Below are 70,954 nucleotides of genomic sequence, written 5' to 3'. Positions count from 1 at the left end.
ACTCTTTTCTGGGAATTTAGCGTTTTATTCGCTTCCCTTAAGGAAACTCAATCATCGTATTGAGCATCTCCTAGTGAATACGTTTTTTTAACTGCTGCATAACAAGTCACCTCAAAGTTTACCATCTCAAAACAACCAAGATTTATGATCTGATGTCGTTTCTGAGGATCAGGAACCCAGGAGTGTCTTGGTTGGATGTTTCCAGAGTTTCTCATGAGGTTGTAGGCAAAAGGTTGGCCAGGGCTGTCATCATTGGAAGGCTTGACCAGCACTGGATGACACTTGCAAACCCCTTGTGGAGATGTTGGCAAGGGAACTTGGTTCCACAATGGCTGTAGTTAGAGGCTCAATTCTTCTTCATGCCTTCCCGTTTGTAGGCTACTTACTGAATGGCCGTTGGCTTCCCCTAGAGCCACCGGTCAAAGAAAGAGTGGCCAAGATGGAAGCTGTCATGGCTTTTATAACTCCATCTTAGAAGAAATATACTCTCACTTCTGCTACAGCCTATTGGCCGCACAGATGGACTTTGGTATAATATAGCAGGAAGAATACACAGAAGGTGGATATCAGATGTCAGAGACCACTGAGGGATGTCCAGAGGACTCACTACAGCAATTAAAATTTCCCCACTCTCTCTCCTCCCTATCTAAGTTCATAGACTTTCTAAGAGCATAGAAAGGGCAACTTTATCCCACAGTGTTACTGGTGAATTTAGGTGTCCTAGAGCATCCAATCCCTCCTCGAAAGAAAACTCTAGGGAGAAATAGGGAACTCCAGCTCCCAGAGTCCCAACCTTTTCTTATGAACAAGGAAATTTTCCTTTCCCTGAAGAGTCATGATTAAGGAGAGTTGGGAAAACTGCAAATGTAAATAACTGATCAAAGAGATAAACATGGAAAATAACCAGGTGCCTCCAAAGGAATCTCTTCAACAAGGGATCACTTGTTCCCACCTTGCAACCCAAACTTTACTCTTCACAAGTCAGGACAATCATCTCTTCACCCAAGTGGAAATTCCCATAGGCTGTGGAGCTAAGGAAGTGGAAATCTTGCCAGCTTATAGATCCACATAAAGATAAGGAGACTCACCTGTTACTGAGAAAATATTAGAAGGCAATTGATACAATCAGAAGGTCCAAGGATAGTGTGTCTCTATGGAAGAACAAAATGAAGTACTTTAAGACACAGTGTATCTGAGAATTTGGCAGAGGATTTTCTGATATGTGGATGTACCTGATTCCAAAAGATGTGTGTTGCATTCCTAAGAGTATATTTGAATATATCCTCTATATTCAAACAATATAGGTTTTGCTTAACATTTGTCTTTCACAATATTTCCTTGTAGATATGCTAGAGAAATAAAAGTAAGAGTTGATTCATCACAGGTTGAGCAACCTTATACAAAGCATGTTGATTAAATCATTGCTGTCAACTTGGAACAAGTAACATGCCTCAGGGCTTTGAATTTGGCCTTGTCTCATTCAATATTTTTATAAACTATTTGGACAGAAACAAAGAAAATGTACTTATTATATTTTCAAGTATTATAAAGTTAGACAGGAGAGCCAAGAAGCTGAATGTAATAAAATCAGAATTCCCAAAAGACTGAAATGATAGGCCAGAACCCATGGCATACGAATGAGTGGAAAGGAAGTGGCATAAAATCTGCCCAAGTACAAAATGAGACCTGGCACAATACCAGTTAATGCAGGATAGCTTTAAGTGAACTGCAAGTTTAATATGAGTCAGCAGTTTGCCAATTCTGCCAAAAAGGCAATGCAGAAAAGTAGTCTGCCGTGTAAAGAATACAGAGCTCAGCACCATGGTGATCTTGAACTCATACCCCCCACACTGTGAACATGTGGATTCCTGGAATGAACAGCAGATCCCTCCATGTACCTTCTAGCTCCAAGATTGCATTGTTCTCCTTTTATAACATGCCCCCAAGTGACAGATCTCATAATTCTATCAAAAAAAAAAAAAAAGGAAATGAGTTTGTTGTATTCTTTAGTAATTCAAACAATATTTATTGAGAAAACAATGCTTGTCAGCTACTCTGCTGAGAACCAGAACACAAAGATGCTTAAGACACACACACATACCTTTTCCTAGGTATTCATACAAACACTAATATAGGTGTTGATGTGGTGGGACTTGGTTAGTGTAGTCAAGGTTGCAGATCTGTTGACCTTGAGATAGAGAGATTGTCTGGACCAAATCACATGAGCACTTGATTTTTTTTATTTAATTTTATTGGAATATAGTTGACTTACAATGTTGCATTAGTTTCAGGTGTACAGCAAAGTGATTCAGTCCTACGTATAAACACACCCATTATTTTTTCCCATATAGGTTACGACAAACTACTGAGTAGATTTTCCTATGCTATCCAGTAGATCACATGAGCACTTTAAAAGCAGAGTCTTCTCTGGCTGGTGGCAGAAGAGTAGGTCAGAAGTTCCAAAGCATGAGAAGGATTTGATGCAGCTTTGCTGACTTGAAGAGTGAGGGGGCTCCTTGGTAAGAAGTGTACGTGACTCCTAGGAGCTGAGATTGGCCCCCAGTTGACCCCAAATGGCCCCAAGCCAGTAAGGAAACAGTCTTAGGACCGCTAAGAAATGAATTCAACCACAAGAATGAGTTTGGAAGAGGACCCCAGAGGAGACCTGCCGCCCCAACCAATACTTCGATTTCAGCCCAGTGAGACCCTGAGCCAAAAGCATCCAGCCCCCATGCCCAGATGTCTGACCTGCAGGAACTGTGAGGTAATACTTCTGTGGTGTTTTACAGCTCTAAGTTTGCGCCGATTGTTATTTAGCAATAGAAAACTAACACAGGGTAAGTAAACAGCAGCCGCACAATGAGATAAGTGCTCTGTGAAGCAAAGCTACAGTGCACGGGGTTGGTTGTTGACTCAGGACCCATTCTTTTCCCCTCTGTTTCCCAAGCGAGTCTCACTTTTGTTCAAGTGGCCACTGCCCTTCCATACTTTCATTCATGGCTGCTACCTGCATACCAAGCTCCAAGCACAAGGTAATCAGTCTAAGTCAGGGTTTCTCGATGTTGGTACCATTGACATTTGGGCCTGGATCTTTTGTTCTATTGTGGAGGAAATGTCCTGCGCTTTGTGAGATGTTGGGCAGCCTCCCTGGCCTCTGCCCACTGTATGACAGTGACACATGCTTTCATGCCGCCCAACAGTGAGCATCAGCTATGTCTCCAGATGTTGCCAAGTGTCCTAGATGTGGGCAGGAGGGGAAGAAAAATCTTCCCCCAGCTGAGAACGTTGGATCTAAAGATAAGCTCAGCCCACCTTGTTAACAATTGCTTCAAGAATAGGTATGTGATCCCTTTAGGAAAAGGAGCTGTGAAGAGAGGTTTGAGGGGTGGGGGAATTCTGAGAAAATCTCATTCTTCAGGGAAGCCACTGGCATTGACCCTGTGTTTCCTCCTGTAGACATTGTTGTGCACAGATTGGATGCTGCAGCTAATCCGGAAACCTACCTTACCTTTAGACCTCAAAATCATGTGAGCCAAGTTCCTTATTGTTCAAGAGAGGTCAAGGCATACCTGGGGTTTGCCATCCAGAGTTGCCTGGCTGGTACCAATGTACAAGGCTCTCAAAGCCCAGAGGCAGGTTCACTTCATGAAACTGAGTCAAGGAAAAAAAAGGAGATAGACCCAGTAGAATCCAGTTGCAGTGTGCTTTCACACCGCGTTATTTTTAAAGACCTATTCTCATAGCAACTTTCAAATATGTCACCGTGGTGTACGTTATAGCCCCAGGCCTTATTTATTGCAACTGGGAAGTCTGTACCTTCACACATTTCACCCAATCCCTGCCCCACACCTCTGGCAACCACAAGTCTGTTTTCTGTGTCTATGAGCTTGTTTTTTTCTTTTCTTTTTAGAGTCTGTATGTAAGGGAGATCATACAATATTAGTCTTTGTCTGTCTGATTCATTTCACTTAACATAAGGTGCTCAAGGTTCATCCATGTTGCCACAAATGGCAAGATTTCATTCCTTTTTATAGCAAACTAATATTCCATCGTGTCTCAGTGTATATGTGTGTGTATTCTCATTTTCCTTATCCATTCACCCATCTGTGGACACACAGGTTGTTTCCATGTCTTGGTGATTGTGAATAGTGCTGCTATGAACATAGGGGCACATGTATCTTTGTGAGTTGTAGTTTTGTCCAGATATATGCTTAGGATGGGGATGCTGGATCACACAGTAGTTCTATATTTAGTTTTCTGAGGAAGCTCCGTATTGTTTGCCATAGTAATTGTACCAATTTACATTCCTACCAATGGTGTAAGAGGCTTCCCTTTTCTCCACACCCTCTCCAGCATTTATTGTTTGTAGACTTTTCGATGATGACCATTCAGACTGGTGTGAGGTGGTAGTTTTGATTTGTATATCTCTAATAATTAGTGATGTTGAGCATCTTTTCATGTGTTTTTTGGCCATTTGTATGTCTTCTTTGGAGAAATATTGGTTCAGATCTTCTGCCCATTTTTTGATTGGGTTGTTTATTTTTGCTTTTGTTGCCTTTGCTTTTGATGTCAAATCACATCAGTCATTTTCCTAACACTGCCCTGGAAGAGTGACAATTACCCTCCTGTTATGTCTCAAGAAAGTTAATGGCATTTCCGTTGTTAAAGGGCAAGGATGAGTCAAGGGTCAAACCCAGGTCTTCCGACGTCAGCTATAATTTCCCCCATATTTCTTTCAATTATGACTTCTTATCATCCTCCTGCTCACAAATATTCAACATATTCCATTGCGTCTGGGAAAAAATACAAACTTTTGGGCTAAGGATTCAAAAATTTCCATAAAGCCCTGATCTCCCATTGTGGTACAGTGGAAGCAAATCCAAATAGTAACCATGAGGGTGCAGATTTGATCCTGGCCTCACACAGTGGGTTAAGGATCTGGCATTGCCATGAGCTGTGGTGTAGGTTACAGATGCAGCTCTGATCTGGCATTGCTGTGGCTGTGGCACAGAACAGCAGCTGTAGCTCCATTTAACCCCTAGCCTGGGAACTTCCATATGCCGTGGGTGTGGCCCTAAAAAGAAAAAAAAAAATTGCTATAAACCCCCACTTCTATTCATCTCCCCCAAATATGGAAACTCATCACTCCAGCTAATCACTCAAATTGGGTCTTTTTTTGGGCTTCCCCCATCCCATCTACAGAAGTATAGGTGACTGCCCTTTCTTCACCACTTGTCTTAGCTCATTACTTTATAAAGTCCAAGTTTATTCCTGAAACTACACAAAATAGCCCAAGTTTTTGGTGAGATTTTTTTCTTCCTGTCTTGCTTTTTTTTTTTTTTCTTTTTAGGGCCCCACCTGTGGCATATGCAAGTTCCCAGTTTAGGGATCAAATAGGAGCTGCAGCTGCCAGCCTACACGACAGCCACAGCCACAGCCACAACCACAGCAATACCAATACCACTGAGCCACACCCACGACCTACACCTCAGCTTGCAGCAACACTGGATCTTTTGGTGTGTGTGTGTGTCTTTTTTTTTTCCCCTAGGGCCACTCGCAGCATATGGAGTTTCCCAGGCTAGGGATCTAATCGGAGCTGTAGCCACCGGCCTACCCCAGAGCCACAGCAATGCTGGATCCAAGCTGCGTCTGCAACTTACACCACAGCTCATGGCAATGCCAGATCCTTAGCCCATTGAGTGAGGCCAGGGATCGAACCCACAACCTCATGGTTCCTAGTTGGATTCATTAACCCCTGAGCCATGACAGGAACTCCTGGATCTTTATCTCAGAGAGCGAGGCCAGGGATTGAACCCAAATCCTCGTGGATACTATTCAGGTTCTTAACCCACTGATCCACAATGGGAACTCCAAGATTTCTTCCTCTCACCTCTTAGAGCATTTACTAAATGCACTCAGATGGCCCTCAGCTTCACCAGATGGGGCGCTAATAGTAGTAGTCATTGTAAGAAATTTCACAGCTCTGGTACCCACCTGCCATCACCACACAACCTCTTCATCCCCCTCATTGAGGTCTTCCTTTTGGGGAGCTTTGCCCTCATTCCAGAAACCCCCCTCACGGAGAGAGTTCCAACATCTATACCAAGTGCTGCTTCCTAATGCCCAGAGTGTCAAATGAACAGCTGGTTGTGGCAGCCCACGCTGAAGAAGGACTGACGCCTCTCTTTGTCTAGGTCACTCTTGGTTACCTGGAAGTCAGAGCAGTTTTGTTGGTGCCTCAGCTCATCTATCCCATCCCCCAAAGACAGAGTCCTGTCAAAACAACTTCTTCAGCCTCCTTCTGCTGCTCTTTCCTAACGTAGCTCTGTTGGAATGGACACAGGTCCCATGCTGCTCCTTCTCTTCTTTGTCTCTATTTCTAGAAATGATATCAGCTGCTGGGTTTGGACTGCTTACTCTGTCTGGGCCAGGCATTATGCTAGGCACCTGGCAAGTTACCTTATTTAATCCTCCTCACCACCACATGGAGTAGGTATCCTTATTATACTATTTTATCAAATGGTCTCTTGTAGCTAAAACAGCTTAAGTAACTTGCCCAAGATCGTACCGTTGAACAGAGTCTGGGCTCTACTAAAGCCCTTGCTTAATTAACACATATACCGCTCTCAAGTTGCCCAAGTGATAACTTCTTCCTCCATCTCCACCAAAATCAAAATCCCCTTAAAAAATGAGTTCACTTCTCTAGCGCCTAGTCGGCAGATGCTCTCAGACACGCTGCACATGATGTTACAAGCCATGGTTGACACGTACTGAGTGGTTAGTATGTGCCAAGCACTGTTCTAAACACTTTGCATCATTAACGCGTTTAATCCTCAACAGTACCTCTGTTAGGTAGGTACTATTATTGTCCCCTATTTCACAGATGGCAAAAAGAAGTGAAGGCACTAAGAAGTTAAGAAAGATGCCTGAGGTCACACAGCTAATAAGTGGCAGATCTGGGATGAGGACATAGCAGGCAGTCTGGTGCCTGAGCCGACGCGTTCACACTCTGCTACCAATTACTGAGCATCTGCTAGGTGCCAGGTACTGGACCGGGTCCTCTGCATGCGCTTTCTCTAATCTTCACAAATTCCTGCCAAAGGGTTATGGCCCTAGGTTTCCAACCAAGGGACCTGAATGTCAGAGAGATTAAATATATTTGCCTAAGACCTTGGTTAGTCAGTGTAAACAGCCAGGCCTGTGCTGAGCTGCAAACTCAGTTGCCTTTTCATGCACCTGTTTCTTCTATAGCCCCCACCAGCTCCTCTCCTTCATCTTCCTAGGACCTCCCTGAGTGCTTTAGCTCAGGTCTGTGTTCTGGGCTTAAATAGGAGGAGGGAGAGAAAAGAAGGTGGTTGGCTGCCAGCTGCTGCTTCAAACAAAATATATCCACATTTACAAAGGCACCGGGGCTGGTTGCCTAGCAACAACCTTCTGCCTCCCCAACCTGCTCCACCCCATCCTTTCCCACGACACACTACACATACCCCTTGGCCTGCAATGCCCTCAGAGACAGCCCCCTTCAAGGCTGCTTTTATTCACTCTAACCTGATTTGCTGGGCAAATGCTTGCCACTTGCAACGTGCAGGGAGGCCAGGAAACACACAATTTGGATTGCAGATGGCCTGAGAGAGGCAAAACAGAGCTGCCTGCCCTGCACAGCCCATACCTTGGCACTCACAGGGTATCTAAGGCTGTGGGAAGGAGAAGGTCTCTTTTCAGGCTCTTTGTCATATCCCTGAAGGTTTAAAAAAAGAGGCTTGTGTTTCACATATGTCAGGTCCTTTAAATAGTTCTTTGAAATAAAAGTTTGATTGGGATAGAACTGAAGTAGACTGTCTGGATTTCTTTTTTCATCTTATCTCCCATGTTTGAAGCTGAGAGCCTCTTAAATTTAAACTTATCTTCAGTTCAACCAGTCCAAAAAGGCCTTGGGGCTATTTTTGTCCCAGAGTCTTAAAGGGAGGTGAGGACAAGGCAGACATGGTTCTCTGAACTGTTCTTTCAAGCATAACTAAAAAGAGACAACAGTAGTGCAGTCCCTGACAAGCCCAGAGGCTTCCAACTTCATGGTGAGAAGGTGATGCTGACTTCGCCCCAGGGCTGCATTATCCCACTCATGGGCCCCTTTGTCCGCAAAAAGAGATAACGGGTATTAATTGCCGCCATTTACAACTATGCGGGTCTAAACACAAGTAGGCTGAATTTATTACTATATGTTCATTGTTTTTATCATGCTATGTTCTTTCTTTCTTAAAAAAAATTAGAACATTTTCATGGGCCCCTGAAAGGGGTGTGGGTCCAGGCCACTGCACCTGTTGTGCCTGATGCCAAGAGCAGACCAGCACACACAAGCATTACTGGGATTGGTACCCAGCCCTGTGCTCATTCAGGAGGTTAGCAAAAACATAAGGTGTGGCGCCTGCACTCAAGAGGGCTTCCAGCCTAGCTCGGCAGAAAAACAAAGGCAATAGCTAGAATCACTGAACCATGGAAACTCATCTTGACAGCCACCAAGAAAATCATCAAGGCCCCTTTCTTGCTGAGTTGCCTTCCCATTTGAATGAATAATACATTTGAAAGACATAGCTGGGTGCAAAAAGTCCAGAAAAGTGGGCAGCAGCTCTGACAAGCATGGTGATGATTGGATGTCGGGGATACGACAAGCCAAGGAAGATTACTGTTTGGGGGGACTTGATGGCCATTTACCTAGTCAGGAAATATAGAAAGATGAATGGATCGGAGGAGGTAGAAATGAGTCTAGGGCTGGGCAGGTTGAGTTTGAGAGGCCTTACAAAGTAAGAGGCAGAGACCAGGGCTATTTTATTCCTCACTAGAGTCCTATCTCCTTGTTTGTGGATACAGGCTGAGAAATCTAGTGACCAATTGCCTGTATGGGTCTGGCACCCAGAATGGACATCTGGGCTATAGTTAGACACTAGGGTGTGGTAGCAGCTGCTGACCCCTGACATTCACTCTCTACCCAAAAGCTATTTATATGAACACCTGCATCTCCCTGCCTGTTCTGGCTTCAGGAATAGATGTGGCTCATACACAGGACAAGCTGGAATTGCCAAAGAGTTAGTGCCCCAGATGGCCCTCAACCAGTGATGGAAAGGAAGTTGATAGGGCAGTAACCCAACTCCTTCATCCTTCAGTTGGGAGAGCTCTGAGGTATGGTCTATAGAACCTCCCAGAATTATCCAGTGCAATTGAGTTTCTAGAGCCTTTGTGTGAGACTGGAGACATCCTGGCCACACCTTTTTTGGATAAGAGGCTTCTTAGGGGGCAGGGCTGTGTAGCCAGCTCCAGGACCACAAACATCTGGAAAGGAAGGGTTGAGATTCTTAACTGTTAATAATCATCAGCTGTCACTCAAATACTTCATTGCTTACACACAGAGGGCTTGCCAGTTCAAAGACAGTCCATCCCATTTTTAGGTAGACCTAGTTACTGGAAAGTTCTTTTGCAAAGTGAAATAACATAAGTTTTTGATTTCTACCTTTTGGTTCTTTTTCTTTCTTTCTTTCTTTCTTTTTTTTTTTTTTTTTTTGTCACACTTGCAGCATGTGGCACTTCCTAGGCCAGAGATTGAACCCACACCACAGTTGTAACCAGAGCCTCTGCAGTGACAATGCTAAATCCTTAACCACTAAACCACCAGGGAACTCCTCTACTTTCTCCTTTAAATTAAAAGTTTTATTTTAGGGAGTTCTCGTCATGGCGCAGCAGTAACGAATGAGGATGTGGGCTCGATCCCTGGCCTCACCCAGTAGGTTAAGGATCCAGCATTGCCATGAGCTGTGGTGTAGGTTGCAGACATGGCTCAGATCCCACATTGCTGTGACTGTGGTGTAGGTTGGCAGCTACAGCTCCAATTAGACCCCTAGCCTGGAAATTTCCATATGTTGTGGGTACGGCCTTAAAAAGCCAAAAAAAAAAAAGTTTTATTTTAGTTTTAAAAAAGTACATTTTAGTATATTCACAGTTTTACAACCATCAGTTTTAGAATATCTTCATCACCCCAAAAGGAAACACCATATGCGTTACCAATAGCTCATCAGGAACCCCTAATCCTCTCAGCCCACCCCTGGTCCTAAGCAACCATCAGTCCATTTTCAATCTCCATAGATTTGCACATCCTGGACTTTTCACATAAATGAACTCAGATAATATGTGGTCTTTTTATTTTCCCTTTTTTTTTTTCTTTTCTTTTTTTAGTGCCGCACCCACTGATTATGGAAGTTCCCGGGCTAGGGATTGAATCCGAGCTGCAGCTGCCTGCCTACACCACAGCCATAGAAATGCCAGCTCCAGGCCACGTGTGTGACCTACACCACAGCTCACAGCAATACCAGATCCTTAACCCACTAAGCAGGGCCAGGGATCAAATCTGCATCCTCATGGATACCAGCTGGGTCTGTTAAGATAGACTGGTACTGCATTCCTTTTTAGTGGCAAATAGTATTCCATGATGGATAGACCACAATTTAATTTATCCATTCATCAATTAGTGAATTTTTGGGCTGTTTCTACTTTAGGATAATGTCAATAAGGTTGTTGTGAACACTGTGTATAAGTTTTTTTGTTTTGTTTTGTTTTTGGGGGTTTTTTTGTTTTTGCTTTTTAGGGCCCCACCCGAGGCATGTGGAGGTTCCCAGGCTCAGGCTCAAATTGGAGCTACAGCTGCCCGCCTACACCACAGCCACAGCAACGCAGGATACGAGCCACATCTGTAACCTACACCACAGCTCACAGCAATGCCAGATGCTTAACCCACTGAGTGATGCCAGGTATCGAACCCACAATCTCATGGTTCCTAGTCAGATTCGTTTCTGCTGTGCCACAACGGGAACTCCTGTGTGTAAGTTTTTGTGTGGATATGTTTTAATTTGGGAGAATATATATCTAGGAGTGAAATTGCTGGGTCATATATGGTAACTGTCTTTTTGAGTAACTGTCAAACTGTTTTCCAAAGTTACACGCCAGTCAGCAGTGTGTGAGAGTTCTATTTTCTCCTTGTTCTCACCAGAAATTGTTTTATGTCCTTTTTATTACCGGGATCAGTGAGTATAAAGTGCTTTGTGGCTTTGATTTGCATTTCCCTGGTGACTAAGGACGTTGAGAATCTTTTCAGGCACTTATTTGCCATTTGTATATCTTTTTGGGGAATTGCCTCATCAGATCCTTTGCCTGTTTTTAATTGGTGCATTTGTTTTATGTTATTAAATTGTAAGACCTCTTTATATTTTCTAGATACAGATTCCTTTTCAGGTAAGTGACTTTCAAGTATTTTCTCCCATTTTGTGGGTTATCTTCCACTCTGTTGATTGTGTCCTTTGAAGCAACAAAGTGTTTAATTTTGATGAAATCCAATTTATCTATGTTTTCCTTTGTGGTTTATTCTTTTGGAGCTGGGTCCTAGAAATCATTGCCTAATTCAAGAGCATGAAGATTTATGTATGTTTTCTTCTATAATTTTAGTTCTCACATATAAGTCAATAACCCATTTTGAGTTAATTTTTATAGATGCTGTGAGGGAATGGTCCAGCCTCATTTTTTTTTTTTTGGCAAGTGGATAGCCAGTTGTCCCAGTACCATTTCTTGAATAGATTTGTGTTTCCCCCATTAAGTTGTCTTGGTAATTATGATGAAACCCAACTGACCTTAAATGTGGAAGTTTACTTCTAGTCTTTCAATTCTATTACACTCATCTAGATAGCTGTCCTTAAACTAGCACCACACTGTTAATTACTGTAGCTCTGTAGTAAGTTTTGAAATGGAGTAGGGTGAGTGCTACAACTTGTTCTTCTTTTTCGAGATCACTTTGACCATTCTCAGTGCCTTGCCCTTCATTTTCATTTGAAGTTTAGAATTCATTTGTTCCTAGCTGCACAAAAGAAAAAAATCCATAAAGGCATCTGAGATCTAGAGTTCCCTGGTGGCCTAGTGGTTAAGGATATGGCATTGTTGCTGCTGTGACATGAGTTCAGTCTCTGGCCTGGGAACCTCTACATGCCATAGATACAGCCAAAAAAAAAAAAAAAAAAGGCTCCTGAGATCTTAGGTAGGATTATGATTAATCTGTAAATCTGTAGACCAGTTTGGGGAGTATCGCCATTTTGAGAGTATTAAGTCTTCCAATCCCTAGACCTGGATACCTTTCCATTTATTTACAGCTTATACACCTTTTGTTAAATTTATTCCAGTATTTTATCCTTTTTGATGCCGTAAGAAATGAAATTTCTTTAATTTTTTTTTTTTTGGATTGATCATTGTATACAAGATTATAACATCTGCCAATAGAGGTAGTTATACTTCTTCCTTCTAGCCTGGATGGCTTTTATTTCCTTGTCTTGATTAATTGCTCTTGCTTAAAACTTCATGTTGAACAAAAGTGGTGAGAAGAGACATCCTTGTCTTGTTTCTGATCTTAGAAGAAAGTTTTCAACTTTTGCCATTAAGTATAATGTTAACTCTGAGTGGCACACAGACGTCCTTTATGAGACTGATGAAGGTCCCTTCTACTCCTAGTATGTTTAGTGTTTTTTCATGAAATATGCCAGATTTTGTCAAATGGTTCTTCAGCATCTATTGAGTGATTATATAGTTTATGTCCTTTATTCTTTTAATAGTGAATGAAATTAATTTTTTTCATGTGTTAAATCAAGCTTGTGCTCCTGGAATAGATCCCACATGGTAATGATGTAGAATCCCTTTTAAGTTGTTGGACTGGGTTTACTAATATTTTATTGATGATTTTTGCTTCCATATTTATAAGATATATTGATTTGCCATTTTCTTTCTTTACTTTTATCTCCTTCCTCTTTCCTTCTTTCCTTCCTTCCTTCCTTCTTTCTTTCTTTCTTTCTTCCTTTCTTTCTTTCATTTGTCTTTCTTTCATTGTTAATTACTTTTCGGTATTGCCCTTGGTTTCCATAGCAAAGTAATACTGACCCTCATAAAATAATTTGAGTCTTCCCGTCTCATCTATTTTTGGAAAGAGTGTATGAATGATCCATGTTAAGTGTTATTTGAACCCTGGGTGTAATTCATCAATGAAACCAATTTAAGCCAAGGTTTTCCTTCGTAAGCAGTTGTCGGAGTTTTTTTAATTGTGTTGTGTCTTGGTTTGGTTTGGTTTTTACCTGATTCAATCTCTTGTTATAGGTCAATTCATATTTTCTAATTCTTCATGAGTTAGTTTTGGTAGTTTATGTCTTTCTGGGAGTATGTTCATTTAGCTTATCTAACTTTTTGGCATGCAATTTTCACTTTAGTAATCTGAGTGTTCTCCCACCACCACCTCCATCCATTAGTAAGTCTAACTAAAGGTTTGCTAATTTTGTTGATCTTTTCAAAAAAACAATTTTTTAAAATTTTCTCTAATACTTTTCTATTTCATTATTTTTATTATTTCTTCCCTTCTGTTTCCTTTTGGTTTAGTCTTCTCTTCTTTTTCTAGTTTCTAAGGTGAAAAGATAGGTTACTAATTTGGGATCTTCTTTTTTACACTTATAAATTTCCCTCTAAACACTACTTTAGTTATATATAAATTTTGGTATGCTATGTTTTCATTTTCGTTCACCTCAAAGTATTTTATAAATTCATTTGAAAGCTCTTTGACCCAATGCTAATTTAAGAGTCTGTTGTTTAATTTCCATATATCTGAGAATTTTCCAAATTTCTTTCTGTTATTACTTTCTAATTTCATTCTATTGTGGCTAGAGAACACATTTTGTATAATTTCAATACTTTTCAATTTATTGTGGCTTGTCTTATGGCCTAGCATATGGTTATCCTGGAGAATGTTCCATGTGCACTTGAGAAGAATATGAGTGCTTATTGGATGGAGTGCTCTATAGAAATCTGTTCAGTATAGTTGATTTATAATATTATTATAATATTATGCAAGTCTTCTATTTCCTATTGATCTTCTAGCTGGTTGTTCTAGCCATTATTAAAAGTGAAGTATTGAAACTTCCAACTATTATTGTTCAATTGTTTCTTATTTCAGTTCTGTCTGTTTTGCTTCATGTATATTGAGGCTCCATTAGGTGCATGTATGTTTATGATTTTTTTATCTCCCTCATGAATTGACCATTTTTCATTAAAAAAATCTCTTTAGTAACATTTTCTTGTTTTAATGTCTGATATTAGTATAACCTCTTGCCTCTTGTATTAGTTTCCTACTGCTTCTGTGAAAAAAAATTACTCCAGGAGTTCCTGTCATGTCTCAGTGGTTAAGGAATCCATCCAAGAACCATGAGGTTGTGGGTTTGATCTCTGGCCTCGCTCAGTGGATTAAGGATCTGCGTTGCCATGAGCTGTGGTGTAGGTCACAGACTCGGCTCGGATCCCACGTTGCTGTGGCTGTGGCGTAGGCAGGTGGCTACGGCTCCGATTAGACCCCTAGCCTGGGAACCTCCATATGCCACAGGTGCAGCCCTGGAAAAAACAAAACAAAAAAAAAATTACTCCGAATTAGTAGCTTAAATGACACAAATGTATTGTTTTATAGTTGTGGGGGTCGTCAGAAGTCCAAAAGGTTGGCATGGCTGCATTCTTTTTGGAGGTTCTAGAGGGAAATCCATTTCCCAGCCTTCTCCAACTTCTAGAATTTTTTTTGTTGTTGTTATCTTTTTTAGGGCCAGACCCACTGCATATGGAGGTTCCCTCGCTAGGGGTTGAATTGGAGCTGTAGCTGTTGGCCTACACCACAGCCACAGCAACACCAGATCCGAGCCGTGTCTACAACCTATACCATAGCTCACAGCAATGCCAGATCCCTAACACACTGAGCAAGGCCAGGGATCAAACCTGTGCCCTCATGGATATTAGTCAGATTCATTTTTCCGCTGAGCCACGATGGGAACTCCAGCCTTCTCCAACTTCTAGCGGTTAGCTGCATCTCTGGCTTGTGGCCTTTCCTCCGTCTTCATAGTCAGCAGCATAGAACCTTCAAATCCCTTGATGACGCTCCTCACTGACCTCCCCCCCCCTTCTCCTCTGCTTGTCTCCTGACTCTCCTGCCTCCATCTTATACCCTTATAATTAAATCTGGCCAAAGCGGATAATCCAAGATAATCTCATCTCAAGATCCTTAGTTTAATTACCTCTGTAAAAATCAATTTTGTTATGTAAAGTAGCCCTACCACAGGTTCTAGGGATCCATAGTTGGACATCTTTGTGGGGGCATTATCCATTCTACCATACTACCTCAGCTTCATTCGGATGATTACTAACATATCTTTTGGTTCTACTTTTGACCTTCCAGAATAGTCATGATATTTCCCCTTATTCTTCTGTCCACATGAACTAATTCCAGTGACCATTAACCAGTCCGCAAATGACATGGTTTTGGATTTTTCATCATCCCGAGTTTTCAACTCTCTATGCCTTAAAGATGTTGAAATAATAATCACTGTAAATCACTAATAAATGCTTATTGAATACTTGCTCTGTGCCAACAACTGTGCTAACCTCTTGACATGAATTGTGCCATTAATCTTTATAATAAACCTACAAGATAGATATTAATAATTGCATTAGGTATAAATGAGACTGAGGCATAGAAATATTAGAGAACTTGCTAGGGTCTCATAGCCAGCAAGAGGCAGAGCCAGAATATGTACCCAAATGGTCTGATTTGGGAGCCTACCTTCATGTTTATCTCTTAAATCTATTCCATTAAATTTCAGCAAGATCCTATTTAAATTTAACCCCCCAAAAAGCACATATGATACAATACTATTTTGAAAAATTATTTTTTCACCCATTGCCTAACTCTCTCTCCTTCTGGTTGTCAAGGTATGTAAAGAGATATCTAGAATGATATCCCCAAGTGTTGGTCATGTTATTCCGGATGATGAAATTTGGGAGATTTTTGTTTATGTGCATTCTTGTTCATTATCTTAATTTTTTATATTCCTTGAGTTTTTATCATTTTCTGTCATTTTCAGTGACCTTACTGAGATGAAAATTATGTAGCATAAAGTTCACTCATTTCAAGTGTATAGTCAATGCATTCTAGTTTATTGACAGGACTGTAAACTACCACAATCATCTAATTTGAGAACATTTCCGTCATCCTAGAAAGAAATCTTAAGCCCATTTATAGTCACTCCCCACCCCCCCACCCTATACAAACACTACTCTATTTTCTGTCTCCACATATTTACCTTGCGTAGACTTTTTGTGTAAGTGAAATCATACAGTATGTGGTATTCTGTGTCTGTCTTCTTTTACTGAACATATTTTTGAGGTTCATCTATGTCATAGCACATACTGGTACTTTGGTCCTTTATATTGCCAAATAGTATTTCGTTGTACAGAGATATATGCTGTACTATTTATTCATTCATCAGTTTTTTAAGTTAATTTTTCAGCTTTAATGAGGCATAATTGACAAATAAAATTATATTTAAATTTGCATGTATTTAAAGCGTGCAGTGTGACGATTTGACATATGTATCATCTGTGAAATGATTACCACAATCATTACTTCATATATTCATCATCTCACATAGTTATCTTTAAAAAAAAATCCATTCATCAGTTGTTGGACATTGGGTTGTTTCTCTTTTTTTGAGTATTATAAATGATGTTGCTACATATATCTCTGTAAACAAGTTTGTGGACAGATACTTTTATTTCTTTTGGATAAATACCTAGGAGTCAAACTGCTGGGTCATATGGTAAGTCTGTCTATGTTTAACTTTTTCTTTTGGCCATACCCTTGTCATGTGGAAGTTCCCAGAGTAGGAATTAAACCCAAGTTACAGCAGTGACAACACCAGATCCTTAATCCACTGAGCCACCAGGGAACTCCTATGTTTAACTTTTTAAGAAACTGTCAAAAATATTTTCCCCAAGTAAATGCACCATTTTAACATTCCCACCAGCACTTTATAAATGTTTCAATTTCCCCACATTCTTGCCAACACTAGTTATTTGCCATCATTTTTATTATGGCTATTTTAGTGGTTGTGAAGTACTATTTCACTCTGACTTTTATGTGCATTTCTTATGACTAATGATTTTGAGTCTTCTTGTGTGCTTACTGGCCATTTGTAAATCTTTTTTTCCACATGTATTATCCTTACAATAATCAAAACCATTGTTTAAAAAGATTTTGGTACTAGCATTGGACATAGTCATCCATCTGAGCAGCCCAAGTACAATAGTGTGGATGCCTGTGACTTACAGCTACACTTTCACTAATGCAGACAAAATGTTGGGCAAATTTTATAACAGACACATTATGTTATAGCCTCAAATTAAGCCTGCGGTTAACTAAATACCCCAGATCCTGTTCTCATTGATTGTTGTAGAGCTAGGTCTCTCCCATTCTCTATTTGAGTAATTGATTTTATTGAGCTTAAATCTTGGAGCTAACATTTATCCCTGTTGACTTTATCTCATCATTATAAACCCAATGTTGCCACCTTTTAAAATGCATTAAATCTGTCATCTTGCTTTACCTACCTGGCAATCTCATTTTTTATGCCAAAATACCCCAAAGGGGGGATTTTTTAAAAATCATTACATTTTTTGCCTTTTCAGAACCAAAAGGAATTCGTATCTTCCATAAGCAATACAAAGAATTAGGCGGATGAGATTTGTTTAAAAATAACTACCTCCAAGATAAAACTAATGAAGAAGATTAATAAAAAGTCTACCTTTTTTGGTGTGTGGGGGGCCACACCCAAGGTATATGGAAGTTCCCAGGCTAGGGGTCGAATCAGAGCTACAGCTGCCAGCCACAGCCACAGCCACAGCCACAGCAACGCCAGATCCGAGCTGCATCTGCGACCTACATGGCAGCCCCCAGCAACACGGGATCCCTAACCCACTGAATGGGGCCAGGGATCAAAGCCCCACGCTCATGGATACTAGTGGGTTTCACTACCACTGAACCACAACGAGAACTCCCTACACTTTTATTTTTTATAATCAACACAGGGACATATCTCTAATACATGAAACGTTGTTAAAAGTAAGCATTGACATTCAACTTTGCTTCATGGTGACAGCCACTTTTAATGAGTTTATGTTTTAAAAAATGAGCCTGGAGTTCCCATTGTGGATCAGCGGGTTAAAGACCCAGTGTAGTCTCCGTGAGGATGTGGGTTCTATCCCTGGCCTTGCTCAGTGGGTTAACTATGTGGTGTTGCCCCAATCCATGACTTATGTCGCAGATGTGGCTCAGATCTGGTGTTGCCTTAGCTGTAGCATAGGCCAGCAGCTGCAGCTCAGATTCAACCCCTAGCCTAGGAACTTGCATATGCCATAGGTGCAGCTGACAAAAGAAAAAAAAAAATGAGACTGATGAGAAAAGAAATACATGCAATGTCACATAAATGCAAATCTTTCATATATAAGGTATTCTATTACCTTTTGAGTCTTTCTGGTTTACCCTGAGTGGGAATTTTTTTCCTGAAAATGTAATGTGCTGACATTTCATACACTAATTACTTTACTCATAACCCATTCACATCCCACTGCTTTTTTGAGAAGTCTTTGGGGTCTCCCCAAACCACTCTCATCTTTTCTCTTCTCTGAAGTCCTATGCAGAACTGAATTCCTCAGTCTCCTCAGTCCAAAGCATATCCTTCCTGGTTTTGCATGCCCCGTCTTTGTTTTACTTTCTCCATTTCACCCTCATCTTCAGTTGCCACTTCCCGTCTCCAGCACCTCCTCTGGCACTGCCAGTAATGTATGGCCTTCCAGTCTGACTTGGATATACTTGTCTAGATAAATGTGCATCCATAAAAAGCTGTTGGTATATTTTTAAACTACATAAATAATATTGTGCTATACACCTTATTTTAGTCGTTCTTCTAATCCTCCAACATGTTTTTGAGAGCCCTCCATGTGCTCTGTGTAAATCTAGTATGCTTCCAGCTGTTGCATACAATTCTATGAAATGCACATACAAAGTGGGCTTACCCATACTCTTCCTGATGGACCCTCAGGTTGCTTCCAAAACACTAACATGAACATTCAGATACATTGACTGTACTTAACATTGGTCTCTGTGCTGGTCAGCGAAATGGTCCATCAAGAGAAATCTGCAGTTTCTCCTCATAGACAGCTCCTCTGAGGTCCGCGCTCAGGACGCTGAGTCATGGGCTCCTGCACACATGACTTCAATAACAAAGGCCGGATTGCTCTTTATAAGAGCTCGAGTAGTTCACCTTCCCGCATCAGTGGTGCAAAGGTTTATTTCCAGCATTCTTACCACCACTTGCTATTGTCAGACTTTATAGCTATGGCCAGTCTAATGCTGTGAAGCAGCATCTCCGTGGTGCTCCACTGGGCTCTTCTCTAATTGCTGATCAGGTTGAATATTTATCTCCTCATACGGTTATGAAACACTCAGGAGTCCTCCTCTGTGGTAGGCCTATGCATATCCATGGTCCTTTTTTTCTGTCTTTTATTGCTGACTTGAACTCATTCTCTGTACGTGCTGGCTATTAATATCTTAAAGATTTTAGATATTCCAAATATCTTCTAGGTTGTCACCAAGCACTTGTCACTGTTAATTCTGACTCTGATCTTCTTGCCAAGTCTTCCATTTTTGATGATCAATCTCATCAATTTATTTCTAGTCACCTAGAACTTCTGAAGTTTTTCAGTTTCTCTACCATCCAAGGGCAAACAGATACTCCCCAATGTTTTCTCTAATTAGCTTTATAGTATTACTTTCACATTTGGAGGGCTTTTTAAAGTGGGTCAAGATAAGGATTCAAGCTTATTTTTTCTCCATATATTTTGACCATTTTCTCCCAAAGTTTCTAAAGAGTCTTTTTACTACACACTTGTCTTTATCATATACTTCTCAACAGATACATAGTTTCATTTTGAGACTTCTCATTCTTTCCATTGGTCTCTTTGCCTGTTCTGCACTTAACCTTATAACTTCAGTTACTGTCTTTCTCAAATGTCTCATTTTCGAGTAGAATTGTCCCCCCCCCCCGCCTTAGTTCTTCTTTTTCAAAGTTGCTTAGTTATTAAAAAGAGCCTTTATTCTTCCATATAAAATTTAAAATAAGTTTATCCCAGTCCCAGAAATTCCTGCTATGATTTTGATTGGACTTGTGATGAACTATAAAGCGATCTGGGGACAACCGACATCATAGCAATATTCAATTGCCCCAGTCATTCCTCTGGGTCTTGTCTTTTTTCCTTTAATAAAGCAATAGAGCTAATTTTTTTTTTTTTTTGCAGTAAAGGTCCTGTAATTTCTTTATTGGGATAACGCTAAATACTTTAGTTGCTTTCGTAAATTAGATCATATATATGTATAATTTTAATAAATTAATACTGCATTTTCTATTTGTATTCCTGGGGCCTTTTCAAGGTTGCATTTGAGGAGAGGCAGCCAATACCTGAGGGTATATGTGGTATCAATATATTCAAGTACACGTTCAATGTCTCCAACATTTCATGGGTGTCTCGTGGCCCCAGTGAGATGGTAATTGTCATTAAGATGGTTACCTGCCCATTACCATTCACAGTGCTTTCTTCAGGACCCAGCTCAGTGCCGTATATATGCACAGAGGTGGAGAGAGACAGCTTCAGCCTCGGAGACACACAGTGGACTTCACATCAGAAGGCTTGAGTGTAGTCCTTCCTCTATCGGCTTTGAACTGGTCCCTAATCCCTCTGACTCCTTCCTTCCCCATTCCTAACATAAAACTAATGATGTTGCCACAAACATTCAAAAAGGAAATAGACGTATCTTGCACAGAATGTGGCAGGTGGAAACAACACCTGCTATTTGCATCTAAAGGCAAAAAATACAGCTATAGCCAAAAGAAGAGCAATAGTGGGAACGAATTATGAACTCCTAAAACTCTTCCCAGCAACTAAAAATCCCTACCAAATTTACTCCAGCCAAGGACATCAAAAACAATTTATAATCATGTCTCCAGAAACCAAATGCTCTCATCAGAGGTTTTTTTACATGTGTGGCTAGAAGGAGAAGCTCCCAATCCATGGTGGGAGTGGAGACCACCACTTGCCTGGGCCTTCTAAAGCAGTCCAGGAAATACATACCTGGCAATGTGGTCTTTTGGGTGGGGAGGAAGCTGCTGTGGGTGATGAGATACATTTCTACCAAGAGTTTGAGCAGAATCCCCAAATATCGAGAGTTATCTTGGATGCTAACACCAATGTTGCACATGTTTACAGCAGAGTGGAAACAAATAGGAGCCCCTCTTTTTGCACAGTTATTTTTCATCTTTTCCACTAGGCTAGAGATGCCGTAGGAGCAGGGACCTGGTCTGTCTCATTCATGTGCCTATACTGGTGCCATGACTAGAGTGGGCACACAGCGAATGCTTTCTGGATGAGTGAAGGGATCCTTGATCTATCAGAAATGGAGTGATAGCCTCTTCTTGTTTCCTCACATCACACATGGGCATGAGCCGACCTTTGTGGCAGGAAGTGGAGCTGCTAGAGGGAACTTGCTGTAATAAGCCACCACTCAGCTACGTGTGATCTCAAGGAGCACTCTGAATTGGTCTGCCTGGAATTCTAGCATGAAGAAAGATGAACACCCATTGGCCCTGACCTGACTTAACTCCTTGGTTCCATTGAATCCACACATTCCTGAGTTTATCTTTCAGATAAACTAAGTAATTTGAGATAGAGAGCCTATGCCAATGGTCTTGAATAAATGAGTAATGCAACAAGTTACAAAGTTGTTAAAAGAAAATTTGAGGCGATCTCTTTATTCTCTTGGGCTTTTCCAGCCTCTGTTAATGGCATATGGGGGGGGGATTTATATAAAGTAATAATCAGTTGTTCTGTGTTTCCTTGGCGCTTACCCCTCGCACTTTATTTTTTGAGAGAAAGAATGAAGAGGATAGGTCTGGAATGGTGGCGGATTTCTAATAAAATCACAATTCTTTTTTAAAAGAAAATGATAACATTAAAACCATAAGGCAAACCAGCAGGGGGTGTTAAAGATAAAATTACCACTTAGAAGTCAATGAAAATGCAGTTATAGGCAATTATTGCATGTTCCCTGTGTCCTTTGCAAGTGAATTGACCTTTAAAAATAAAATTGCTCCTGATTGTTTTTTAAATCTCATTTTCTGTGCTTCTGAGATTGTCTCCAACTGTTATCTGTATATTTTTAACATCTCCAAATATACTGGTATAAATAATAGTAACCAACATTTCTTGGGTTATTAACTTTTCCTTATGTTTTTCAAATATTCATATGTATATTTCACTCTGAGTAAATAAATCATGCTATTGCCATAAAGTGGAATATGATGCAGCCCTTAAATAGTATTTTAAGGGAATTTTAAGATATATGGTAATGTCCATTATATAATTCTGTATTTAAAAAATAGGATAGAAAAACTGCATATAGAGAATATTCTTCATTTGTGGGTTTTTTGTTGTTAAAAATAGCGATCGTGGGATTATGAGTGTGATTATAGGTGAGTTTTATTTTCTTCATTATAGTACATAACTATTTCCCTGTAATTTCCATATTCTGTTAAATAAATGTCACTCTCATAATCAGAAGAAAAATATATTGAGATGCTCAGGTAGTGTTTCAAAAGAATTTAATTTGTCTTAAAGTATCTTTTTTTGTTTGTTTTATTAGGGTTGTACATGTAGCATATGGAGGTTCCCAGGCAAGGGGTCAAATGGGAGCTGCAGCTCCCAGCCCATGCCACAGCCACAGCAATAGCGGGGTCTGAGCCTCATCTGCGACCTACACCATAGCTCACAGCAACGCCAGATCCTTAACCCTCTGAGCAAGGCCAGGGATCGAACCTGCATTCTCATGGATGGGTTCATTCTCATGGGTGGGTTGGGTTCGTTACTGCTGAGCCACAACAGTAACTCCTTTAAGGTATCTTTTGAGGTAGGTAGGGAATAGATACACTTGTTTCTTTTTTCTTCTTTCCTTTTTTTTTGGCTGGGCCTGTGGCATGTGAAAGTTCCCAAGCCAGGGATTGAACCTGCACCACAGCAATGATCCAAGCTGCTGCAGTGACAACACTGGATCTTTAACCCACTGTGCCACCAAAAAAAAAAGCCCCAATTTTCTATTTTACTGAGGCATCATGAAATGCCTTGCTTCAAATCACATAATTCATGACAAAGACCTGGCATCTGAATGAAAAACCAGGCTCTTGGATTTGCACAAACTGGGTGCGGAAGGCAGGGCCCAGGGTCTCTCCTCAGAACCTCTCAGTGGCTGGCTCTCAGGGTCTGCCTCCCTCTGCACTGACAGCACCTGGACGAGACCCAGAAGCTGAGCCGAGGCTCCCCTATCCTGGGTCAGCTCTCTCCAACCTTTTGCTAAAGGGAGGGAGGAATCCCGAAAGTTATCTCTGGATTACCATGATTTCCAAATAACTAGATCCATCTAGTCGAGATCATTTCAGATACAACTGCTATTAACAGCAAAGACCAGCCTTTCTGTGTTTTAAGTTCCTAGGAGCCCAGCTTTAGAGTCTCTCTGCTCCTCTCTCCTTAAGCACCTCCTAAAACCAGACACTGTCTATTCTTTCCCAAAGTCTCCTAGGCAAATTCCTAACACAGAGACATTACATTAGTCATGCAATCTTTCTAAATACTCATTAACTCACTGACCATCAGCCTTAGAACATTGTACCCTGAGGGCACTAGTTCACATGCGGACTTGGAAGACAGTAGATGAAATATGCAACGTCTTATTACCCTATGAGATGACTCATGCATCAGTGTGGGATCTCTAAATTTCCACTTGGAGAATCAATAAATCTTATGATTTACTTTCAAGTGGCTCCCCCCCCCCCGAAGCAGCTTATCCTGGCATCTCAGTTCCCAGATGGGGACTGAACCCTCAACAGTGAAAGCACTGTGTCCTGACCACTAGACCACCAGGGAACTCCCTCAAGCGACTCGTTTGATTGTTTGAAGTGCCCAATAACTACTATTTCTTTCTTTTGATCATAGCTCTTGATAAACAACCAAAAGAAAGTGATTACCTGGGCTCATCTATAGAGACTTGCCATCAACGTGTCACCAGCGGGACTCAGGCACTGGTATGTTTGTTTGGTTTTTAAATCTTCTTTGATAATTCTAATGCTCAGCCAGGGTTGAGAACTACTCATTTAAACTCTGAATCTTTGCCTCGATGACATATTTAGTATCTGACTTATCCGATGCCAAGTCTTCAGTCAAGAATGCAACATCCAATTATAACACGGATCCCATGGGTGAGATCAGATTTAGGATTTTCCATGTGGTTTCCAGAAATGTACTACAGCAATAACCAAGCATTGTTGGATATTTTGTATTTGTTAAATACCCCCTTACCTACAAAAGAAGCACTTATAAGAGGCCTGTTTTCTTAAACCTGTAGTTCAGTTTAGGGAGAAGGACTTCTTTGCAATAGTGAGTCTTCCAGGCCTTAAATATTTTTCTTGCATTTGTTTAGGTCTTCTATCAGTCAGGGTCTAGTGAAGAGATGAAAACCAGACAAGTACTTTGAATAGAAAACTTTCAGGATTAAAAAAATTTTTTTGTAGTTTCCATTGTCGCTCAGCAGGCTAAGAACCCAACATAGTCTCCATTAGGCTGTGGGTTCAATCCCTGGCCTCACTCAGTGGGTTAAGGATCCAGCATTCCCAAAAGCTGTGGTTTAGGTTGCAGATGCAGCTCTGATCCTCTGTTACTGTGGCTGTGGCATAGGCCTCAGCTACAACTCTGATTTGACCCCTAGCCTGGGAACTTCCACATGCCTCAGGGGCAACCTTAAAAAGAAAAAAAAAAAAAAAAATTTGTTTTTTCCAGCTAGTAAAAAGATGAATAACTATTCAAAAGTGTAGAAGTTGCCTTTAAGGGGTACAGGAGGGGCCACCCCAAAGAACAGTTATGATCTCTGGGACCGAGGGATAGTGAATAAGTGAAGGTACTTGGAAACTTAAAAGGATCCCTTTAGGGAGTTCCCATCGTGGTGCAGTGGTTAATGAATCTGACTAGGAACTATGAGGTTGCGGGTTCGATCCCTGCCCTTGCTCAGTGGGTTAAGGATCCGGCATTGCCGTGAGCTGTGGTGTAGGGCGCAGACGCGACTCGGATCCTGAGTTGCTATGGCTCTGGCATAGGCTGGCGGCTACAGCTCCGATTTGACCCTTAGCCTGGGAACCTCCATGTGCCGAGGGAGTGGCCCTAGAAAAGGCAAGAAGACAAAAATAAATAAATTAATGAATTAATTAAATAAAAGGACCTCTTTAAAAGGGGCTGAGGTTTCAGGCTTCTTCAGAGGGATGGCTGCCACAGAAACACACAATCCACCAGTGATGGAGAAGCAGGGGGTGTGGCCTATAGCTGAGCCATAGGAATAGCCTACCATTGAGCGGAAGAGGGACTTGGCAGAAGCATGGGCTGAACAGCTGGTCTCAGGACTTCTGTTATGGTGGTAGAAGGGTGGTCTTAGGTCAGTCAGTCACGCATTCCCAAGCTTAGGGTGAAATTTTTCAGTATTTCACTAGATTTGTTTTCTTGATATTTTTAAAGGCCAACCCCCAGGGAAAATCACAATCTAGTTCTCCTGCAAAAATGCAACCTTTTATTTTCTGTGGGGTGTGATTTATGGTAAGAAGGGTAGCCTTAAAAGGAAAATGAGGAGCTCCCGTTGTGGCTCAGTGGTTAACAAGCCACTGGGATCCATGAGGATGTGGGTTCGATCCCTGGCCTCGATCAGCGGGTTAAGGACCCAGCGTTGCCATGAGCTGTGGTGTTGGTCACAGACATGGCTCAGATCTGGCATTTCTGTGGCTGTGCTGTAGGCCAGCAGCCACAGTTCCAATTGGACTCCTAGCCGGGGAACCTCCATATTGCCACAGGTGCAGCCCTAAAAAGAAAAGAAAGAAAAAAAAAAAAAACGGCAATTGAGGCTACCAAAGAAATCTCCCATCCCTGTGTTACAAAAGGGAGTATTTTGTTGTTAAGCCAACAGCTCTTGTCCTGAGGGCACTGGGGCTCCTGGGTCCCGCTGACACCCGGCAGAAGGATCTAGAATCAGTACTTCACTGCCCACCACTGCTATTGCAAAGTCCTTTAAGCATGGATCTAGATGCAGGCAGACAGTTTTCCTGATTGGATTTATCAGAGGAGCCCGGAGGAAAGGCTGTCCTGCATAAAGGTGGTGCTGCGGGTAGATGGATGTTGTGGCAGCAGAGAGAGAAACAAGAGTGGAGGAAAGAACAAGGAGATTTGAGACGCTGTCCATTTGGCAAGAAAGAGCGTAAAGAGACAATAATGGCTCAGGGGCTATTAAATATTAGCGATTCTAGATCAATAGCAAAAGAGCCCTATCGGACAGAAACTGGTCTTGAAGATGAAATTGGAGCTGAACTGCTTCAGGACAGGATGTGGGGCATGAAATAATCCGATGGCACCTTTTCAAATGTAGGCAAGTGCCCCTTTATTGGATTAAGAAAAGAGTTCTGAGCCAGGCCGAGGGAGCCTAAGTGAGCCTGCTGGGAGCTGGAACAGGCTCGTGGAGGCGGTTCTGGCTGCCTCAGACCCCCCTTGGCCCCTGTTATCTGCCTGAGCCTCACCCCAGCTCCACCCCCAGGCCCCGGCCCCATGCTACTGCCCTCTGCTCTCTTCAGAATGCCCCTTCTCCATCAGCTGGCAGGAGCAGGAGGAAAGGCAGGGGATGTTGGAGCCAAGACAGCCGTGGAGTGAGTGGAGCAGGGCAACGCCACCCAGCAGCTCAAGGAAACCGCATCCAGGTGTGATGCAGGGGCGAGGAGACGGCCCTCGGAGGAACAGACTTCCCAGGAAATGAGTGGAGGAGGCGTGTCCTGAGCCCGGGAACCCTGCAAGAGGTTTTCATTTAATTTTACCAAGATGCCGTTTTGAAAAAAGAAAGAGCCTTCCTTAAATTCTCTAAATTCACAACAGTAATGTTTGTGCCTGTGTGTGTGGATACATGTGTGTGTGCGTGTCTTCAGGTGCAGCGCCCTTGAGAAATGACTGAAAAGAGGTCGAGGGAGATTTTTAAGATGAACCTGTACGAGCATCATGGAAGAGTCTATTCTAAAAAAACCTGGTCCTGGAGTTCCCATTGTGGCGCAGTGGAAACGAATCCAACTAGGAACCATGAGGTTGCAGGTTCAATCTCTGGCCTTGCTCTGTGGGTTAAGGATCCGGTGTTGCCATGAGCTGTGGTATAGGTCACAGATGTGGCTCGGATCTGTTGTTGCTGTGGCTGTGCCATAGGCTGGCAGCTGTAGCTCAATTGGACCGCTAGCCTGGGAACCTCCATAGGCCACGAGTCTGCCCCTAAAAAAAAACAAAAAAAAAAACTGGTCCTTTAAATTGCATGTACTGGATAATCCTCATTGTTTTGCGTGTGGAAGCAAAGTATCTCTGTCGTTGAGTAGATGGTTTCATGTTGTCCTAGAGCTAAGGAAACAGGATGGCGTGGTGAAAAGAGAAGGGGCTGGGGTCTTGTTTCGACACTAAGCAGTTGGTCTGTGTCACCCGCGACAGCGCATACAGCCTGGAAGACTCAATTCGTCTGAGGAGGGCAGACCACATTATCTGTAGTGTAGCATTCTCATTCCTGAAGTTTATTGTCCCTTGTAAAACCCGAATTGCCTGCAAGCAAGATTTCTGTCCCATGCATAGCTCCCAACTCAAGCATCACCTGCTGCCTGAGCCCATCTCCTAATTGCCCTCAGTTCCGTTGTAGACATTTCAGATACAGGGAAATGAACTCAAAGGGAAGTGCAAGGACTTTCCTTTGTACTCAAGGCCACCCAAGTTCCCAGCATCCTCTTTCCTTATCTGTCTGGTCCTTGCCAGCCCTCCTGCTTGACACCAGCTCTGCCTATGCATGTAAATGGAGGGCCCAGATGTCCTGCCTGGTTCGTAGGACCATTAGACTGTGTTTAGAAGTCAATGCAAGACCTTAGCTGACACTTCCATACCTGCCAGGAGCCACTGATGAGAAGCGGGTGGCCTGTTTCAAGCCAAAATCAATTCCCCACATGGCAACTGTTTCTGAATTCAAAATTTTAACATCACTCTTTCTTCTTCTTCTTCTTCTTTTTATTTTGAAAAAACAAAAGCGGAAGAGAATATATTGAATCTGGGCACTTCTGGTTGATGAGATTAGAGGCATGTGAGGGAAGTGGCTCCCTGGCCCACCCCAACTCCCCTCAGCTCCAGCCTGCAGCATGGTGCCTGGCAGACTCAGCTGCTTATTCCAGGAACAGGAGTGATGGTCCTGAAAGCCAGCCTCCTCTTGGGTCTGTTGGTAGGAACATGTAAGAACTCTCCCTTGCCAATTAGCGATTGCATTAGCAGATGGTATCTTTCTTTTTTGGTGGTTTATTCTCTTTTTTTTTAAGGGAGAAATAAGAAAAGGCTTTAAAGGTTTTAAATTGCACGTGGAGACAAATGCTTTCTTTTTCTTGAGGAGGTTGTGTTGCATCAGCCCCTGCCGTCCAGAACATGGACATTCAGGCTTCTTAATCTGAAAATGAAATTTTCTCCGCAAGGCCGGTGCTGCTGTGTTTTAGGGCAGGGCTTATTTCCCGGGTTCTCACCTGCGGTTTGGTGATAACCAGCTCAGACAGGTGGAGTGTTGTCTGGCCTCTACTCACCTGGCCCCTGCAGTCTGTGCTCTGGTTTCTGCCGCAAGCTGGCTGTGGACCGGTTGTTGGAGACAGAGGTTGCTGGGGGGAGGGGGGAGAGGAAAGCCAGCCTCAAGCAGATTCGGTTCTCACTCCCGCCTCTTCTAGACAAATTTCTGTGCACGCCTTCATCCTTCCTTGAACCCTGTTTCCCCAGGTGGAGTAGGAATTTGAAATCAAGACGAGATCATTCCCTACACTTTTTGAGCTGTTACTATGTGACAGGCAATGTTTTCTTAAGAGTATCACGTCAATTGACTCTCACAGCAGCCAGGCGATCGGCTTACAGATAAAATAGACGCATAAGCTTTGTGTGAATAAGGAAAATGCTGTCTCCTGAAGGAGGTGTTTGATTGGCATCCTGTTCCTGGATCAACTGTTTGCCCCCCACCACCCCCCCGCCCGACCCCCTGCTTTTACCATCATGGCCCTCTCTCCCCCCGGCCCCCACCCCCCCACCCCCGCCACCATCTCCACCCCCACCTCTACTGCCATGTCCACCACCAGCTGCCAAATGTCAAATGGACAGGGACTTGCCACAAAAATTGAGGGATGAAATTTGTTGACACAGGGACATCTTTTATTGGAACTATCTGGACCGTGGAAACCAAATTATTCCTTAATTTGGAATTAAGAATCCTCTAGAGTCCTGGTCTTTGCATGTGAGGTGGGGAACCAGGTGGCTTAAGTTTTCTTTAGTTGGTGGAATTGCATCAAGAGCGGGTCTCTGAGGAGATCCCGTTGTGGTGTAGCAGAAACGCATCAGACTAGGAACCACGAGGTTGCGGGTTCGATCCCTGGCCTTGCGCAGTGGGTTGAGGCTCCAGCGTTGCCATGAGCTGTGGTGGAGGTCGCAGACACAGCTGGGATCCTGCATGGCTGGGGCCAGCAGCTGTAGCTCTGATTCGACCCCTAGCCCGAGAACCTCCGTGAGTGCTGCCCTAAAATGCAAAAAAGAAAGAAAGAAAGAAAGAAAGAAAAGAAACCTAAGAAAATGGGGTAAAATTCATGTGCCTTCCCAGCAAACTGAACCAACTTCCAAGGTCAGGGACGTGTATACTAACAGATTGTTAAAATCCTGTCCCAATCTCAGTTTTCCATCATACCCAGCAATTTAAAAGCCTCTGTTTGGGGGGAAGGAGTGGATAATTGGGATTATAATGGGGATGCAGACATGCATGTGTGTGCACCAAAAAGGAGGAAAATAAATCGGTATGCCATGTCAAAGCTATGTGGGAAAACGTAGATGTCTTGAGATTCTGAACTCGATAAGCTGATCAGAAAAGCTTTGGCAAATGCACTGACTGTGAAAGCTTATCCCACGGTTCTGGTACTACCAGAAAAATCTTTCCAAGCACAAATCTGATCATGCCACCTCCCTGCTTCAAACCCTGCAGTGTCTCCCGACCGCCTGCGGGATATAAATCCAATCCCTTAGAATGGTATCCAAGTCCTCCACAATCTGGACCCTGCTCACCTCTCCAGGCTTATCTCCTTCTCCGTCCTCTCTCACAACCTCCGCACCAGCAATTTTAAACTACTGGCCAGTCCTCCAACAGACTAAGTTAGTTCAGGTCCTGAAGGTCTCGTGCTTGCTGCTGGTTTTGTTTGCAGCCACCCCCCTACACAAACACTTACACATTTGCACACATATACAAGATGAGACTCTGCTTCAGGAAGTCCCCTCCATCTCTCAAGACCAGCCAGGGAAGCCTCTCTAGCTCTGCAGGCAGAATGGACCATTTCTTTCTTCCTGGCCCAGAATAACGCTGCATAGATATAGCACCTCTTACTGTATTCCTAATATCTCTTTGCCTGTCTTCCTTTATGCCAGATGGTGAATTATTTGAGGTGGAGAATGTGTCTCAGCTATACCCAGCACAGTTCAGTAGATGCCCAGTATTGGCTGTTCTGGGGTTTTGGTTTTGTTTTTGTGGGGGTTTTTTTGTTTGTTTGTTTTTTCTCGTGAACTAGCTGTTACCTCTGTTAAACAGCATAGAGTGCCAGAAGCAGGGGTTGGAGAGGGGAAGAAAGAGGTGGAACTCTCCTTGGGGGCTTATCAGTAAAAGCCCACATGTGGAGGTTACCCATCAACCAAATGGCAGCCTCCAGAGTAAAACCTAAGCAGTTAAAAGTGAATTGAGCTGGTTACTATTTTTGTACCTGACCTACTTCGGGGTTACTTTCTAAGGGTTCTTCTGTTACGAAACCCCCCCAGACTTTTGTAAATGAACCAAAACACTTTTTGATAGTTTTGTATTCCCTCCTTCACTCCACGGAAGGGAAAAATCTAGCAGAGTCCCTGAAACTCTGAGTACAAAGGCATCTATGGAAGAGGACTGTTCTCCGTGGAACCAGCTTTCACAGAACTTTCTCAACTGTTTTTCCATGGAAGATTTAAAGGCCAAGAATAGCACACCTATCCAGCCCAGTGGTAGGACTCATTTCCTTTGTGCTCCTGGCTGTATTCCCCTGAGACCAAGCAGGGTTTGCTGACAGTTATTTCTGCTGCCTCTTCTCTGCCTCCAGCTTGCCCAGGCTGGGCTGTGAGCCTGCCTGAAGCCACATCTCTACTGCCTGGGTGCAGATAGGACTCCGGCAATAGAAGAAGATTCCTTCCAGTTCTCTGGTTTGTTGCCATTTAATTCTTTTTTCTTTTTAGGGCCGCACCTGCTGCATATGGAGGCTCCCAGGCTAGGGGTTGAACTGGAGTTATAGCTTCCAGCCTACGCCACAGCCACAGTCACACCTAGATCTAAGCCTCATCTGCAACCTACACCATAGCTCAATGCAACGAGGGATCCTCAACCCCCTGAGCAGGGCCAGGGATCAAACCCACATCCTCATGGATGCTAGTCAGGTTCATTACCCCTGAGCCACAATGGGAACTCCCATGTTGCCATTTAAATTTTGCTTGCAGGAGTTCCCGTCGTGGCGCAGTGGTTAACGACTCCGACTAGGAACCATGAGGTTGCAGGTTCGGTCCCTGCCCTTGCTCAGTGGGTTAACGATCCGGCGTTGCCGTGAGCTGTGGTGTAGGTTGCAGACGCGGCTCGGATCCCGCGTTGCTGTGGCTCTGGCGTAGGCCGGCGGCTACAGCTCCGATTCAGCCCCTAGCCTGGGAACCTCCATATGCCCCGGGAGCGGCCCAAGAAGTAGCAACAACAACAACAAAAAGACAAAAGACTAAATAAATAAATAAATAAATAAATTTTGCTTGCAATGCCCCAGTGGTGGTTGTTTCCAGCAAACAAAGGATGAGCTTTTGACGTGCCAAGATACCGTAACATTTAATAATGTTTTGAATGGGGTGAGGGGAGGAGCAGTGTGGGGGAGGGGGGGAGAGTGCTGGAAAAAGAACGTGGAATTCTGGTGTAAAATCAATTTAATTTCAGGACCTGATGTAAAATACTTGGGAGACAACTAAAGAATCCTTTATAACTGCTTTTTTTACAAAGACTGCTATTAGTAAGAGCAGATTATTGAAGTGGTGGTTGTATTGAAGGAATGCCGAGGAAAAGACGAAAGACTTGGCTCACTGTGGTTGATAACAGCCCCCAGGACTGGCACCAAGTAAATGTTGACTTTTCTAAATTTCCAGAGGCAAAACTTACGGGCTTCAAAAATCATTAACAGAAGAAAATATGTTTACGAGAGCTTTAAAAGGGGAGTTAAGAGATAAATGGAAAACTGGGGAGGAAACGTTTCAGGGGTCAGAATGATCTAGCTGATAGATCACTGATGGCCCGCTATCTACCTAGAACTGGGCTTCTAAAGCAGGACGTAATGTACCTGCTGCTAGGTGGGGGCGGCGGCGGGGGGGGGGTGGTGGAAATAGACTTGCAATGGCAGGACAGACACTGGCTAGGTGGAAGCGTGGAATGGTTACAAGGTTGGCTTTAATGAAGCTAAGTGGCAGCTAAGTGGCTTTCTTGGTACCCCCAAGGAAATGGTAAAAGATAAAGATGCTGGAGTTCCCTTGTGGCCCAGCAGATTAAGGATCTGGCACTATCACTGCAGCAGCCCTGGTCCCTGCTGTGGAATAGGTTCAATCCCTGGCCTGGGAACTTCTACATGCTGCAGGCACAGCCAAAAAAAAAAAAAAAGAGAGAGAGAGAGGGGGAGAGAGATAAAGATGCATGCCTCAGATTATTTCCATGCTACCTCTAGTGCAAGCTGGGCCAAAGAGACTTCTGTCTTTCCAGATCCTTAGCTCATTGATCTCCAAATGTTTGCTTCCAATGGAAAATGCTAACTTCGTGTAGGCTCCAACTCTTCTTCTAAAGCCCTTAATTGCAATGGCATGTTTATTCATTTCAGCAAGTACTTACTCAAAGTGCTAGCACTCTTGGCTCAAAATACTGACTTGCATCATATTTTTCAGACATCTGCTGACTATTCACAATGACTGGGCCAACCCTCCGTGGTTTTGTCAAATCCTCCACACTTGGCAGCCTTGGGGGGCTCTAAGTGCTGAGTTGCTGGACCAATCAGTTTAATGGTTCCCCAGCTAGGTGCTTAATCAGAGCTGATAGGATAAAAGGTAGATGGAATAGAGAGGCTGAAATTGCCCCACCTTCTCTTCTAGAGTTCTTTTTTACCCTCAATACTGCTCTGGAAGTTCAAAAAGGTGCACAATAGGAGTTCCTGTTGTGGCTCAGCGGGTTAAGAACTTGACTAGCATCCGTGAGGATGCAGGTTCGATCCCTGGCCTCACTCATTGGGTTGAGGATCTGACATTGCTGTGAGCTGCAATGTAGGTCGAAGACAGGGCTTGGATCTGGTGTGGCTGTGGCTGTGGCTGTGGCTGCAGCTGTAGCTCTGATTCGACCCCTAGCTTGGGAACTTCCATATGCCGCAGGTGCTGCCCTAAAAAGCAAAAGAAGAAGAGAAAAGAAGGGAGGGAGGGAGGGGGACAAAAAGGTGCAGGATAGTTCTACCAGTGTCCTGGGACTATCCAGTGCCAATCACTCCTCAGTTTCTTCATATAAAATAAGGGAAGTATTTGCACTCTAAAACTCCATTCAGAAACCTCTCCCAAGAGGAGGAAAGAAGCCTGTCCCCCCCCTCCCCCAGTGATATTTCCCCTTTGGTCACCTGTGTCCCAAGGCATCTCTCTTGCACCTGACACTTCTGCACCTCAGTTCTGGCCATGGCATCCCTTTGTCAATTTTATAGGTATGTCCAGGGCTTCATAGTACAACCAGGCAGGGATTCTTTCCATCATTCTTTCCCATAAAAAGTTTGCAACTTCTGCCTCTTTACCCTATTTTTCCCCTTCACCTCTTAAAATTTGTCCTCAGCACCTGGCAATACACTTTACCTCTAAAAACACCCCATAAAATTACCCAGATGAGCCTAGATCGTAACACTTGAGTGTAGCGTTTATAGAAACATCAGCTTTAGAGGAGCAATAGCAAGGCCTTTCAGATAATCTGAAATTTTCTCTTGTTTCTTTCAGTAGGACTGAAATGAAAAATAGCATTATCAAATGACTTGAAAATGGAATAGGGGCGTTCCAGTCATGGCACAGCAGAAACGAATCTGACTAGCATCCATGAGGATGCAGGTTCCATTCCTTGCCTCGCTCAGTGGGTTAAGGGTCTGGCATTGCCATGAGCTGTGGTGGAGGTCGCAGAAGCAGCTCCAATTGTTGTGGCTGTGGTGTAGGCCAGTGGCTGTAGCTCTGATTCAATCCCTAGCCTGGGAACCTCGATATGCTGCAGGTGGGCCCTAAAAAGACAAAAAAAAAAAAAAGAGAGAGAGAGAGAGAGGAGAAAAGCAAGTGAGAAAACAGAATAGGATTTGCCTCCAGAGGTGGGATCAGGTGGGTCAGAACAGGGAAGGGGGAGTGTTTGTTGATCTATATCAGGCATTTCTAGAAAACAAATGGTCTTCTGCCTTATGGTGATACACAGTAGATGGATAAAGAGTTGGAACAGGCAGAAAAAGCTCTTGCCCAGGTCTTCTTGCTTATGAGAGAGGAGAGAGGCACGTGGAGACACTTTGTATTTTTGAGGACATCAATACTGAAAGCAACTGCAGGAGTCCCATTGTGGCTCAGCAAGTCAAGGACCCAGCATCTCCGTGAGGTCCGCCCCTAGCCTTGCCCAATGGGTTAAGAATCCGGTATTGCCACAAACTGTGGCCCAGGTGGAAGACGCAGCTCGGATCTGGTGTTGCCATGGTTGTGGTGTAGACCACAGCTCTAGCTCTGATTCCACCCCTGGCTCGGGCACTTCCATATGTCTCAGGTGGGGCTGTAAAAAGAAGAAAAAAAAGAAAGCACCTGCAATTCTCCCACCAAAACTTCCTCGGTGCTAGGTTCAGAGAGCCAACTTTACAAGTAGGATGTGTTTCCCATCTTGCAATTTTGAGACCAGGCTCTCCCATCACTAGCCGAGTGGCCTTATTAGTACAAAGTCCTCAAACCTCCAGTTTGCCGCACTCTGTAAAATACAGCTAAAGCCTTTTACCTTCTGGATTTGTGAGAATCCCAGGGACTTTTATATGCAAAAGTGCTTGTGGAGGAGAAGGCAAAAATATAGATTTTAGTTAATATTTCTGATACCTTCTTTTTTTTTAGGGCCTCACTTGCAGCATATGGAAGTTCCCAGGAGCTGTAGCTGTCAGCCTACACCACAGCAACAGCAACCCTGGATCCTAGCCACGATTGCAACCTACCCCATGGCTGATGGCAATGCCAGAACCTTAACCCAATGAGCAAGGCCAGGGATCGAACCTTCACCCTCATGAATACTAGTTCAGTCGGCTAATGCTAAGCCACAATGGGGACTCCCAATATTTCTTATCTTATGCCTTTTCCCCACTCTGGAATGCAGCTAGAGCTCGGAGGTCCTTCAGGAAGGACCTTCGGCAATCTTCAGCTGCCAAAGAAACAGCTGTAGAGACCACGGGACATGTCTTGATCTCTCAGGGTTATACTGCTGAATCAAAAAAAAAAAAAAAAGCTAATTTTACTTATTAAGGGAGGAAAAGGTGATCCTTTCGCAGGAGAAATCTACACTGTTGAGACTTTTGCTTTCTGCATGTTGTCGTTCTTGCTGTGTGCTTTTTCCATTCAGACCAAGGGATAAGTAATTTCAAACAAACTGAGAGATCTTCAGCAAGCAAAAGCCCCCTACAGGTTAGCAGTAATGGGGGATGCCAATACAGCATTTTCTAGACCTGTGGAGACAGAGCCCTGATCACGCTCCATAAATTCCTTCTGTTGAATTAGTGGCATTGGGAACCCTGTTCTGGATGTGGGGGCTCTTTTCTCCAGCAGTCATGAATTTGAATTCAGTTTACAATGCCTTTGCTCTTCAGGGTCTGCACTGATTTAACCAAGCCTGAAGATGGAGGAGGCACCAGTTCTTGACAATGCATTCTTGGGCAAAGGGAAAGAGGCTCATGGAAGAAACAGTTTCTTCTAAGGAGCAAGACTTACCCTCATGGTCTAACTGATAGCACAGTTGCTAGTTTTCCCTCCTTTGTTTTTCATTCTTCCTTCCCTCCTCCATTTCTTTCAAGCTTCACACCTTTATTTATTCATGTTAAATTAATACTTGATGTCGACAGGACTAGTTTTAACTTGCTTAGGAAGTGAATGTTTTCTGTGTTTCTTGTTGGAATTCCCAGAGATATGGAGTGATTTTCTCCTGCAAATCTTGTGCTTTCCCAGAGTATGCCTGACTTCCTGAAAACATTGTTAATAATACTTTGTTTTTTAACTGTTGGAGACCTCCAGCCACTGCAGCCTCTGCAGAAGCTGTAGGGGGAGGAAAGCGGCTCAGCAGAGCCTGGCTAGGGCTCTTGGGCGCGGGGCGGGTGGTCCTGGGCCGGTCATCCCACTGCAGGCGCAGGTCCCTCACAGCACCCTCTCCTAGGCAGAAAGAGGTCCTGCTATGTCAGAGGGCAGGCAAGGAGAGGCATGAGACAGGCCCACTAATAGTCCCCCTCCAAGGATCCCCTTTTGCTAAAGATATTGGGCTTCAAGTATTCCTTCTCTCAAAAGCGAACCCCCAATCTGGACAAACAACTTTCATTCACACAGTGGCATCAATGAATTCACTGCAGGCCCTCTGGATTGACATTTGGGGGTCTTGAAGGCGGCGGTGTTGGCGGGGGGTGGGGGGTGGGGGGGGGGGGGTCTTGGGACCTCTGGCAAAGCCAGCTCAAGCCCTATGGGTTGTGGATAACGGAGACTCCAAGACCAGAGAAGGCATTCAGAGGGGCACCAAAGGACTGGCTGGGAAGGCCATCCGCAGGTGGACGCGGGGCCTGGACTCCGCAGGAAGGCGGAGTCCCTCCTGCGGGCACTGGCTGCAGGCACACCCAACCCCCACCCCCCCATCCCCGCGCTTCCCTTAGTCCCAGAGGAGCTCCCGGATACCCACAAATGCTCCAGCGCGTGGTTTCTGTCCCAGGTCCACGGAGATTCGGGGGCCCAGTTCTGCGGACGTCCCCGCACCCACTGCGGACCTTGCGTGCCCTCCAAAGCAGGCGGGTCACGCAGGGAGGCAGGAGGAGGGACGCGAGAGCTGCAGGGCCGCCGAGTCCCCGCTGCCCAGCGAGTCGGCGCGCCCCGCAGTGGCGCAGCCGCCGCCTCTCGGGACTTGGGCACGCGCGCCCCAGGCCCCGGCGCCCTCCTGCCGGGAGCCCCGACCGGCCGCAGCCGGCGCGGCCCCGGGCCTGCGGGGGTGGGGTTTGAAGCGGGGGCGGAGCCAGGCCCGCGGCCGGTGTCAGGTTGCTCCGGTAACGGTGACGTGCCGCGGCGTGGGCGGGGCCAGCACGCAGGTTGCATATTTTAGGAAGTGAGGAGGAGGCGCGGGCTTGAGCTGCGGCGGGGTCTGGGGCGCAGAGCAGCGGCGGGAGGAGGCGGACACGTGGCAGCAGCAGCGGTAGCAGCCCCGGCGGCGGCGGCGGCGGCAGCAGCAGTGGCATCGGCCCGAGCCGCCGGCCGTCTTCCCTCCTTCCCGCCCCGCAGCAGCCCTAGCTCCGTCCTCTCCGCTCCCCCGGCCGCTCTTGCTTGGCCGGGAGCCGCTCTCTTTTCTCTCTGATTCTCAAGCAACAGGACCCGGCGCGGGACACAGACCACCGCCACTATGGGGAAGGGGGTGAGTGTCCAGCGAGCCTGGGGAGGGGTGCGGGGAGCCCTGGAGGGGAGGAGGAGGAAGAGGAGGAAGTCAGGAGGGCGACCGCAGCCAGCGGGAGGCGGAGGAGGAGGAAGCGGCGCGGCGCGGAATGGGTTGGCAGAGCAGAGAGGCTTAAAAGACGACGCACTTTGGAAATGGAGGGAGCGCTGTAATGAGGGGCGGGCGGGGGAAGGGAGAGCCGAGGGCCCGGAGCGGGGCAGCCCCAGGCGGTGCGCAGAGCCTGGAGAAGGACTGCGGGCCCCCGAGCCCGAACGCGTCGCGGGCCCTGGGCTCCTGGAGGCGGCGCTCGGGAGTCGCAGGCCCTCGAGGCAGAGGAAGGACAGCCGCTGGGCCTCCCCGGCTAGGAGCGGGCTGCCGGCGGCATCCCCAACCCGCTCCCTCCCTCCTCCCTTCCCTCCCTCCGCCCGCCCTCACCTCCCGTCTCTCGCCTTCCTTTTTCCCTCCGCCCTCCGTGCCCCGAGGAAAGGCGTGCTCCTCCCCTTCCCCTGGGGCGCTCTACCCGGCCCCTTCCCGGGCTGTAGTTCCCGCCGCGGCTCCGGCCTGGGCGATGGGGGTCTTCCGACGCGGGGGCGGCCTTAGGGTCCCAGGCTTCTTCTCCTGGAGGCGCCAGGGCTTAGCCACTTGCCCGGAGAGGTGGCCGCCCTTCCCCAAAGGAAAAAACTGGCTTCCCCTTACTGCGGAGCCGGTCGGGCGGGCTGGTGCCAGAAAGGGTGTGTCTTCGCCCTAAGATGGCCTTTAAGGTATACTTTTGAGAGCTTTAATGGGCCCCTTTCCATTAAACACAGGATGCTCCCGGGAGGCAGCTGGAGCCACTGGTGTGGTCATCTTGAGGGTGGGGAGGGCATGTGTAAGTTTTTTAGAGCGATGAGGCAGGAAGGAGCACAAGCAGATCCACCCGGGCCTCCGGGTACAATAAACCCGAAAAAGAACGGGAGGCGGGGCAACGCGGTGGGAGCGCCCACCCGCGGAAGAGGGGTTCGAAGCAGCGAGGGGTCCCCCCGGGCCGGAGGAGCGGGCGCTCTGGGGATACCAGAACAACGGCTTGTGCCTGCATTTCTGTAACTCGGGGCTGAGATAACCCGTAACCACAGCAGGAGACTGGGTCCTGGACTCCAGTGGGGCCAAGAGTGCTGTTGAGAAAAGTTTATACAAAATAACAGTCAGAAGAAAAAATGAGATAAAATGACCAGGTCATGAGAATACTAGTGGGAGAGCATCTGCTCCATTGTGTCCAGAGCCTGCACCGTCCCCCGGCCCGTAGTAGGTCTTTGAAGGTTCAGCGGGCTCCTGGGTGTGGAGTGAGCAATGGGCAGAGAGGGAGGGTGCATTCTCTGGAAATGCCAAGTGGATTTTGAAGGAGGTCATTGAAAGGTTTGAACCTGGTAGTAAGGAAGAGTGGGAATGCACAACTTGTATCTTTTAAAAGCCCCAAAGTGGAGGGCTGGCTCAGGTCAAATAGCTGAAGGCAAGAGCTGAGTGCCAGCCTCTATACTGCCCACGGTGGAAACTGAGTTCGTGATTGCGCTTGAACCACTCCATCAAACCCTAGGGCATTCCAGTAAACGAGCTCCTTAAAGCTCATTTCTGTATCTCTATCCTCTCAAAAAAAAAAAAAAAAAGAACCAGAAAAAAATCATCTGTTTTCTGAGCCACCCGTTACTGGTTTGGGGGAGCTGGAGAAATGGTAGATATGTCACCAAGGCCTAGGAAGGTGAAGTGCTTTGCTCAAGGTCAAATGGTTGGTTAGTGACACACCAAGTCCCTGATTCCTCCCGGCCTAAATACTCACTCCCTCCTTAACGTTGCCTTATACATGCAGAATTCTAAAGTTATTTTTCAGATGAAACTGGGGTGTTCGTGATGCTGAATTAATGGACCAGATGTTTGAGTAACTGGATTATATCCATAGACCTATATTTCCCTTTCATAACAGCGCACAGGCCGGGGAGTGGGAAAGAGCAACATGCCTGGGTTGTGGAGGTTTAAGCAGTTTCATCTTATGGATCCTCATCAAATGGCTAGTGGCTAGCAAACACAAAATTGAATTGTAACTGGTGAACGCAGGCTGACGTGCTGCTTAGCTGCTGGGTGGTTAGTATTTGGGGAACTCTCATAGATTGAGCATTAGGGGGTGGCTGTGTGTGTGTGTGTGTGTGTGTGTGTGTGTCTTTGTGTGTGGTGGTGGTGGTGGTGATTCTCCTGGGATAAAGTTAGCCTTTTTGTCCCCAATGACTTACCGTGATAGTCCAAATGTTCAGGATATTTTATGCTGAAATGTTGGGGTTTTTCCACATGGGGATTAAAATGTGGGTGGAGTGGTGACTAAAGCCCTGCTGATAATTGGTTAACCAGGAAGCCTGTGCTGGCAGCTAATTTTTAAGGTCATTGTTAATTTCTTCCCCTCCTCTTCCCACTGCTGTTGGGGGCCTAGGTTTTGAGGAGATTGCAGGTGATTTTATATCTCCTTCCAAAGCCACTGCCCAAGCTTTTGGTAAGAAAACGAAAGAACAGCTCCTGCTGAATCATTCCTGGGTGAAGGAGGATTGTGTCCTTTTTTTCGTGCGGGGTGTCTTGCCAGTGCCTTGGCTTAAATCTGCAGCCAGGCCTACCACCCACAACCCGTTAGCTCACCAAAGGTACCCAAGAAACTTGCCTTTTTGCTCAAGTTTACAAAGGGGGGGGGGAATGTCAGTGGGGGTTTCACTGCGGTTCTCCATTGTGTGAATATTAACTTAGTTACCTAGAAATCACAGCTTATGGGGAGAGATTTGAAGAGGAGCCTGGGGGGAAAAAGGTTCGGGTGAAGGTTGCACAAGGGATACCCATGTCAGCAGAAATCCTGGTTGTATGGTAACATTATCAGCTGCCCTTTTGGAGCTCAACTTGAAAGTGTGGCTAAATCTCCTCTGGCTGCTATAAAGCCAGTACTTTAGACTGAAAACATTGTAAGGCAGAGTCCTCACAGTGGAAGGTTGCCCAGGCCAGGGCCCCCTGCTAGTGGAGTGGCTATGGGAGGAGCTGGTGACTAGCCCTGGGGACAGAGAAAGAAGGTCGAGGTTGCATCACACCCTCGGCCTGTTAAATGTTGAGATGTGAATGTTTGTTCCTCTCGCTGCCGCCCCCCCCTTTGCTGTACCCTGTTCTGAGGGTGTATTCTTTTGGGGTAACTTTCTGTTTGTTAATTTGTAGTGTTCTCTGCCAGTAAGTTTGTAACACTCTGGTGACTCACCTTTGGGTAGGAGGGTGGGGAAGGGGAGGCCTGCATCCCCAGTGGGAGAGATGGAGAGGAGGCTAAATCTGACAGCCCCACCCCCTCCCCACCAAAAAAATAAAAGGCCAGGTTTAAAACAAAAAACAAAACCACACAGTTAAATGTTTATTCAGGTAAGGGCTAAAACTTAAAATATCCAGACCCCTGGAAGTGTTCATTCCTCCATTGCATTTTAAACTAAAAGAGTGAAGGCAACATTTCAAAGTACGATAAACTTGGTACCCATCCATTCTCCATCCCAGAACCCTTCTAAAGCATTGTTTTCTGATTATTTTAGCAACAAATTAACAGGTAAGTGACTCCGTGCTTTCAGGCTGTGTTCTTTTACACCGTATATCCACACTTAAGAATGAAAGAGGCTTTAGGGAATATAGTTTTCGAAGGATTTTGTATGGAAAAGTAAGTGAAGTGCGTTTCTTTAAAACAAAAATGTTGAGGGTTTGGTTTGGTTTGGTTGCTTTTTTAAGCCCTGAAGCATCGGTTTCTCACCTGGCCCTTGGGTAGAATAATCACCAGAGTGGAGTCACCTTTGCTTTGTTTAGAGCGAGTGCAGGGCAGGTGTGAGTGGCTGGCAGCTCTTTGGGCCTTAGAAAGTATTTGGCACCAAGAGAAGAGCAAATCTTTACTAAACTGTGGGTTTGCTGTTCCTCAGTTCGTCTGAACGTAAGCCTTTTCAAAACTAGAAAACAGTCTTTCTTTCACCTGGAAAACATCCTGAGGATTGAAAAGAATGGGAAATGCTATGAATTACGCTCCAAAGGGAAGTTGCCTGGAAGTGTCACTGGACATGTCAGAGGTGCAATTGAATAGCACCTTCGGTTTTGATCTACTTTCACTTTTCAAATAAAAGACTTGACATTTTTAGAGTCTTTGTCAAAGTCTTGTGAAATACAACGGCCGGGGTGGGGGGGTGTGCTTGGGCTTTCAGCCCTCAGTGATGGGCTGTGGTGCCTTCTAGCTGCCCAGGGCGCTCTGCCAGCCAGCAGGCCAGAAGAAGAAACACGAGTGTCAGATCAGATGGGCTCACAGTAATCAGAGTGGCTGCTTTGGGACAGCAAAACACTGGGCAGAATGTTTCCCCATCCGTGCCAGAGCTGTCCAGTTCTGGGTTCCGCTGAAATTGCATGTCCAGTAAGTGCTAATGTGAAGGACAGAGAATTGTAAAATCCACTCCCCCCACCCCCAACTCCCCTTCGGTTTTTATATTTTGGGAAAAGGAGACAGAACCGAGGCAGGTTTGAACTTCCTCGCATTGCTCTGGATTGAGTGTGTGTGAGAGGAAGTGTGTTCTTTGGCTGGTGTCAGAGAGAGACTGTTCTTTGCATATGAGTCACCTCCTTCGTTGTGCTTAAATCTGTCGTCAGGAATCCACAAGGAGTTCTTCACATTTGTTTGACTGGCGTTTGGGGCGGCAGATTCTAGCGTGAGAACAGAAGCACCCCACCGCCACCCCCACCCCCCAGACCCACCCTGCAGCTTTTCTGTCTGCTTTCCTTTGGGTCCTGAGCCAAGGGAATTTTGGCCAGTAGACCCTATTGCTTCGTTCCTTTGTGACTGACTCGACAGTGAATTATATCTGAACATTAATTTATCTCTGTATCTGGTTTTATTCAAACCCTGTTGAGTAACAGCTCTTAGATACTTGCTGTTGGTGATCTGAGGCATTGATCCCTGATGGCTCGGGCTTTTGTTTGGGGGGCCTGTATGGTTTGAGGGCTTGATCATCAGTGTGTTAAGGTTTGGGGATCAGTGGGGCCTGATCTTTCCAGCTTGTCATCATGGGGAGGGCGAGGCCTCCTGTGTTTTCCTTCTGTCCTCCAGGAGATGCTTCCATGGTGCCGTGTTTGTTTCATGGTTTCTCTGGGGCCTGTCACGGCCTTTATCCTCCTTTAGCCCTGCAGCTGTTTTACTTTGCACCCTAGGCCTCAGGGTACCAATTGAGGAGCTACCCAAACTTCTTGGAAATTGATTCAGTCCTGTTTTGAGGCTTGTGCTAGTTATTAATCTGTTGTCTCTCAAACCAGCAACTTTGTTGTTCTTGATTCGTGACACCAAAGTGGTCTGGCGAAACCAAAAAAGGGGTGAGGAGGGCAGCAAATGGTGGGCGGACAGGTAAACATTTTTAGTCTTCATAACCCAGGTGCCTCATACAGATGTAGAGAAGCCCGTTGAAAAACAACAGGTTTTTTTTGGTTTTTGGTTTTTTAAATAAGTGAAAAGACACCTTTTTTAAGAGGTAGTAAGTGTATAAAGTGTATTATTTAGATGTTTAAAAAAAGTTTTGGGGGGAGTTCCTGTAGTGGCTCAGTGGTTAACGAATCCGACTAGGAACCATGAGGTTGCAGGTTCCATCCCTGGCCTTGCTCAGTGGGTTAAGGATCCGGCGTTGCCGTGAGCTGTGGTGTAGGTCGCAGACGCGGCTCTGGATCCCGAGTTGCTGTGGCCCTGGTGTAGGCCGGCGGCTATAGCTCTGATTCGACCCCTAACCTAGGAACCTCCATATGCCGTGGGAGCGGCCCAAGAAAATGGCAAAAAAGATAAAAAAAGTTTTTTTGAATGATCATGGATGTGTATTAACAATTGCAGGTAGGGTGGGCTGGCAGGCGGGCTCATGAAGATTCCACATGCAGGGAGGAAGGTTAAGCCTTGTTCCTTTGGGGCTGAGGGAGCCCCCCCTGGCCAGAGCTGGAGCTGTTTTCTTTGCCCCTGCTGGCCGATGGGCTGCAACCCAAGTTTGGACATACTGAGAGGACCCACGGAGACCCACTGCTTTGGCCTCTTGGCAGGCTTGGGTGAGAAGGAATGTGACGGTGTGGTGGTCCCTGGGGTCACCTCCTGTTCTGTCTGCTGCTCTGGGCTGTTGAGCAGACCCCACCATCCTCCAGAGACCCCACCACTTGAAATCCCTTGTATGTGAACTTAGTCATTTAGGAGTGATTGGAGGTAACTGGCCTTGAGCTAGTCTTACATCTTCTTTGAGTTTCAACTGACCTGTGAAATAAAAGATGCCCCAAATGAAGTCTTTGTTTGTCAGGGGTTTAAGAGCCTTCATCGTAAGGAATGGCAGTGATTTATATGTTAATTAAAGCCAAGTTATAATAACCTTTATGTAGCACGTGGCAGAGTACCTTCGCGTACATGACCGGGTTTGATAATGATTGAATAATACATCATCCCGGGAAGGTTGGGAAGCCTCCCCCCACCTTTACATAACGGAAAGGTGTGGCTCAGACTAGGCAGGGCCTCTAAAAGGCCTCTAGGCAACCAGCAGGGCTCGAGACCTTCCCTCCAACTTCCTTGCTTAGGAGGGAATTTGCCAGGTTGAGGCCAGGGGTGCCTGTTGTGTAGCCATCTCAGCCAGCTTTGAAATGGGCTGCATTGGGGGCCGTTCCTTGTACCCTCTTTCTGGACCCTCTTGATAGGCCCACTTGATCTTTAGTTTGTTTGTCAGTTTTGGAAACAGTGCCGTTTTTAGGAGGTGTTTTGTTTTTGAATTTGATGGTAGCCCCTTGATCCGTCCACCTATCAGAATGCCTCTCTAGAGTTTTCACCAGTTACCCCAAGTATCACTCCCATTTTAAGGCACGAGGAAGTTGAGGCTGACTGTTCAAGGTCCTGTGCCTGGCACTTGGCAGAGCTTGTATGACTGGAGGCTGATATAAAAGCATCATCAATAGTCCCGTCCAAAGGGCATGGATATCTGGGCTTCCAATGAACTTGCAGATTTTACCACCAGCAATTTCTGGAGTCTGAAGGACTCTGAGCTCCCTCCTGGCCACAGGGCATTGTGCTGGTAGGGTAGGAATTGTGGCCAGCGGTCCACACTGCGCAGGTCCACACTGGGCAGATGAGAACGCGTCTGGGGCCTGCCCTGATGAGAGGGCCGCTTGAGATGCGCCTGGAGGCCTCGAGGCAGCTTCTGCCCACGCAGACCTCAAGTGACTCACCACGGGGATGGAAGCTTCTCTCCTAAACTCATGGCACCTGCTTTGTGGGCCTGTTTAAATTTTTCTGCCCCTGTCATATTCCCCCTCTCCCCCACTTGAAATTGTCAATTAGTGAAGAAGAGGAAAGAGGCGCCGTAGCAGGGCTCCAGGCTGCCTCGCTCGGTGGAAACATTACGTCTGCGTCCTAAACAGTGAACCACGGGGTCTCGGCCCTGGGAGCTGACATGGGGGCATCGCCCCATGCTGTGCACCAGCCCTCTCTGCTGTCTAGGCCTAAGTTCACAGACAAACACGAATGGGTGACAGCAGAAAACCATGTTGGAACCGTGGGAATTTACAATTTTGCACCGGAATCTTTGGGAGATGTTGTTTAGCAAAGTCTGCCCGAAACTGGGACAAAATTGAACCAACGAGGAGTTAGGTGCTTCTGGAAAGTGAGAGAGCCTCTGGTGAACTCTGCTGTCCTCTCTCGGGAGAAGCCCCTGAAGTTAATGAAGCTCGTGCAGAAAAGGCGGGGCTTGGGGACACAACCCCGTTAGGAACAACAGGGAAGATGACACTCGGTAACCCTTCAGAACCAGATGAGCTAATGCGTGAAGGAGCGCATGAGAAATGCAGAAAATCTATTGCGCGGAGGAAATGGAACCCTTCGATAAACTAGTTTGCAACATCTTTAGAAAGTAAACACGTGACCCTCTGCTCCATGTTTGAACCTTGGTTCCTTTGTCAGGAATCTGCCCTCCCGTCTCCTGAGCGCACTTGGCCTCCCAGATCGGATCAGGACAGAAGTCCTCATACTGAACTTTTGAGAGGATGAACCCCCTGGGAAGCACAGGGAAGTAATGACCCTTTGTGGGCTGGGTGACACACTGGGCAAGCCCCTGCCCTTGTTGTGACTTCCCACTTCGTAAATTCGAATGGGGGAAAAAAAAAAAAGGACCCAACTGACTTCATGTTCACACGGGGTGAAGGGGGAGGAGGCGGTATGTAAATGAGCCTCCCTTGTACCTTTCCTGGGAGACAGGACAGGGGTGCCATCCCACGGAGCAGGGTGGGTGTGACTGGGCCTGGTCTCTCCAGTCCTCTGGGGAGAAAGGAGATGAATTTCCTAATGGAAACAGTCGGAATCGTGTGCCCAGGGCCCAGGGGAGAGGGAAGGTCTCCAGTGTGGACAGATCATAGCACTCATTTGTTCCCTTTGCCATGACCTTCGTCTTTCCCGGATGCTTTTGGAAGAAATAATAAGAAAGGCAGTGTTGTCTTCACCATTTTTAAGTTGTTCCCTGTCCTACCTGCACCCTCCCAAACACACACACACACACACACACACACACACTGTTTTTCTGCTTTGAAACTAGTAATTGATGAGGCCTTAAGTCATGTTTGGTTGCCATCAAGATAAGCTAGTATTATTGTTCTGCTGGTAGCGAAGAACTGGATGGCATAAGCTGCTTGGTTTTCTGGACACACATTGCCTAGTGAAACAATTAAAATTGCAAAGGAAAAGAACTCTCCCTAATACTTCCCATGTCTCTTGGGCAGATATCCTCATATAAGTCTACACCTCGTATATTCCATGAAGAAAGGAGAAAGGGGAGGGTTATTAGGGAATCTCAAATTCCCAGCTACCTCAACCATTGATAAACTGCAAAGCCCCAGGCAAGATGATTATTTTGTAAGGGGGGACAAAGCTTTGGAACCTGTCCAAGGCCTAGCTGCGGCACTAATCCTCTCCCCCTCTTTTGGAGGGGATAATATTGAAAGTCTGAGAATAATCAGAGCATGCAGATGGTGAGGCAGAGGGATTTTAACTCTGATTTTCATATATTTGAATTCAGTATATTCTAATGGTACTCAGCTTGCTTAAAGAGAATCTGTGAACCAGATTTTAAAAAACAGTACACACTGGCCACATGTGTCTTGGACATCCCTAGTCGGTGTCTTTAACATGATTTTTCAGGGCTGTGCTTCCTCATTAGGTATATAAAGGAAATTCCACTCCCAACGGTGGTTCCTCTGGTGGTTCCTCTGCGGTGGGAGTCCCAGCCTCTCGTTTTTGTCCGTGTGATGATTTTCCATTTCAGCTCTGGTCAGAGCCCTCGGTGCCCAGGTGGTTGTTCCATGGTGGAGAGAATGTCAAGAATGCTGACTCTCTCTAGGCCTGCTTCATTCTTAAAGATAAGATATAGAAGCTAAGGAACACCCTGAAAAAATTAATCAGCATTAAACACCGTAAACCTGACCACACAAGTTGAGCAACGTGAATGCTAGAAATGTCCCTGCATGTGGGCAACACCAGCTAACTTGGGGCAGGGTCTGTCCCTTTAGAGTCTTGAAGAGGGTGTGTTCAAATTCAAGTGCATCTTGTGGGTATTTATTTGTAACCATGTCAGCCATGACTGAAAGATGCCTATACACCTTGATTTTTTAACTTATTTTCAGCCCAGTAAAAATTGTAATCTAGACAGCATTTCTACTCATTGCTTTAGTAGCTGGTTGTGTTCTTCTGGAGGCGAGACTAAGCGGCATAAATGAATAGAAGGGGCCACCCCACAGCATCCACTGTAAGAAAAGTGCTAATACCCCCTTACTTTGCCCTTTCTGGTTGTGGGAGGCAGTTTGTGGGGTAGGGGTGGGGGCTCTGGCATGAGGGGCCTCTTCTGCTCCAGGGACGGTGGGCACCTGGGAGCACCGGGTTCAGGCTTGGCGTTTGTCGTAGCTGAGCTCAGGCGTTTAAACAGGAGGTGGGGGAGTGGAACAGTCTAAATTTAAACTATGGAATCAACGTTTTCTCTAAAAGTTGTTCCAGTGTTCAGGAGGCGTAGGTGGATCCTGTGAATTGTGTGATAATGCACATGCTTTTCCTACATCCTGCTCATGTCAAAACATTTCCAGGGACTTTCATTTGGGGGCTTTATTCTCAGGCTGCAGATTGGGGTGGGACTCCTTTTTTTTTTTTGTCTTTCATGTAAGGACTTTGAAGGCCTCTTCAGTTTTTTTTCATGAGATAAAAAGATTAGAGCCCTAAAGATAAAGTTGATAAGTAATGACTTCTTTGCAGAGGTAAGTATTTAAACATCATAATGAAAGTAATTAGCCTTTAGGTGTATATGATTTAATTCTCTCAAACCATGCTTGGAAGAGGAAAGTGGAACTAAAAAAAGTGGCATTGGTGACTTGCCCAAGGACACAGAGCTGTTAGATGGCATGGAGCCCAGCATTTGACCTGATTGGCAGTGCAGGTGTATAGTGCTGTGCTCTGCTCTGAGTTAGTGATGCAAAGAACGTTTCATTCTTTCAGAGGGGACGAAAAAGAGCCGTGGTATGGAGATGTGGATAGCACGGCCCTTTCCTGCTGGTCACCCCCAAGGGGAGCAACTGGCAGGGCCCCTCTGAGGCCTGACATAACGTTCCCTCTGGGCTTTACCCCATAGGGTGTAGACGGCCTGTCTTGAGCTAAGGATGGCAGTGTTGGTCATAGACTGCTATTGACTTTGCAGCATGAACTTGTCCACTTCCATGGATATTAACTTCTTCAGAATGACAGCTGTCCTCAAGCTGCTGGAAGGCCTGCTTCCTCCCCAATTTCGAGTCTGGAGATGCTGTTCCTAGTTCCCAACCACACCTCTTCCCTACGTTCTTCTGCAGGTTGGACGCGATAAATATGAGCCCGCAGCCGTGTCAGAGCATGGCGACAAAAAAAAGGCCAAGAAGGAGAGGGATATGGATGAGCTGAAGAAGGAAGTTTCTATGGTAAGTACCAGAAGGAAGGTTGCTTTTTGTTCTTCTCAGAAATGGTGTCTTCTGTCCTTGGAGTGTCACACACCCCTCCTTCCAGCCATCCCTCAGTCAGAGATCCGGCTCTTTCTAAAAGTTAAGAGATTGTAGCTGCGGCACAGATTTTTCTGAGCCGTAGAGCTGGAGGTGGAAAAGGCGCATCGTAAAAGCCACTGGAAGTTTGGACACGTCGTTCACTGCAGCGTAACCGAAGGTCCACCAAGGAAGTGTGGTCGTTATCGTGCGCCTTTGCTCGAAGGCTTCTGGGTCACAGCGACCATGGAGAAAGTCCAACCTCTCCAGGCCCTGGAGGCCTCCGCAGATGCAGCCTGTCCGGTCATCAGAGAAGGCAGACGAGGTCTAACCCGGTCCCTTGGATGAGTGGCGGACAATGGAGCTGCCATCACCCAGCCTGGGCCCTTCTCCACTGAAGACCCGCCCAGGGCATAGCTGAGGGGTTGCCAAGCCCCTGGGCAGCAGTGGAAACTATACCCACTTGTGCACTGAAGCAAAACTTGTTTTCAGAGCACGATGATAGTGATGAGAACCGCTGATGCATTTTTACATCTTTTCTTTTTTGAAAGGTACAATGTTTGATTCTTTTCTTTCTGTTTTCCCTTAGGATGACCATAAGCTTAGCCTTGATGAGCTTCATCGCAAATACGGAACGGACTTGAGCCGAGTATGTTCTCCTCTGTTGTCCAGAATCCTAATTTTCTCTCTCACCTGCTTTCCCTGGTATCACAGTCCTAACCTTGGGGAGGAGAATAATGACAGCCACCATCTGCGTGTCTGCCATGCGACATGCCCAGAGCTTGGGCTTTTATTTACTTTTTTTTTTTTGTCTTTTGTCTTTTTTGTTGTTGTTGTTGTTGCTATTTCTTGGGCCGCCCCTGCGGCATATGGAGGTTCCCAGGCTAGGGGTTGAATCCGAGCTGTAGCCACCGGCCTACGCCAGAGCCACAGCAACGCGGGATCCGAGCCGCGTCTGCAACCTACACCACAGCTCACGGCAACGCCGGATCGTTAACCCACTGAGCAAGGGCAGGGACCGAACCCGCAACCTCATGGTTCCTAGTTGGATTCGTTAACCACTGCGCCACGACGGGAACTCCCTATTTACTTATTTTTAAAAGTTAAATGATTTTTATTTTTTTCCGTGATAGCTGGTTTACGGTGTTCTGTCAGTTTTTTCTACTGTACAGCAAGGTGACCAGGAGCTTGGGCTTCGACATTGTGGTTTTACTGTTTTGTGTCCCCTGAAATTTGGTGGAAGTAGGCATGATTTTCCCCATCCTCTAGCAGGTGGCAGCCAGTAAGTGGGAACCCCCAGGATTTGCAACGGAATAGCTCCAAAGTCATGCTCATCCCCCGTGGTTACACATATTTCCTTTATTCTTCTACGTTTCTTAAATTGAGTAGAAAATTTCAACTCATGGAATCTTCAGCAGTTCAGGTTTTTGCACTGCTATCAGCTAGATCTTTGCAGAATGTCAGAACGTTGGTTGTTCTATTGTTTATTTGAAACTGGTTCTTTACACAGATCAAAGAAACCTTTCAATAAAATATAGGTTGTATAGTCTCGTTATCTGGGGAGTTTTGATATTAACTTTGCTGCAAACAATATAAAAGTAAACAGTCAAGGCCAGGGGTGGAGTGTGTTATTTTCTAGACAATCACTAAAACGTCTAGGGAATGACTCCAGTGCCAGCTAATGGGTAGCTATTGTTTCAGTGAATTATCAAGAAGTCGGGGGCCTTGAGCTGAGAGGAGGCCTGACGCCAAGATCCGGGAGGCAGTTACTGAGCCCATTGCATGGGTTTTCTCACTGGAGGCTTTTTTTTTTTTTCCTTTTTTGGCTTCACCCTTGGCATGTGGAAGTTCCCGGGCCAGGGATCAAACCCCAGCCACTGCAGCGGCAATGCTGGATCCCAAGGGAACCCCTCACTGAAGTTTTCATTCGATTCCTATGAATTGTGTTCTCTGCAGCCCTCAGTCAGTTACTCAAATGCCATGGGTCTGTTTCCTTGTGAAACGGGGTTAGTGCTACCTAAAAAGGGTTATGGTAAGACTGAAACAGTTAATGGGAAGCTCTGGAGTCAGTGCCTGGCACCTAGAGCCACCAGCTCAGGTGGCTCCTGTCAGTGGTGGTTATTCTCTGCAGGGGTCACATCACATACTGGAGGCAGAGGTCCGGCGGAAGTCCCCGTCTTCCTCAAATAGCTTGATGTTCTTTTTTCCTTTCCTCGTATCCCTAGTTAACTGTGATACTAAAAATAACAGGAAAACAAAAGCAGACTAGACACACACACTTCGGGCAAAAATGTCTTTTATGTCGTTTTTCTGACTTGATAGTATATTATGAAAGGAGTCACATTGTCCCCTGATAGCCTTAGGTCTGCTGTCAGTGCATCTTGGTTTTCAGGACCATTAGGAAACAGCAGGGCCTCTTGTGCAGTGGACTTTGCCAGTGAATAATTCGCAATTGACAGGTGTCCTGGGCATTCGCTAAAATATGCGCATGTGTGACCCCTCTGCTACCAGGCACGTGTTTTACTTTCCCTCCAGAGAATAAAGTTCTAGAGAAAAGCTTGGCACTTAACCCAGTAACAGGCTGGATTGCCTGCAGAGATTTTTTTTTTTTCTTCCTCCTTTGATACTTCTGGAGTGTTCCCCGCCCCCCCCCCACCTCCCTGACAGATTCAATACATAGGAAACTCTTAATTTGTAGAACTGAATCAATGAGTTAAAATTGATACCTTTGTTGGTAAAAGTGCACGTTGGCAGAGATTCCTTAAGCGCAGAAGTGATCAGACCAGATTCCAATCTGTCCAAGGATCAGTTTTAAAAAAATTTTAACCTGGGTGTTGTCGGTTTTTTGGGAAGCTCGGGCTCTCCTTTGCCTGAACCACGTGGGGGAATCGCCGTCAGAGTGTTGCAGCTTCTGCGCTGGCCTGGGAGGTGTGGTTTTCTCCCAGCTCCTTTATCGCAGCTTTTCAGCCATCAAGGCCGGGAGCAGTGTGTCTTATTTCTGTTCTTCTATTTCTCAGGGCTTAACACCTGCTCGAGCTGCTGAGATCCTGGCCCGAGACGGTCCCAATGCCCTGACGCCCCCTCCCACAACCCCCGAATGGGTCAAGTTCTGTCGGCAGCTCTTCGGAGGCTTCTCCATGTTACTGTGGATCGGAGCGATTCTTTGTTTCTTGGCCTATGGCATTCAAGCTGCTACCGAAGAGGAACCTCAAAATGATAATGTGAGTGCAGTGCCTCCTCTTTGGGATGGTTAGGTGTCATAAAGTCGTCTCCATCTTTGCCTCCGCCTTGTGTTCAGTTCCCACTGGTTACCTGATGGTTTTAAAGGCTGGGAAAAGAGGCACTGGCCACGGTTGCCTCCCATTCTAACTTCTTCATTTCAAGCTCACTCTCCACCTCCTGCCCTGTGTGTAGATGCTCTTCCAAGCTGGGCATCTGCTCTGCTCAGGCCCTGGTCCATGGCCAGCTGCCATTCAGTGGCAGGGCACAACTTTTTTGTTTTTTGTTTTTGTCTTTTCTAGGGCTGCACTCGCATCATATGAAGGTTCCTAGGTTAGGGGTCGAATCAGGGCTGTAGCCACCCGCCTACGCCAGAGCCACAGCAACACGGGATCCGAGCCGCATCTGCGACCTACACCACAGCTCACAGCAACGCCGGATCCTTAACCCACTGAGCGAGGCCAGGGATCAACCCACAACCTCATGGTTCCTAGTCGGATTCGTTAACCATGGAGCCACGACGGGAGCTCCGGGCACAGCTTTTAATGCTGGCACATTACACGGGACAAGAAACATTTGGTAGCTGTTCTTCAGAGGTCCCACAGCATCTTGAAAATATCTTTAATAAAGCAGGAGACACTGATTCACCTAGAACATTCCCCAGGGTCTTTCAAGCTAGGGACCAAGCCTGGCTCCATTTCTGACCCTCCTGTGTACTGTTCTCTAGGAAGATAAATATGAATACATGAGTTCTCTATTTCTGAAGCCTGATCTCTGTTAAAAATCTATTTTTGATTCAGTCAAAACTGAACTGCCTCTTCCCAGTTCCTCACTAAGAGCCATGCGCCCTGACTTGCTTGTTCCCTCCCAGCTGTACCTTGGTGTGGTGCTCTCCGCCGTCGTCATCATAACTGGCTGTTTCTCCTACTATCAAGAAGCGAAAAGCTCAAAGATCATGGAATCCTTCAAAAACATGGTTCCTCAGGTACCTGCCACCCCGTCAGGTGACTGGGCAGCGCCAAGCCTGTGAACTGGGGTGAAGTTCGGGTTTTGCGGGTGTGCGGTGGCCCCATCAGAGCGGGGGATGTCTTCTCCACTATCCACCCCGCCCCCCACCCAGTCCCATCTCCCACCTGATCTCTTGTCCTCATGCCCCACGATGGGAGAGTCTTGTCACTGCGTGTACACGGGAGGAGCCAGCACGTGGCCACCCAAGGACTGCCGCTCAAGGCTCGCGCAAGCTTTTGTAACTCAGATCCACGAAATGATCGCTCTCTGTGTCAGACGTTCACCCAGTGAGGATTAGGGGGCATTTTGCGATGCTTGTTTTGATACCGCTTTGTCTGCGGGCCCGGCGTAAGCTGTCTTTCCCTTCCAAAGCAAGCCCTGGTGATTCGAAATGGTGAAAAGATGAGCATAAATGCAGAGGAAGTCGTCGTCGGGGATCTGGTGGAGGTGAAGGGAGGGGATCGAATCCCTGCTGACCTCAGGATCATATCTGCAAACGGCTGCAAGGTGGGTCTCAACAGAGGCTCTGCTCTGTGCTTGGGGCGGAGTGCGGGGAGGGTCCTGGAGCGGGGCCAGGGTGCTCACGTGACATGTCTGGCTTTTGTCACGGGCAGGTGGACAACTCCTCCCTCACCGGTGAATCAGAACCGCAGACCAGGTCTCCAGATTTCACCAATGAGAACCCCCTGGAGACTAGGAACATCGCCTTTTTTTCAACCAACTGTGTTGAAGGTAGGCCGTTTTAAAGCACGCGGCTGCAGGTGCACGCGGCATGTATCTGCGCTGACGACCACCACCCAGAAAGCCCACAGATGCGGCTTTCTCTTGTTTTATCGACCCCGTTTCTGACCACGTCAGTCAGGCACAGAGCAGAAGCGGCTGACTGGTGGGCAGGAAAACCCAGGAACCCTCATCCTGTTTTCCCGCTTCCCTCCACAGCCTGCCTTTTCTGTCGGCAGCACCTAAGGCTAAGCTAGGGTGGAGTTTGGAACTGCCATCCTGGTGATGGAGAGAAGTCTCTGCCAGGGGTCCCTACGGTTTAAAACAAACCGCAGATACCACCAAAGAGCTGGGTTTTTGTCTCATGTGCATTGCACGCGCACGTGTGTGCAAATCTTGCAGCTTGGAGCTCCCTGGTAGCTCAGCGGGTTAAGGATCCAGCGTGGCCACTGCAGTGGCTTGGGTCACTGCCGTGGTGCGGGTTCTATCCCTGGCCCAGGAGCTTCTGAATGCCATGGGTGTGGCCAAAAAAATAAAAGGGGGAAGCTAGAAATGCCATTAAAAAAAAACAATTCTGTGGCTTCATTAATAAAGACTGGTGCGATCCCCTCCCCGTCTTAAGGCACTGCACGTGGTATTGTGGTGTACACCGGCGATCGCACCGTGATGGGCAGAATCGCTACCCTTGCCTCTGGGCTGGAAGGGGGCCAGACTCCCATCGCTGCGGAGATTGAACATTTTATCCACATCATCACGGGTGTGGCCGTGTTCCTGGGCGTGTCCTTCTTCATCCTTTCTCTGATCCTCGAGTACACCTGGCTCGAGGCCGTCATCTTCCTCATCGGGATCATTGTCGCCAACGTGCCTGAAGGTTTGCTGGCCACCGTCACGGTAAGAGGCTTGGGGAAGGCCATGCTCACTTCCCTCTGGCGGCCTGAGTGTGAGACTCTGTCCCCCACCCTCCTTGAGGGCTGCGGCTTTGCTTTTCCTGCACATGTTTCTATATGGGTTTTCTTCAGAGCCCCCTGGTGGGGCTGGGCTGTGAGAAGACGCATGTTTTCCTCTGGACGATAGTCACTCAGAAAGATAGATGTCTTTTCTTAAGTTATCGCATGAACCAGAACAGCGTAGCAGAGAAAGGAGAACTCGGGGGAAACGGACTCTGATCAATCCTGGCTATTTTCACGTTTCTTAACATATTGCTTTTGGGGGGCGCTGGGGTAGCCCCATATACCTGGAAGCCCCATATCATGTTACCGTTATTATTACTTCTGACTTCAGGGAAAGGTTGGAGGGATTTGTTTCACACAGACTTCTTCCCTGTTGGGGGTGGAGCGGGGAGACAGCCAGAGTCTGTACAGAGCGTCAGCCTGGTTCGAAGTAAGGCGGCTCCCACCCTTCAGGTGTGCTTGACCCTGACTGCCAAGCGCATGGCCAGGAAGAACTGCCTTGTGAAGAACTTGGAGGCTGTGGAGACCCTGGGGTCCACATCCACCATCTGCTCAGACAAAACCGGAACCCTCACCCAGAACCGAATGACAGTGGCCCACATGTGGTTCGACAATCAAATCCACGAGGCTGACACGACGGAAAATCAGAGCGGTAAGACCAGCCACCCCCCCCCCACCTGAGCTTCGCCTGCTTTCTTGCCTTTAAATTAAAAAAAAAAAAAAAATCTTTTGGTAAAGGAGTCAAGGGTTTGAGGTTTGGGTTTTGTTTATTTCTTGTTTGTTTTGCACATCAGTGCATACATGGCTGAAAAATGCCTAAAACCTGACGAGTTTCACTGACTGGGAAAGAGGACGTGTCACAGCATGTTTTTCTGGGACTTTTACGAAGCTGGCGCATTATTATTTTCCTCTCTTGCCTCTCTATCAGGTGTCTCATTCGACAAGACTTCGGCCACCTGGCTTGCTCTGTCCAGAATTGCAGGTCTCTGTAACAGGGCAGTGTTCCAGGCCAACCAGGAAAACCTACCTATCCTGAAGGTATGCTCGGGGGTTCTCTTAGGTTGCCTCTAGGGGATGCAGGTGCCACACAAGAACCACCACCTGCATGTGTGTGTGTTTTAAGTGGCACATGACCTTGGGGGGCTTTAAAGTAACTTCACCATAGGACACTTGGAACAGTCCATGGGATGCTTTGCTGTGTGTAATGAGTTGTGTTGCCTGTAGATCCCAAAGGACTTACAGTACCTGTGGTCCAAATAGGTCCATAAAGGGGGGAATATATAGTTAAAAACTGACCAGAGGAGTTTCCATTGTAGCTCAGCGGTAACGAATCCGACTAGTGTCCGTGAGGGCGCAGGTTCAATCCCTGGCCTCTCTCAGTGGGTTAAGGACCCAGTGTTGCCGTGAGCTGTGGTGTAGGTCACAGACGTGGCTCGGATCTGGTGTTGTTGCGACTGTGGTGTAGGGTGGCAGATGCAGCTCTCATTCGACCCCTAGCCTGGGAACTTCCGTATGCAGGGGGTACAACCCTAAAAAGACCAAAAAAAAAAAAAAATGACCAGAGGAGGTTTGGGGGAGGGGGGAGGCAGTCTTTACTGGTGGAAAAACCTAAGTCCCAAAATCCAGTTTGACTGCTCTTGAATTTATCTGATAATCCCCTAACCTAGTGGACAGTGAGGGCTCCTTGCTTGTGTGACTCAATAATCGCATTTGCATATTAGGATACGGTAGATTCCAGTAAATCTCGTAAGCCATTTATTTTCTTAAAATAGCTCAGCTATTTCTCTTATCTTGTTCTTAGCTTGCCTACTAATGATGCAAAAATAAGCTCAGCCTCATGGAATTCACATGAAATTTGAAATGACTGAGGTTTTACTGTGTTGCTTAGTAAAAGTCGAAGACCCAGAAAGGTCACGAGCTGCACAGGGTCCTTGAGAGTGAGAAAGAGCTGTGTGGGGCCCTCTGGGTGAGCTCACTCTCACCAGCGCCCCCTGTGGTGGTTCTGGGTAGAAACCAAGCGGTCAGAGAATGTAGCTCTGGTGGAACTGGGGTGGCTTGAAGATGGGGTTCCTTGATTCCGTAAAGGAGATCTCTTGGCATTGAATTGACGTTGATTTAAGGAGGATATTGTTTATCTTGGGATAAAACTTGAGATGCTCATTTCATGTTTTTCCTTACCTCAAAGTGGAAATTTTCTAGCCTATGAGCACAGAGACTCACAAGTATTAAACCTTGCCTCATTTAAAAGTTCCAGAGGGAGTTCCGTCCATGGCTCAGCAGTTAATGAACCCAGCTATTATCCATGAGGATGAGGGTTCAATCCCTGGCCTCCACTCAATGGGTTAAGGATCCAGCATTTCCATGAGTTGTGGTGTAGGTCACAGATGCAGCTCGGATCCTGCCTGGCTATAACCGTGGTGTAGGCCAGCAGCTGTAGCTCCGATTTGACCCCTAGCCTGGAACTTCCATATGCTGCAGGTGGGCCTTAAAAAGCAAAAAATAAAAATAATAATTAAAAAAAAAAGCTCCAGAAAGGTAGCATGTGATATATTTCTAATTATTTCAGGGGCTTGGGGCCATGGGGTGTGTGTTTGTTTTTTGGATTTTGGGGGGGTATATATATATATATATATATTTTTTTTTTTTTTTCCCTTTGTCCATGCCCAAGGCATATGGAAGTTCTCAGGCCAGTGACAATGCTGAGTCCACCAGGGAACTCTGGGTCCATGTTATGTTAATGGCATTATTAAAAAAAAAAAAAAAAAAACCATGCAGGCCTATTCTGCTTCAATAACTGTGGCCTTTTACTAAAATGACCCCACTTCTTTTATGCTTCTCACCAAACCTGGCCACATTTATTAAACAATGCTGCTGCATTTGTAAGTGGGCATTAATTTGCTCATCTACATGTGCGGCCCGGCATGCCAGAGTTCAAAAATGTTTCTGTATAAGTTGGCGATAGCTGGAAATGTTTTCAGTATGTCACCATGTAAGTGTGTCACAGTACATCACACAAAATATGTGTTACCTGAAGTGGGGGCATTCGCTAAAACGTTAGGCTGATTACATGACCATTGGAGCTAATCATAGCTTTCAGTCCGCACCCTTCAGCCCCAGATAATTCTGCACAATTGAATTGCGTTGGGAATGTCAAGTCCTCGGCTTTGCCCTTGACACAGACAGTTTGCCTGTGGTCCTGAGAACCCAAGGCATCTTCTTTTAAACTGCAGGGCGAAGAAGCGTGCCGTATTGACTCACTCTCCACTTTCAGATTCCTAACCCCAAATAGGTGATTGGGAATAGTGTTGGCTCAGAGACTTCCCCGCAGGCCTGGGGAGAGTTAAAAAAAAAAAAAAAAAAAAGAGGCCGGATTGGCCAACGAGGACCTGCTCAGTAGCACAGAGAACTGTACCCAGTGTTCTCTGACAATCTCCATGGCAAAAGAATCTGAAAGAGAATGGATGTGCGTATGATGCAGAAATTATCACAACCATGTAAATCAACTATACTTCAATAAAATGTTTTTAAAAAGAGAGACTGAAGGAGGTGGGGAGGGGGGTGTTGGCCTTCTCCCACGGGGAGGTGACACCTTCAGGCACCAAGTTGGAGGGTGGTGGTGGGGAGTCCCGCTGGCAAGGAGGAGGTTGCAGCTTGCTTCTGAAGGGCCGAGATGCTTCTGGTCACTCCCGGCAGCTGTGCGCCTCCTCGCCTGAGCTCCCCCTCCTTTTTCCTGTTGGCAGGGGGACTAACAGAGGCTCTCTTTGCAGCGGGCAGTGGCGGGCGACGCCTCCGAGTCCGCGCTCTTAAAGTGCATCGAGCTGTGCTGCGGGTCCGTGAAGGAGATGCGGGAGAGATACGCCAAGATCGTCGAGATTCCCTTCAACTCCACCAACAAGTACCAGGTCTGAAGATGGAGCTGGGAGAACCGTCTTCCCCTTGGGAATTGTACACGCGCAACTGCTTTCTTAAAATGAATTACGCACGCTTTTCAGAAATGCTTTAGCTTTATGTCTTACCTTGACTGCAGGTAGAACATTCTGGTTTGTTTGAATATCAGTGGGACAAATGAAGCCTCCTTTAAAATGTAGTCGGGGCCCTTCTGCATTCTCAGGTGGGGGTTGGAGTGGGCGTGGTGTTTGGGGGAGGGGGCTTGGTAGGGCCGCAGGTGCACACATGTGTGCCATCCCTTCATTCTGAATTTTCTTCTGGAAAACTCTGAATCTGAACGTATGTCAGGGATATATGAGCACCTCACCGTGCGAGGTTCCTGTGTAGCATTCAAAGCGTGTTTCATGGGGGGAGGGGATCCTGGGTATTTTTTCAAAACAGGCCCTAAATAGTTAAGGGAGTGCAGCTGCCTCCTGGGGCCACCACGCCCGGCCATCCAGCGTTTACACCTCCACTGTCCTTCCCAGCTGTCCATCCACAAGAACCCCAACACGGCTGAGCCCCGGCACCTGCTGGTGATGAAAGGTGCTCCAGAAAGGATCCTGGACCGCTGCAGCTCCATCCTCATCCACGGCAAGGAGCAGCCCCTGGACGAGGAGCTGAAGGACGCCTTTCAGAACGCCTACCTGGAGCTGGGTGGCCTCGGGGAACGCGTGCTGGGTGGGTAGATTGCCTGCTAACAGGTACAGACCAGTCCAGCAGACGATTACATGTGATCCAGTTGCCCGCTGTTGCTTATTAACCTTGCAAGCGTTTCTGGAGCAGCCCTCCTCCTTTTTTATTTGCCCCCTATTGTTTTGAAAACAGTAAGTACTAGAGGCGCTGTGGCCAACAAAGTCCTGCTGGGTTGCTTCTGACTCGGACTCTGACCCTGGGTCTTGATGCTGGTCAGTGCTGTTTGCTCAAAAAAGAGGGGAAAGAGAGTTTATCTGGCTTTTCTTGCTCTGCCCGTCATCTGTAAACTTAATGCAATTAATTATTCCGAGGCCATCTAGAATCAAGCCACTTCCTGACTGCCACGGTGCGGTGGTTGTAAATATACACGGGCCCTTGTGCTGCCAGCTCATAAATTAGATGAATGGTAAACTTGGCCTGAGATGCCACCTGTCCTTCATGCTCTGTCAGCTACTGCAGATTAGAAGAACATTCACCCATTGTGTCATTGGAAAAGTGGTGTTTATAATATTTTGTACATTGACAGATAAAAATGCATTGTTTATGTACTTCTTCTGTTCTCCTTCACAGGGGTAGCTTAGAAGTGACTGTCTGGCCCCATATATACCCCTGTTCCTACCTGCTCCCTCACTGACCTTGAGGTGTCTTCGGTCTCATCCACCCGAAAGGTCACTCTTCAGCATATTCTGTCTTTGAGCCTCCCTCACCCCACATGGAAGCAGGCTCTCTTTTGTGACCCCGCAACTCACCTGATAATTACTCTAAAGTACATTGTAACCTTCACACAGGAAATGTCTTGAGTATCATCATGATTCTTGTGTGAATACTGATATTAGATGATACACCCCTCGGGCAGAATGTGTCAGATCCACATTTGTCCTCAAAGAGGCCGGCACGATGGCCCACATGGGTGCTCAGCAGTCTATTTTGGTTAAATGAACAGTGAGCAGAGACGTGGCCTTGACGTTTCCAGAGAGAAGCTGCGACAAATACTGACACGAGGTGCCAAAGCTCAGTACCTGCGTGGGCAGGTCGGGGAGCCCGAGACCCTGGTGCTCGGAATCCATGTCTTTTCCACGTTAAACACAGCCTATTCCTCGGAGGCTCAGTGATGGATTCTCTCTTTTGCATGGTTTTTCTTCCAGGGAGTGTGTATCATTCACAGATGTTCAATAAAACTCATTCCGTTAGAAAAGTAGACTTCCTCTTCCAAACCGAACATCCAGGGGAAGGCAGACGATGAGAATCATAAGCTGCTCTTTCCCAGCTCCTGCCTGAAGCTAGACGTTCTCACAGGCTCCCCGCCCTCCTGCAGGTTTCTGCCACCTTTTCCTGCCGGACGAGCAGTTCCCCGAAGGCTTCCAGTTTGACACCGACGATGTGAATTTCCCCCTCGATAATCTCTGCTTCGTTGGGCTCATCTCCATGATCGACCCACCGCGAGCGGCCGTCCCGGATGCCGTGGGCAAATGTCGAAGCGCTGGCATTAAGGTAGTGCCCCGCCCCCTCCTTGGCATCACTTCTTGGCACCTGGGGCACCCTATGTAGTGACGTTGCCGCGTGGGCTCCAGTGGCAGCTGGTCTTCTCACCTGCAGTATCGATCTCTCATCTCCAAAGCTTGAGTTACCACCAGAGAAGATCAAATGGTATTAATAGGGTGTAAACTACGGATGGGGGATTTAAAAAAAAAAAATTGTGAGCGCAATGCAAGCAAATTAAAAAGAGCAGACGAACTTGGTAAGGTTTTAAATTTTAAAATATTTGCTTTGTTCTAAATTCATGCACTTCATGCAGCGAATGGCGTGACTTCTGTGTTTTCAGTTAACTGGTTTTCGATGGAATGTTTGGTATATTCTGTCTTAAGCCGGAGAGTAGCAGTGAGGTGCTGCGGGTACAGTGTTTGTTTCTGCTGTATTCTCTGTAAGTAACACTGCCCTGAAAAGCTTTGTAAAAATTATTCGCTCACCACTTTGACCACCTTTTTCTGAAGATAACCATTGAGTCAAAATCCAGTAACACATTTGATGTGTTTTTACTGCTTATTGCTTTCCCTCCACATCGGGCCACCTTGAGACGCTGCAGCCACATGGCAGCCCCTTGACACAAGAGCATCAGATTCTTCTCATCTTCCGTTGGTTTTAGTAAATTTGAGTGTTTTTATGTGATGGTGCAAAAGAAAAACGTATTGTTTCTCCTATGTGATTGTGTGGCAAGAGAAAATCTGGGTACTGCTTCGTGTCTTTTTTTCTGTGAACATGTTATATTTTTGGCGAGGTCACGTTTATCAGTTTTTATATTTGCGTTTCTCTCCCTTTGATATTCCGAGCTGAGTCATTCTTAACATTTACTCTTGCCTACGTCTGAGACTTCTTAAGGTCATTTGCTTGGCAGCTGCATGCAGTAAATTGTCCTATTTCTTGTCGCAGGTCATCATGGTCACCGGCGATCATCCCATCACAGCCAAAGCCATTGCCAAAGGTGTGGGCATCATCTCGGAAGGCAATGAAACGGTCGAAGACATCGCTGCCCGCCTCAACATCCCAGTGAGCCAGGTGAACCCCAGGTAAGGCAGGGAGGTCGGAGTGCTGTTGTTGCCTTGCGTGTCTGCGTCGTGGTGGGTGGGCCTCTTCAGCTGGGTCGACACACAGTTCCTTCTGGGCCGGCTCTAAACAGAGATGCCTTTCTGGTGCCAGGAAGCAGAAGCAGCCTTGCTCCTAGGGAGGGTTTGCAAGAGCAAGTCACAGCAGCACGTAGGTGGTGCTGACTGCTCCAGGCACGTGACACAGTAAGCGCGAAGGTGGGTATTTATTATTCAGGGGAGCTGAGGCTGACGTGCGGTCACTCAGCAGCCTCCTTTCTGAGTTCACGCTGGGGACCACTAGCATCTTGGCAGTTTTCACGGCCACACCAATAGAATAAAATGAGCAGGGAACTCAGGCCAACAAGGAAGAAGTCTAGCAATAAACTAAAATAGATAGCTTGAGCCCACATTAGCTTTGTTTTTAATGTTTTGGTGTGGTTTGGGCCCATCCCCAGCGAGCCCTCCTTTGGGTTTGGTGTCTTTCGTCAGCACTGCCACTGTCTCAAACTTGGTACGTCGGCTCAGTGCGTCTCATAAAGATGGGGAGAGGCAGATGACAAGCCTGCCCCACGGCTGCAATTAACATGTATGAAAATGCTTTGTAACCAGTAAACCTGGCACAGATAATAGCTTGTACCTGACGGGACAGTCCCCCCGCTTGGCGGTATCTACACAGTGCTCCACATCATGGGACAGCATCCCCCCTGGGTGATGAGCATCATGCTGGGGAGGGGATGGCTGACCCTCTTTTCTGTTCCGAATCGTAGGGATGCCAAGGCCTGCGTGGTCCATGGAAGCGATCTGAAAGACATGACCTCGGAGCAGCTGGATGACATCTTGAAGTACCACACGGAGATCGTGTTTGCCCGGACGTCTCCTCAGCAGAAGCTCATCATTGTGGAAGGCTGCCAGAGACAGGTCAGCACACAGCCAGGCCCGGGCTCTTTCAGATGCTACTGAACTTAAAAAAAAAAAAAAAAAAAAAAAGAGGCAATGCAACAAGGGTGGGAATATGACCCAGCTGCCCTCAGCCGCCAGGCACTCAGAGAACAGTGACGGGGTCACGGATGAGCACAGGCACGGACGCCACTGAGCAGGGTCCCAGCATCTCTGCTGGAGATGCGAATGGCTGGGAGGTTCTCGTCCCATACGTTGACCTGGGCAGGGGCGCCTCAAGGAATGGGGCTCCCCAGAACGCCGCTCCACCAAAGTCATGACTTTGAGTGGCGGAATCAGATGTGTTATCGCTCCTGGATTCTGTTGTCAGTAGAGGCTCTGGTTCAGTAGAGGCTGTGCACGTTCCTGGCCGAGACAGTCCTGGCCCACGGAGGGGAGCAGTGGGAGGCGAGCAGGGGCGGCACCTCTGTTATCCCCTCTCTGGGCACACGGCTCCTCACCCACACCCCTTCTGTTTCTGGCAGGGCGCCATCGTGGCCGTGACTGGCGACGGTGTCAATGACTCTCCCGCTCTGAAGAAGGCAGACATCGGGGTTGCCATGGGGATTGCTGGCTCGGACGTGTCCAAGCAAGCTGCTGACATGATCCTCCTGGATGACAACTTCGCCTCCATTGTGACGGGAGTAGAGGAAGGTGAGGGGGCGGCACAGCCTCCAGCTCTGTACCCCGCGGGGTTGTGTGCGGTGCCTGGTCCGTCCCCCCTCGGTGCCGCAGTGAACACAGTCTTGCTTTCCTAGGTCGTCTGATCTTTGACAACTTGAAGAAATCCATTGCCTACACCCTCACCAGTAACATTCCAGAGATCACCCCCTTCCTGATATTTATTATTGCGAACATTCCACTGCCCCTGGGCACCGTCACCATCCTCTGCATCGACCTGGGCACAGACATGGTGAGTGACTGTCCCAGCTCGCGCGCAGCAGTGGAAGGGGGTGGCGGTCACGCTCACTGCTGGGGTCCTGGGGCTGCCCTTAGGAAGCGATGTTCAGTAGCGGTACCTCCAGCCTCAGCATCCAGGCATCGGTGTGACCATGTGTCCCCAAGACCACTGTCAATGCCTGCTTAGCAGAGAGACCGCTTCCCTTTTGTATGATTTTGTCCCTTTTTAAAAGTGGGGCTTGTGATAGCATGTCCTAAAAAAACAGATTGTTTAAAGAAAGGAGGGCGGGACCTTTAGGAAAAAGGGCCACCACACCCACTCGCTGGTTCCTGCCTCACTTCAGATCCCTTCTCGGCCCTTCCCAGGTTCCTGCCATCTCCCTGGCGTATGAGCAGGCGGAGAGCGACATCATGAAGAGGCAGCCCCGAAACCCCAAGACAGACAAACTCGTCAACGAGCGACTCATCAGCATGGCCTACGGACAGATAGGTGAGCGGCACCCTGGACGACCTCTGAGACTATGTGTTGGGCAACTTAAATCTAGGATGTGCCATGACCTAGGGTGAAACTGTGGATTTTTTTTTGAGATTCCTGGGGAAACACAATATCAGTTAGTAATTTGACTAGAGAGTTAGACTCTGCAGAGCTTGGAGGTTTGCCCGATAGGTCCCCACCAAACAGTGATTCTGCACCCCCCCCCCCGACCCGCAACGCTCCCCACCCCTAGGGCTTGAGTTCTCTTCTGCCACATGGAACATGACCAGCTAACAGGTGGTCCGGGTGGTGGGCAGTGGACGTGCCCTTTGAGCCTACGTCCTCTGCCTGTAGGAGAACTGGAAGTCACCAGAAGCAGTTCGTTGGTGGGGGGTAATGGGTTGCATCATCACTGTGAACACTCGGGTAAAGTGGGACAGAACAGAACAGTGTGGAAACACGGCAAAGATTGCGTGACAGTTGCCAACAACAAAGTAATTGGCGGATGTCCAGAAAGACCTCCTTTTGCGCAGAAGGAAGACTCTGTCCAGAGAGTGGGATGAAATCCCGCCCTGAGGAGTTGAGGGGGGTGTGGCTGGAATGGATCCAGGGAGAAGGGTCCTGAACGTGGGATCAGAAAGTGGCCCATTCCTCATTTCCACAGTAGCTCACAGAGGTGTAAAAAATCTGAGAGATGAGGGGGAAACGTTAAAATTTTTCAGAAATTAACAAGGAGGGCTACGGCTTTTCACCCCCAAAGGTCATGGCGTGATAGAGCAGATGATGGAGCAATAGCGAGCCGGGCCTGGCGCCCTCTCCCAAGCACCAGAGTGGGGCTCACAGTAGTGCAAATGCACACAAGGAGTGTGCCCCAGGCCCTCTGTCTTATCAGTCACTGCCTGGGAGCTGTCACACCTCCCACCAGCCCCTCACATTCCAGTTGTCTTTCCAACCTGTCAGGTATGATCCAGGCCCTGGGCGGCTTCTTCACTTACTTTGTGATCCTGGCTGAGAACGGCTTCCTCCCGATTCACCTGCTGGGCCTCCGGGTGAACTGGGATGACCGCTGGATCAACGACGTGGAGGACAGCTACGGGCAGCAGTGGGTGAGTGAGGGCCTCCTGCCTGACCAGCGCCGGCCGGAGCTCCTCGGGCCCCAGAGGACGGCGGCCTCCCGGGCAGAGCCAGGCTCACCCGTCTGCCTCGTGCCTTCCAGACCTACGAACAGAGGAAGATCGTGGAGTTCACCTGCCACACGGCCTTCTTTGTCAGCATCGTGGTGGTGCAGTGGGCCGACTTGGTCATCTGCAAGACCCGGAGGAATTCTGTCTTCCAGCAGGGGATGAAGTGAGTGGGGCCGTCTGGGGTCTGGCGAGGGCTAAACCCTTTGCACCAAGCCCAGCCCCTGACGCCCGGGGCCGAGGTTCTAGAATCTGGTTTGGGGCGCACGTGGAGGAAGCAAGATGGAATTTTCTAGGTTTTTTTCACCTGGCCTCCGGTTCCTAAGGACAATGCATACCTGAAGCCGTTTAGTACATAGTATTAGAATATACACTTCTCTCTGCATTTCCTAACCTTCTCCCTACCCCTTGCTTTTAGGAACAAAATCTTGATCTTTGGCCTCTTTGAAGAGACGGCCCTGGCTGCTTTCCTCTCCTACTGCCCCGGAATGGGCGTGGCCCTGAGGATGTACCCCCTCAAGTGAGTCCCTCCTCCTCAGCTCCAGCAACTGGGGAACAGTGCATGGGGCTCTGCCTCTGGTGACACGCAGTGGTGGCTCTTATTTCAGTGACGTGTACAAGAACTCCTCTGGATGGGAACATGGGGAGAGGCCGACTCTTGGTGACACAAAACTAGCAAATCCAGAGCCTCCTGGTGATGGTGGCCAGTGCCTAGGGTTTGACCTTGACAGGGCCAGCCAGGCTCCGCTCCTCGGGCCGCCCACCTGCCAGCTACGCTGAGCCCTCAGGTTCTCCAGCCACAGCCCCGTTGTCTTGAGGCCAGCTGGGAGTGTCCTGGAATTTGGGGGCACGGGTTCAAATCCGGATTTGCTTACCCCGTCACCATTGCTGGGCCTCTGAGTCCTCTGTCTCGAAGGAAGGCAGAGGAGCAGCAGGTCTGAGGGCCTCTTCCTTGTCCGTCCTGGGTGGTGGTAGCAGATCCTGGGTAGAGTTGATCAGAGGAAGCCAACCACTGGTTTTAAACAGCGCATGACTCGGCGCTTCTGACAGACATGAATTTTCACACAGAGGATTTACCACCAAGTGCAGTAGCATTCTGAAGCCTTGAGTGTGTCTGGGGTACCTGCAGATGGGTTGAGATTGCAACCTAATAAAAACTGGGGGGCCCTAGGAGTCAAGCTTTTGACCTAAACCATCATCCCCACCCCCAGACCCTTCTGGACTCTCTCAGCCAGCCTGTTGCCCTCACCTCCTCTCACTGATCTCCTCCCGTTGGTTTCCTCGACCTCCTGTCTGTGCTACAAGAGTAGCCTGGCATCCAGGGCCTCGTCCCTGTGCCAGCCTGTCTTCCCAGCCTTCTACCCATCCGGGCTTACGTTAGAGACTTCAGTACTCCTCTGCCTGCATATTTGGGGTGGCTGTTCCCTGCCACCCCGTCTGGCCCAATAATTCTTCCAAGATTGGCTTCCATGGGGCTTGTCCCCGTGTGCAGCGGCACCCCTTCTTTGGCGCTGTTGTCACCTCTGCCCCCCACAGATGATAATCGCAAGGCATGACCACAGCATAGATTATGATCACGAAGCATGGACGCCGTGTCCTTTCTGACATCGTATCCCCAGCACCCCCCCCGCAGAGCTGGCACCGAACAGGGGTGAGCCTTGTCCAAGCTGAATTCTGTCACCTCAGGCCATTAAGAGGCAGCCAGGAGGATCAGAGCTCTCTTAAAAAAAAAGAAGTCGGTGGAAAATCTCGCAACAGTCTGGGGCCGCAGGACATCTCTTGCTGTGTCCAGAGAACCTGGTCCCAAGAGGGTCTAGCCAGTGTGGAGGGTGCCTGAGTTACTCTGGTGCCCAAGTCATAAGAGGTCATTGTCTAACAGTTGTGCAGGACACACAGGACAGGATGAGGAGGAAATGCCAGATCTCTGCCCTGGGCCAGCCTCCCTCGCGTGGCGGCCGCCGGAGGCTGGTAGTCGGCAAAGCAGCCTCGGTGGGAAGTTCCCAGGCACCTGTCTCCAGGCCAGGGACAGGCAGCCACCCCGGGGCCCCAGGGGCCTCGGATCTCTGATAGGGCTCAGCTTCTTCATTCCCCAGCTCTGAGGCCCAACTCACACCTGACTGTCCCAAATTCAGGGGGTGATTGAACTGGTGGCGACCCACCCTGGCAGTTCTTTATCTTCAAATGCCAGGACAACAGACAGATGATGTGAGCTTCTTAAATACTTTAGAAAAGGAAGAAGAAAAGTGGCCAGTTGCTCTAGGACTGTCAATTAAAAGAAAAAAAATTGTTTAAAAATCTAAGCTTACCTACAAACCACTTGTCCTGAAAACTCGACTGAAAATGGGCCGTCTGCTCAGTACTTCGCCGTCACTGTTGTTGGCGTCTCCTTCCAGGCTGCTCAGTTCGTTGCTGATGTGCAGTCTCTCTCCCATCCCCTGAACCTGTGTGCACATATAACTCGGCACCTGCTTTTCTCCCCAGACCTACCTGGTGGTTCTGTGCCTTCCCCTACTCGCTCCTCATCTTCGTCTATGACGAAGTCAGGAAGCTCATCATCAGGCGACGCCCTGGCGGTGAGTACAGGCCTTTTTAGGTGGGGGTGGAGGGGGGGGCTGTGGGTGGACTAGCTTCTGCTTGGACGAGTCTGGACCCCTCAGCAGCTGGTCTGCTTGGCTAAGGCCCTCGGAAACCAGCTGTGAGCGGAGCCCAGTCCCAGCGCATCCTCAGGCTGGCGATCTCGGCTGCGGTTTCAGAGCTGAGCAAAGGCAAACCCAATAGGAGGCAGTGGAAACTTGGTCAGAAATCCACACCATTTCTCCAGTTAACACATGTACTCTTAAAAACAAATAAATACGATCCAGGGCCCCCGTATTGAATTTGAATTAAGCACGCCCCCCCCCCACCTCACTCCCCACTGTCTTTGTTCCCCTGAAGTCCAGTTTCCTCTCACGCTGCCCCCTGCAGACGAGGGAGGCTGACCGTAGCTTCTCTCTCTCTCTCTCTCTCTCTCTCTCCGCTGCCCACAGGCTGGGTGGAGAAGGAAACCTACTACTAGACCCCCTCCTGCACGCCGTGGAGCATCACGCCACATACTCCGCCCCCGCCCCCACCCCCCCTTTGTGTACTTCAGTCTCGGAATTCGGAATTCTACCCTGGTAGGAAAGCACCGAAGCATGTGGGGAAGCGAGATGTCCCGGAATGAAGCATGTAGCTATATGGGGGGGGAGGGGGGAGGGCTGCCTGAGAAACATCCGTCTGTGGGAACGACCGCGGGGAAGGTTTTTAATGTGCCTTTTTGTTTTTGTAAAAAGGAAAACTCGGAAAGACTGAAAGAATACATTTTATATCTGGATTTTTACAAATAAAGATGGCTATTATAATGGAATTCGTCTGGGGCCCTCCTCACGCCTGGGGTCCAGACGTCTGGGTGGGCTGGGTCTGGAGCAGGGAGGGTCCCAGCGCATGCGCCCTGGGCTCGCCACGTCACCGGGGAACTTGTTAGCACTGCCAGCCCCTGGGCACCCACGCAGAGGCTAACCAGCCGCCTGTGGACTAAGTCTCGAGGTGACTCTGACGCACACTCAGGTTGGAAAACCACAAAATATGTAGACACTTTCTGCCCACGCCCTTGGAAGTCTGAGGAGCCGAGCTTACCTGCTCCATTCTCCCGTGGGCTGCTGCGGGTCCTGTGGCTGAAATGCCCCCATCACGGACGTACCTGTCAGGGATTTTCAAGCCGTCAGAGGCGGCCCTTCTCTTCCCATCCTGGTCCCAGCCCCACCTGTGCCCTCAAATCCCCACCACCACAGCCTCACGCATCTCTAGACCAAGCTTGTCCGAGAAATGGAAGCCTGTGGACATAGTGGGATCTGTGTGCACATCCCAGAGTGCTTCTCTCCACAAAACTTGTTCTAATTTAGCATCAGCTAGCCTCTTTTAGAAAGTGGTTCTGTGCTAGAAGATACTTAAAAAAAAAAAAAAACAAGGGAACGAGATCTGTTTACATCAGAGTCAAGTCAAACACCTCCTTCCTGCTTTCAAAGAGGTGGAGGGAGTAAACGGCCCCTCAGCGCTGGCCTGAGTGCTGTTTACCGATACATCAAGACGATCCGGGCTTCATGCAGACCTAAGTAGGGGGTCCTTATTTCTAGCTCCAATCATCATGATCTGCCGGGTGATCAGAGACTGGGTTCAAGTTGGTTTTATTTCTCTGAAAAGTTTAGTGCATCGTTCACCCTTCTGTGCTGCTCACTGGTAAGTTGTGTAGACAGGAAGGGAACAGGTGATTCCCAGACACTCACCGGGCATTGCCCCAGCCTATCCCTCTAAGGGAACTGGGAGGGCAGGGTGGTCTCTGCCTTCTTAGTCCAGTCTGCCAGCTCTTCCCTTCTTTCTCGGGCCGTTTCTTCCAGAATGGCCTCTATACCTGCAGGCAAATCATTTTTAAAGAAAGGGGTTTGTTCAGACCAACATAAGGAGCCAGGATAAAGCTAAGAGCTAAGATCCCAGGCCCAGAGGGCAGGGAGACAGTGGATACTGGGGCCCCCTGAGGACGGCGGCTCAGGGCACCCATGGTGCCGTGTGCTTACACTGGCACGGCCTCGTCGGAGGCGTGCCCTCCCCTCCCCTCCTCCCCACACGCCTGTCTTCTGGCTCCCCTGGACCGCTGCCCAGTGAACACACTGATGAAGGTCATGGGTATTCCCTGTCTTCAAGGCATGTGAAGCAGCCTGGGAGTGTAGACGTGAGGTGACCCCGGCCAGCTTCCTGGCCAGCGCTCCTCAGCCACCCTGGACTTCGGGTGGATGGGGGGGGGGTAGGGTAGAGCAGGACGAGGACAGGCCAGAACCCTACCCTCTTTCCACCAGACTATCTCTGCCTTTTTCTGCTCCACAGTCCTTTGAATAAAAACTTTTCCAGCCAAACGTTTGATCTACAGGCCTCAGATAAGGAACGGGAAACCTGGCCCCAAGCCAGGCCTGAAGGGCCAGATCTTTCCAAGCTTCCTCCAGGCAGCAAGTTTCTGGGCCTCCTTTCACCCTTTGAGACTCAAACTCTGACGTCAGCCTGTCAGTGGGGGCTAAAACTTGCTCCAGAAGGGAAACAGCTCCTATAGACTGACCCCAGCCCCCGTCTGCCCCTGAGCCGTCTCCGGACCCAGCCCAGGCACCTCCTGAGCCCTGACCGCATGTGCCCTGGGCCACCTCACTATCTCAGCTCTTGCCTTTCAGTGTCCTTCCTGGTTGCTGCTCTCTTTAGCCATTGCCTTCCTTTCAGGGACAAGCTCTTAAGAGCAGGAACCATCTTCTTCCCTCTGCTCACTCACCACCCGTCATCCCTGCACCACCTCCTGCTGGCTCCCATTAGCACTGGTCCACCTCAACTGTCCTGGTGGCGGTCGCCACTGTTTGTTCATCCACTGGACACCCTGCAAGTCCTCCCTCGGCCTCTCCAGCACCTGTGATTCCATCACACGCTTCCTGATCACAGCCATCTTACCT

At 47.3% G+C, this 70,954-nt stretch overlaps 1 protein-coding gene and 1 long non-coding RNA gene across 2 annotated transcripts; one reads left to right on the top strand and one right to left on the bottom strand.

Annotated features, from left to right (window-relative positions):
- Positions 1-26,424: 26,424 nt before the first annotated feature.
- On the bottom strand, positions 26,425-37,316 carry LOC125129800 (uncharacterized). The gene is made up of 3 exons (XR_007135555.1): positions 37,073-37,316; positions 27,966-28,818; positions 26,425-26,849 (listed from the first exon to the last, which is right to left on the bottom strand). It is a non-coding gene; the product is annotated as an uncharacterized LOC125129800 (long non-coding RNA).
- A 193-nt stretch (positions 37,317-37,509) lies between these two features.
- On the top strand, positions 37,510-68,838 carry ATP1A1 (ATPase Na+/K+ transporting subunit alpha 1). The gene is made up of 23 exons (XM_047784919.1): positions 37,510-37,792; positions 48,698-48,802; positions 49,449-49,508; positions 51,877-52,080; positions 52,950-53,063; positions 53,459-53,593; positions 53,701-53,818; positions 54,429-54,697; positions 55,210-55,408; positions 55,685-55,794; positions 58,524-58,658; positions 59,172-59,364; positions 60,695-60,870; positions 61,807-61,943; positions 62,729-62,879; positions 63,383-63,551; positions 63,656-63,810; positions 64,164-64,287; positions 65,233-65,378; positions 65,489-65,619; positions 65,872-65,973; positions 67,935-68,026; positions 68,480-68,838. Exons 1-23 carry the CDS (start codon positions 37,781-37,783, stop codon positions 68,506-68,508), a joined length of 3,066 nt encoding a protein of 1,021 aa, XP_047640875.1. The 5' UTR covers positions 37,510-37,780; the 3' UTR covers positions 68,509-68,838.
- The last annotated feature ends 2,116 nt before the right edge of the window (positions 68,839-70,954 follow it).

The sequence above is a fragment of the Phacochoerus africanus genome, chromosome 6 (assembly GCF_016906955.1).
Source record: "Phacochoerus africanus isolate WHEZ1 chromosome 6, ROS_Pafr_v1, whole genome shotgun sequence".
Taxonomy (NCBI): Eukaryota; Metazoa; Chordata; class Mammalia; order Artiodactyla; family Suidae; genus Phacochoerus; species Phacochoerus africanus.
This window is presented reverse-complemented; position numbering and strand designations above follow the sequence as displayed.

Excerpts from the sequence above, each read along its gene's own strand:
- ATP1A1 (XM_047784919.1), top strand. Across the intron at positions 60,871-61,806 it reads GTCGAAGCGCTGGCATTAAG|GTCATCATGGTCACCGGCGA; the intron begins GTAGTGCCCCGC and ends TTCTTGTCGCAG. Across the intron at positions 63,811-64,163 it reads TCGACCTGGGCACAGACATG|GTTCCTGCCATCTCCCTGGC; the intron begins GTGAGTGACTGT and ends GGCCCTTCCCAG.